The sequence below is a fragment of the Sceloporus occidentalis genome, unplaced genomic scaffold, assembly GCF_023333645.1.
Source record: "Sceloporus occidentalis isolate IW3139 unplaced genomic scaffold, rSceOcc1.0.p SCAF_1, whole genome shotgun sequence".
In the NCBI taxonomy this organism is placed as follows: domain Eukaryota; kingdom Metazoa; phylum Chordata; class Lepidosauria; order Squamata; family Phrynosomatidae; genus Sceloporus; species Sceloporus occidentalis.
Genome location: NW_028316981.1, coordinates 38,504,060 through 38,576,148, shown reverse-complemented (window position 1 = coordinate 38,576,148; position 72,089 = coordinate 38,504,060). Strand labels below are relative to the sequence as shown.

Below are 72,089 nucleotides of genomic sequence, written 5' to 3'. Positions count from 1 at the left end.
TTCCTGTACTATCTCTTTACTTATTCTGTGCTGAAATTCCCCTAATCTGTCCTCTGCTCCATTATCCTCAGGTTGAGTTCCCTTTGCCTTTTCTGAGAAGACTGAGGCAAAGAATGTGTTGAGTAATTCTGCCTTTTCTCTGTCCTCTGTTAGCATTTGCCATCTTCTCCACGCAGTGAACATACCATTTCCTTCTTCTTCCTTTTGCTGCGGACATATCCATAAAAGCCCTTTTTGTTGTTCTTAACCTCTCTAGCAAGCCTGAGTTCATTCTGTGCTTTAGCTTTTCTGACCTTATCTCTGCACTTGCTAGCTATTTGTTTGAATTCCTCTTTGGTGATTTCCCCATTTTTCCATTTCTTATACATGTTCCTTTTAAAATTTAGCTGAGCTGAAAGTTCCTTGGTCATCCATCCTGGGTTCTTGAGACACCTCCCATTTTTCTTTCTCACTGGAACTGTTTTTATTTGTGCCTTCAGTATCTCCCTTTTGAGAAACTCCCATCCATCTTGAACTCCCTTCTCTATGACATGTTTTTTATCATTTCACTTTATGGAGTGTGCAATAGGTTAATGGTGCCAGTGACCACTTGTGCAATCAATTCACCAGTGGACAACAAAAAAAAAAAAGTCAAGGCCAGCAATAGTGACCAGGCCCCTTCCCTGTCTCTATATGCACTCCACACACAGGCACAATAGATTGCTATGGTGTAATGCCCTGGAGCACAGCTTGGGTCCATTTTTCTCCAGTTTCAGCCATGTGCATCATCTAAACAGGTGAATTCTGAAACAGGGTAGAACCATTTCTTTCAACCCATGTGGGACACCCCCCAGTTAAGCCATTTTGGAGAATACGGGCTTAATTTGTTCTTATACCTGTTCATTTTTAGCAGTCCATGGTGTCCTCCAGAACCATGTTTCAAATGAGTTGATTCTCTTCCTGTCAGCTTTCTTCACTATCCAGTTTTTTTCACAATACAGAGAAATTAGAAATACTATGGCATGAAAGATGCTGATTTTACTCTTTAATGATACGTCTTTGCAGTTGAGGACCTCATCTAATTCATTCATATCTGCCTTTCCAAGTGTATTCCTGCTGTACATAATGATAATTGCTGCGTTTCTCTCTTGATAAATGCCTGACTACCTCTAAGCAGTGGTTATTTTATTAGAATTAAATTAGGATTTTGGAGGAGGTAATAACAGCATGTCCTTTTTTTAAAAAGAGAGCAGTCCCCAGTGAAATAAAATACCATAGGGCATATGTCGCCAAAATGCATAGAAAAGCACTCTAAAGAAATGGCTAGCATTTTCAAATTATTGTGTATGCAATGGGCATGATAGCCTTAAATATTCAAATCATGTGTCACTGTTAATTGGTGGAGATGTGTAATATCTGATAGCTTTGGGTAATGAAATAATAATAATCTTGTATATCTGTGATGAAAACAGATTCAAGGCTTTTGAGCTCTTAATTGTGCGCCACACCACATTAGAGCCAGATGCTTTGACTTCCTTCACGTTTCAGAGATATGAAATTCAAAGCAATATGCTAGGTGCTGTAGAAATCAGCTGGTGTAATGAACCAGCAAATTAGACTGTTCTATCTCTTTATTTAACATGTTGTGCAATGACTTTATTAGAGTTCATTGCTAACTGTCTAGGAAGGTTGCAAAACTCATTTATGGTTAGAGCCATTTTGAAAATGGGCTTTTGTATTTTAGTCAAGAAAGCAAAATTTTCATTATTTATTATTAGATTTATGTCTTTTCATTCCTAATGAAATACTGCCTTTCTTCCTTCATTTCTATTATTGGTCCTTTTGCACCAACCAATTCACAAAGCCTAACTGTATAAAATGTTACTTTATTGGCAGCAGGACATCAATTTAAAACTTAAGTCCCACCAGAGAAAGTTGCAAAGCCTGGGAGCAACCACTGAGAAGGCGCTGTCTTTTGTTCTCACCAAACATATCTGTAATGGTAATAGAACCTCAAGGATTTCTATACTCAGCCAGACTCATATAGGGAAAGCTAACCATTATGTTCCTACATGCACTTTAAATTAATTTATTTATGATTTTGGGAATAAAGCTGCAGGGCGTTTTTTTTTTTTTTTAAGAAATTTAATGAATGGACAAGTAAATGGATGGAAAGCTTTGGATGGATGGATGGATGGATGGATGGATGGATGGATGGATGGAGATCCAAGAATGCAGCACTAAACAGCCTTGGATTGGAATATCTTAAAGACTCTCCTTTCATATGCACTAATTGGACATTTTGTTTAAGGCCCTAACATCCTCATTTACACACATCCATCTGTCCTCAGTAATAAGCACAATATCAGGTTACAATGTGTTTCAGGAAGGTTTAGAGTATAAAACAGATTTTGGAACATCATCTTCCCAAATGCCTACAGCACCTCTACCACACTGATTTGTCATGTAGCCCATTTTGTTAAAAATCAAGGAAGTCATTTTTGCCTACTATCATACTTTTTTGTTTAAATATGACTGTGTTTTATGATTGCATTGTTTTAAACTGTTGTGAAGTAAGTCACCCCAAGAGACAGTACATAAATGAATGGTTGCTGGTCTTCTGGCAAGATAAAATGGGTAACATTCAGTTAGACAGGAGCTATGGCACCAGCCAAATAGTTCTGAGATACTGTGATGAAACCAAGTTCAGAGAGCAGCACTGCTATATGACCATTGGTAGGCATGCTATATGACCAACAAGGGATCACATTACATGATCAGGAGAAAATGAAAAGATGATGACAGCAATACACTGGGGAACTATATAAAAGAGATGACGTGATGATAGATTCATTCAGGGAAGAACCTTTGGACAATCAGCTCACAATTTTAGACTGAGGTAAAACTGCTCTCAAAGCACTTAGGATAAATAAATCACCAGAAACAGATGGCATACCAATAAAGCTGTTTCAAGCTATAGAGACAGAAACCATCTAAATTCTGATGAAAATCTACTAACAAATGTGGAAAAGAAAACAATGGCCCACAGACTGGAAACATGCAATATACATGCTTATGCCAAAGAAAGAGGACACCAGGGAATGTAGCAAACATGGGGCAATTAGATAAGTCTTTCATGCAAGGAAGGTGATACTCAAAATTTTACAACAAAGGCATATATAGAGGGAGACATATTTGATGTCCAAGATGGGTTCAGAAAAAGCAGAGGCACTAGAGGTCATGTGAGAAATATATGTTGGCTAATGGCATGCACCAAAGGATTTTAGAAGAAAATGTGCTTAATAGAAAAGCTTTTGATTGCATAGATCATTAAAAACATTGAATCACACAACAAAAAATGACCATGCCACATTTTATTGTCTTGATGCTCTGGAGAAGAGACCACTGTCAGAATAGAGTATGTATGCAAAGGGATCTTGTAGCACCTTTGAGACTAACTGAAAGAGAGAAGCATGAACTTTCATAGACTTGAGTGTACTGCCACAAGGTGGCATCTGGTAAGGTTGCCAGGTTTAATACAGGATAGGGCTCCTGTTATTTTAACTTTTAGCCTATCCTCAATCATGAAAGTTTATTGTAAAGTTCTGGCACCTCTCCTCCAACCACCCTCAGCTTATTTTGAACTCAACATGAGATTACATGGCTCATTGGAAAAGAAATTGGAAGGCAGCAGGAAAAAAGAAGGGCCACATTACAGGTAGATTGACTCAGTAGAAAGGCAGAATGCTAATACTTATACTAATAATAATAACAATGACAACAACAACAATAAATCGACCAATTCAAGGAAGCTATAGTTCTGAGTTTCTAAGGCCTAAGCAGGACTGTTGACCAGGGTTCTTGAAAGTCTCTCATTCAGACAAGTGCCATAAATTGAAGCCAAGTTAACAGCAAATAGCAACAATTGTATTTTCACACAAATGACTTTTATTTAGTAGTAGCTTGCACCAGTCTTGATTCTTGAATAGGGTAGGATAAGCATGAGATAGCACTAGTATGTTGTCCTTCTCTTTCCCTGTTTTGTCACTTATAGTTATCATCACTGAGTAAATACTGGAAAAAAATTCATAGTGCAGAACAATTGGTACCAAATAATAATCTGCAAAATACAATGAATGTGGTATGTGTGTTTTCATGAAGGAGATGCATTCTGAAGTAAAGAGTGCAGCAAATGTATGTTTTGTGCTGATAAATTGAACAGACCTGACAGGGAAGTCAGAATAGAGTACATGTTCTTTACGCACTTCCAGTTTGCCACTCCATTCCCCACTGCCACCCCCTGCAAATGATACATAATCATCTGAATGTGTAAAGCATGAACAGAAATTCCTTTAACTGCCTATAAGGTAATGTTACACATTTCTCACTTCTGAGAGGGGAGCTGTTTCAAAGGTGTCACTACCAGGCTTTCTTTCTTTTGATGAGAGTACTGAAGACTTGTGGTGTTCTTGCAATACATATTTTTAAAAATTTACAATGTACAAACAGAAGCTCTAGTAAGTAAGTAAGTAAGTAAAATTTTATTTGTATACCGCCTTTCTAAGACTCTCTAGACATAGGTAAGTGCCTAAAACAGGCAGTGGATCTCCAGATAACACCTTGGCATTCCATCTCTATAGTTGCATGCACAGCTCCAGATAGAAATTCTCAGCTATCAATCTGTCTGCCTCTTCCACTAAGCCACAGTTGGTAACTATACAGCACTCCAGATATTGTTTTTTGTGGGTTTTTCAGGCTATGTGGCCCAAAAAACCCACAAAAAACTATGGATGCCAGCCAGGAAAGCCTTCAACTTCACACTCCAGATATTGTTGGATGGCAACTCCCAGCATTCCTTACCATTGACTATGACTGCTAAGGCTCCTAGGATTTGCAGCTTTCGTAAGGCTGCCATGATTTCTCCTTCCCTTCTGTAAGTCCTAGGTGCTAAGGAGACAACAGCCCAAACCCCCTGAAAGAATTAATCTGGCAGATTGCAAGCCAAAGTGCCACATAACTATGCCTCCAACATCTATTCCTTGGGCAATATGTGACAAAAGACAACATTCAGTCCTTCTCTGTACTAGAGCTGGATCTGACTGGGCCAGAGTTCCCCCTTACAAGATATCTTCTACGCATGGATATCGGTATGCATGTAGGACCTACAGTACATAGAGATAGTGGAGGATATGGCCATTACGTAAAGCAAGAAATGGGGCTAACCTCTACAATTCCGTGTCCTCATATGTTCATTCTTTCAATGCATGGGAGGGATCGTGCATGAGAGGGATTAAGAAGAAGAGCCCTCCCTCCAGTCCATCTGCCATGGTCCAGGTCTCAGAGGGAGAGAAGAACAGCTGGACCTGATCCCCTTCCCCACCACTCCTTCAGACTGAAATCGACCTATGACAGGACATTTACTGCTGCTGCCCCCAGACTTTGGAACAACCTGCCGGAGGAGATCCATGCCATCAACACCCTAGATGCTTTTAAGAAAGCACTTAAGATGGATCTCTTCCAGCTGGCCTATCCATTTGATCCACCATAATGGAACCTCAGTAATGCCCTATCTTCCACTAATTTTATATAGGTATGGACTGTATTAATTTTATGATTTTTTCTTGTTCATTAATTGATGTAATTTTAGATAACTTGTGCTTGTTGTAATGCTGATTTTATGTATTGTACTCCCGCCTCGATCCCTGGGGCGAGGTGGGAAATATAAATAAAGATTTTATTGTTATTATTATTGTGTTGTGTCTTTTTAGATTGTAAGCCTGAGGGCAGGGAACCGTCTAATTAAAAATAACAATTGTAAGCCACTCTGAGAGCCTTTAGGGCTGAAGGGCGGGGTATAAATACCATAATAAATAAATAAAATAAATCATCTGAACCTCTCCCAGCCATTCAAGTTCTCACAACTCAAAACCTCCAGATTCTTTTTCTAAAGACTTTCTGGTCTCTTTCTCACTGTATAGTTACAATTCTTTTTTACCACTTTAAGTGCCGCATTTCCATCCTATAGAATCTGGATATTTGTAATTTCATGAAGTATTTAGAATTATCTGCCAGAGAACTCTAGTGCCTCACCAAACTACAAATCCCAGAATTCCACAGGATGCATCCATGGCAATTAAAGTGGCATGAAATGCTATAACTGTGTATTGTAAAAGAGACATCTGCCCCTTCCCCTCAGCTGGAGGGTGTCATCTGTTCCAAAGTCCCTTTATCAGTTGTGTCTGATAAAGTGGGATGCAGTCAATCAATGTTTGCAATAAATAAATGTGTTAGTCTTTAAGGTGCCATGAGATTCCACATTGCTTTGCTCTTGGTTTGCTACCCCTGGAAATTGCTATCTCCACAAGCATTTGATAGATGCCTTATTAAAACATTAGAGAAAGATGTCCAGCTGTTAAGATAATAACTTCAAACCGTTAGGTTTCATTAATGAAATATTTGTTAAACGTCCTGGATTATTAACCAGAAGCCTGCTTAATAAAGGAATGATCAGCCTGTAGCCATAAGTGTTATATAAGATCAGAATAGACGAAAAACCTAAGTCATGATTAATGATTTTGTCCTTAATTGTAATGTGTATAATGGCATTCTATGCATTCAGTTATGGAGTTGTCAAAATGCTATGGTCAGGTAAAATGAAATGTTTTGCATAATTTACAAAAGTTTCATTTTGCATGAAAAAAGATCCAATACATATTCTGTATTATATTGGAATTTTTTGTATTAGTCTACAGTAAAGGTAAAAGTTTTCCCTTGACATGTCTAGTTGTGCTCATGTTTGTTACTAAGCCAAAGAGCCAGTGTTGTCCGAAGACTACTCCTGTGGTCATGTGGTCAGCAATGACTGCACCGAACACTGTTACCTTCCCACTGAGCAGTGGTACCTATTTATCCACTTGCATTTGCATGCTTTTCAACTGCTAGGTTGGCAGAAGCTGGGACTATTGACAGGAGCTCACCCCATCATGTGGCATTTGGGCCTTGAACTGCCAACCTTCTTACAATAATTAGAATTAGCATCTTAGCCACTAAGCCACCACATTCCTTGGTTAGTCTATAACTTCATATGAAAGGTTGACCTGTGAGAATGTCCTCAGAGACAATTATAACAATATGGCGGGGTACAGACTGCCAAAAAGAGGTGCCTCCCCAGTGCCTCTGTTTGCTCCGCAGGAGCGCCACAGCAACCAAATTGCGTGGCACTAACAATAAAGGAGCACTTGAAAGCGGCGCGGCAACATCACAGCTGTGCCACCCCGTCTGGAAGCGGCGCAGCTGCGATGTCACCATTACGTGCCTCGTTTGGTGGGCGCGCCACAGCTGCGGCACCCTCTTCACATACGAGGGTTGCCGAGTGTGTGGGCACTCCGCCCACCAGGCAACCCTTGCACATGACGAGGGTGCCACAAAGACCCATTTGTACTGGGCCTATATATGCTGCTATCCAGCACAAAAGTTCACAAAGTTCATTCCCAACTGGGCTTAGTGCACAATTTCATATACAGTGGAAGGTCACGAATTCTGCCTATGTTTGAGCCCCATTATGCTGAATGGGGCTTGTGCACGCGGTGGCCACCCACACCATTCAAACTATTACAGTGCAGCTTCTGCATACACCAGAAGCCACGTATGGCGCACCCACGTAAGGAGCAGGCGCGCTGTATACTCTAGCTTGGATTGGCTAAAATACAGCTGCCTAAATACAAAATACTTCCAGTCTTCGAAGAAAAAGGAGGGGGGAAATAGCCACGGCCATATAAATTAGGGGATTCTGTAAGAGGCAGTCCATAAAAGGAACTTTTCCAAACTCCCAGAATTCCTGACTGTTGGCCAGATTGGCTGGTGCTTCTGGGGACTGAAGTCCAAAACACCTGGAAGAGCAACGTTTGAGAATCACTGCTCTAGAGTATCAAAACAGGGCTGTTGCCCAGCTGGAACTGCAGAAGTACATTTTGTTGTAGATGTATGCCTTCAGATAATTTCTTAATTATAGCAACCCTAAAGTCAACCTTTCATGGGGTTTTCTTCGCAAGATTTGTTCAAAGGGGGGTTGCCATTGCGTTCCCCTGAGGCTGAATTGCCCAAGGTCACCCAGTGGGTTTTAAGGCAGAGCTGGAAATCAAACACTGATCTCCAGAGTCGCTCAAACCACTATGCCATACTGGCTTTTTGTAGAAGCACATTGGCCATTGGCAATAGCAAAATGTTGCTTGTGTGTGTGTGCCTTCAAGGTGGCTTTATGCAGTGGTTTTGCCATTCCATTTACTCTTCTCTAAAGGATCATCCACTTTGAGGCTATATGAGTCTACAAGCAGCTTCATCCAATATATTAAAAACCACTGTATACATTGATACAAGACACATTCTGAGTGCCAGAAATCCCACAATTGTATATGGAAGAATGATATTAAAAGCCATACCATTGGTACAAAATGCCAGCACAGAATGTCACTCTAGAAAAATTAAGGAAAAGACTGACACTATGGAGAATAGGCAATCCAGCCACTGTGTTCTAGCTAGATAATAAGATCCAGAGACCTGAAAGTAGACATGCTTTCAACAAGATGCATTGCTTATTGTAAAAATGCTTTTTGCTAATCTCATACTTATGTTGTTATATTTTTAATTCACCATTTCAGGGCAGTATACAGATAAAACAATAAACAATTTAAAAACAATTCCATATTAGCACAATAAAACAAAATAGGATAAAAAATATATCAAACAAGACAACAATTCAAAACTATCTACACATACACTTAAAGGAAATTAGGCCCCAAGGCTTTAAGAAAATGCATGTCTTGACCTGGAGCTGTAAAGAAACCAACTGTGGCATGAATGGGGTGCAACATTTGAGAAGTCCCTCTCCCATGTCTTCCCACACTGTATTGCTCACAATAGTGGAATGCAGTGTAAGGCCTGTCCTGCAGAGATTTTTATTCCACTCAGCAAAGTCAAACATCAATCACTGAGCTTCAGGGCTGGAAGATTTGAACCTGTGCCTCCCCAGTCCTTGCAGATGCTCGGCTCATCATGCACAGTAGCGCTCCCCTTTTTGTTTTGTTCGTAAGTGCTCATCAATACTTTTAATGCAATCCTGAGTTCAGGGTTTAAGTCATTGTATTTGTATCAATTTTTTTCATGATTCCATTCAAATTACATGTAAATAGATCTACTGTGTTTTTCCTGAAGTGCAATACAAAGAGCATCCAACCTTTTTCCCAAACAATATCACATTATGGGATATTATCTTGGGAGGGGGGTGCATTTCCACTCTCCATTTCACTTTATGTAGATTGGGTGTGAGGGGAGTAGAATGGAGTGAAGAAACGAGAAAAATAAAAATAAAAAGCCAGTTCAAAATAACATTAGTGGGGTTCAAACAACCATTATTTAATCTCACACATTAATGTATGCAGCCTCTAGTTCCAAAAAAGTGTTCAGCTGAACATGACGATTGTGAGACTGACATTTCAGTTTAAACACAACTTAGATCTTAGGATAACTAAATATGAAGCACGATTGTCTTCCAACTGGGGAACATAAGTGAGTCTTTTCACAATTGTATGAGTTTGTAGAATGCATTTACATGATCCACATTATAGGAATGCAACTTAGTAGTGCATGGACACCTGCAAATGTCTATGCTTTTTCTAAAACAAAATTAATACTACAGTAATTTGAATCTGAAATTATGGTTCAGTGGGTTGCATGCCACTGGTAAGTGGGGCTGAAGCTAGTGGCAGAAGGAACAGCTCAAAGCAGGCAAGCTCGTTCTTTTCCTCTCTTTTTCTGCCACCTTCCTCCCTTCCATTCACATTGCAATTTCTCTCTGCCTCTCTTTTTCTCTATCAAGCAAGTTGCTGAGGAAGATTTCACTTTCAAGGGACCTGTACTGATCACTTGCATGGAGCTTTTGAAACTAGGCTGAGAGCTACATGGTATGTGGGAAGTGTAACAGTATTTATATGAAAGAAGTTGCATCTTGTGAACAGACATATGTTTTATTCTGAACTTTAAATGGGGTATTCAATTATCCGAGGTGGTAAACCTAGTTTTGTACACATCGAATAGTTCCCGTGTAGTTTAGACTAAAACCTAACCCAAATTCAAATGGAAACTACCAGCAGTTACTGGTGATGATTAAATCATTTTTATTGTCCTGTGTAAAGCTACCATTTGTCTTGGGCTTACAAAGGCTCTTGTCTAGGACATGCTCTGCCATTTTGTTTCACTCTTTTCCTTAGAAGTCAAACCCCATGACTATTTTTTTAAAAATGGGGCTACTTTTCTTGTAAAAATTTTCATGTTCACTTCAAAAGTTTTTACAGAATGGTAAATCCAAGTAAATATTTTCAATCAGTTGTGTTACCTGCATATTTTGATCCCTTGGCCAGACTTTTGAATACATTTGGCAGCTCACATGTAGAGGAAGCGCTCCTGTTTTAGATATACATAATTCTTTTTATATGCATGCTTTTGTTGTGCATAATCTCTTTTCTTTTAAGTAAAAAGAGAAAGGGAGGAAGAAAAGAGGAGATATTTAATTCAGGTAGTTTCACTACGTAAGGTCCCTGCTGATTGTTAACTAAACTATCAAGAATAATGCTTGAATGAAATATAATTTGAATAAAACCGAGAATGATAGAGGGAGATGTAAACGATGTACTCAAGGCCAGGTCACAGCAAGTCAGCATTCGTACTTGTACTTCCAGCACTTGGACTTGCCTACGCACTCATCTATATCAGAAGAAGCTCACCCAAATGGAACATGTTGTGTTGAACAGAACAAATGCTTTGAAAACAATGGTTTCAGTTGTAATTCACTGAGTTAGATTGAAAATCAACCTTGGGATATTTTGAAGGAAATGATTAAAATTTGTAAAAGACCTTAAATGAAGGTCTTTTTCCATGCACAGCTCTCCTTCTGATGGAAGGAATCTTCCAGCTACTGAAGGAGTCCTTTCTGTGGTTGGAACCCTTCTTTGTTCAGAGAAAGAGCTATTATTGATCAGTAAACTTTAAATGGGGCTAAGATTTTGTCAGTAAATCCATTCTCTATCTAGACTTCCTACCGCCAAAACAGAGATGTGAATTCAAACCCTTCTTCCTTTCCCCTTCCAACCTAGGAGAGGTAGGAAAGTTAGTAGAAAAGGCTTAATCCATTAAAAAGATTTTTAAAATCTAACTGAATTACTTTTATTTTTTGAATGGGAGAATTTAACCATAAATGTTAAATTGCCATATAAATTTAAATAGCTACACTAATGGCTTTACCAGAATGAAGCTGAAAAATCGCATTCTTGCTCCCCTCCCTCATATTGAACTTAGACAGTAGGAAATACTGTAGCTGCAGGCATTTTTCACAACCCCATTTCTCATCCACTCCACCAAATCGCTCCTCTTGTTTTTTCCTTTCCATCTTCCTCATTTCAACTCCTTGCCACCTCCCTTTCTTTCATGTGTTGATTTACACATGGATCAAAAAAAAAAGCCCTAAGTTTAAAATATTAAAATATCAGTTTTCTTGGACAGATTATGAATCTCTATGCTATACAGAACACAGGAAGATCACTTGGATGCCAAGAAAGATCACCTACTCATCCTAGTGGCTTTACTCATCCTAGTTTACTACTCATCCTAGTTTAAAATCTTTTAACCTTGGAAATAACTAAACAGACATATTCTAGTTGAGAACTAAAGTAAACTGAGGGCCCGTACAGACAGGCCAAAATAAAGCTGCTTCAGGTCACTTTGGAGGTATGCATGCATCCTAAGAGACCAGAAGTTGTGCCAAAGCTGTGGTCCAGTCATTAGGATTGCAGCATGGCTTTGGCGTGGCTTCCAGCCTCTTAGGACGCACACATCATTTAAACAGCATACCTCCAAAGTGACCCAAAGCAGCTTTATTTTGGCCTGTCTGTATGGGCCTAAAGATCACTATAACTATTTGCACTGATTAAGCCTTATGATGATAAAATTAATAATTGGGTACATAATTTCTTAACTGATATATAGCATTTTTATTTCACTGAAATGGGGTGGGTTGGTGCTTCCCCTCAAAGAGCACTGAGAGGAATTCGACTTTGGGGGATCTGAATAAGACATTTGTGTGTGCTTGTCAGCTTTTCTGGGTTAAAATCAGGCTAAGTTTTCACATTAAAGTTAAAGGCTATAATCACTGCTAACGTTGCTGCCATTTTTGTTCCTTTGCCTTTGCATCCTTTTTGACTTGTGTATTCTCTTAGCCTCACTTGTGCCTGGTCCCCTCCCCGACACATTGCACAGGCATGATTTACTGTTACTCCCTCTTCAACCATCCAGCTTTTAGGCTGAGCACAAACCGTTATGCCTGCTGGAATTTGTAAGTTGTTATGCATCATTTTCCTTTGCCTCATCCTTTACCTCTTTTGTTACTTGCCACCAAGTTTTATCCTTGACATATCGATAGGTCATATCAAAATCCATAATGGTGACCCAAAAACCTGTCTTTGAGTTATACATGAGTTCAACTTATAACTGAGTATAGATGATTCTTGTATCAAGAGAGATCGGACTAGACCTTTGACCATACTTTTCAACTCTACGATTCTATTATTCAGTTCAAGACATAAATTCCACTGTATGATGATTTGGGCAAGTATTATAACTTGAACTGAAAGTTTTCAAAATACTGATTACTTCAACAACAACAACAACAACAAATTCTCATTCATAAATCAAGTGAGGTTATAGCAAACCCAAAACTTTTTAATCTATATATTTGTAGCAAAAGCAAATTGGGGTCCTAAGCAGATGGGCAGGATAGCACAGGCCATGCCTATGCTACAGTGCGCCAGGTCTTGGTTTAATCTCTTTTTAGTGTTTATTATGTTTTTATGACAGTGGGGAGGGATGGGGATCTTGGAACTTTTAAGGCTTTTTTCTTTTAATTGTATCTTGTTTTACTGCTGTAATCTGCTTGGATTCTTCGAGATTAAGCGGATTATTATTATTATTATTATTATTATTATTATTATTTTACTTCAAGTCAATCCTCGGACCAGCACAATAATAGGCAGGTGTTTACGCACTAATGGACACCATGCCATGGAACTACTACTGCTCCACTCTCTGTACTTGCTTCCACTATTGAGTCTGCTGAGAAGACTACTGTAAGAGCAGAAACAGAGTGCCTGGCTATACCCACATGGACAGGCAGCCCCATCTGAAATCACAGGCCACAATTCTGTGGCACACAGCCAGTCTTTGGGCCAGAACTGCCAGATCCCAGTGTGGGGGTAAAGCCTTCATCAATTGGGCAGGAAAACGTGAGGCTGGGAGGAGCACAGGCTTTTTGGCACATGCTTACAGGTCCTTAGTCTTTTCAACATAGAAAGAACCTATTCTATTGCCCTCACTTCAAAACAATTTGAACCAAGTTGGGCCATGATTTCAAAATCTCCCCATTCAACAGTCCATGAACTGAAGTTGCCTGCTTCATTGTCAATATATGAAGGCCTTGGAATCCATGGAACTTCACAAATTTCCTCTGTGTTTGATTAAGCTGTCATTCAGAGAGAACATGGCACACTGGCTGGATATTCTTTCCTCTGGAGGCACAAACCCCTCTGGCAAGCTGCTGGCAACAAAAAGAGAGGATGATGTAGATCCATTTATTATTAGCAGAAGGTTGCAGACTTCACTGGTTATCTAGGCCAAGCTCATGGCTTAGAAATAGTGAGTGCACTAGACTAAAGCAAAGGATAATAGCTACTCAGACAGTTTTCCTTTTTATGTGCTGCTTAACTATCTCCTTCGAAGTGTTAACCTGACTTCACACTGGTATTGCCACTTTCCTTGTATGTTTTGCCTATATGTTTTCATTTATGAGACAAACAGCACCTGTGGGCTTGGTTTCATTTCAAAAATGGCAAGGAGAAAAGTATTAAAACCCTTTCCTCACAGCCCTGGTCCAGATGGGACGGTAATCCACAGCTGCTATTTTAAAAAAATTAGGAAACAGAGATAAATTCACAAATCTGTCATGAGAATATCACTACAATCCAAATAACTACAGGCAATTCTGTTCTTCATTTGAAAACACATCTAGCTTGTTTCTTGGTCCTGTACAAATTAAAAAGCCAGTGTGATGTAGTGGTTGGAGTGATGAACTAGGACTCTGGGAGACCAGGGTTTGAATCCCCACTCAGCCTTGGAAACTCACTGGATGACTGGATGTCATAATCTCTCAGCATCAGAGGAAGGCATCACCAAACCCCTCTGAATAAATCTTGCCAAGAAAACCCCATTATAACCCTTAGGAACTCCAAGGACTTTATCACACAAGTCACAGTCTCGACACAACTGCATTATCAAGAGAAAAAACATACCAGTTTTGGAGCTTTGATTACTGCACCTCTCTTCAACAGTAAGATGGGCTTTTTGCACCATCAAGGGTCTTCATGTGCTCTCTTCCTCATTCCACCGTGACCCAACCTCCCTGCCCTATGCCCTACCCAGCATGCCTTTTAAAAATAAGATATATTTATATCTTTAACCCAATTCTGGAGTATTTGGGGGGGGGGAGAGACAGCTGCCCCGCCCCGCCCCGCCCCGCCCCGCCCCGTCCCACCCGCCAAAGGAGAAATGACAGTCTCTCCTTGCAGGGAGACTCTTGCATTTCTACTTTGGTGGAAGAGGGGTGAGGAGAAATGAAAAGCCTTCTCTGAATAGGGAGGGAGGGAGGAAGAAGAGAGGGGAGACACTGATACCACAGGTCTGCCCAGTACCAGAACTACCACCTGAGTTATCAGACTTGAGGACATGTGCTACAGGAGATCTGTTTGGGATCTTCTTGACAAGAGTTCCCCATCAATGAAAAAGGATGCTCTAATAGCAAAGCAGCAAGAAAGCGGCCACAGTGTCATTCAGTAAGTATTGCCAAAGGCACTATTCCCTAGCTTTAATAGCAGATTTAAAGCCTTGTATGATAACGTCCCGTACATCAGAAACAACTTGAAGGCACACACATAAATTATTATGTAGAGTATAAGGCATTCCAAAGAGTATATTTCTCTTATTTCCACAGAGGACTGATTCACAAGTCCAGATTTCCACCTGGAGGTTCACTTTGTTTCCCCATGCCTGAATATTCATGACAACATCATGAATTTGTATTATAATCAGTTTGATTCCCTACAAAGTCTGCCCTTATAGGGTAAACAATGACTAGTCCTTGATTGTTATTTTTGTTTCAATTTCTCATTGTCCTGTTTCTTACTCTATATACCTTATTTCTTTATTTCTCTCCTCTGTTAATAAGTTAAGCATGATGAAAACCTGATGATGACACAATGTCATTCTTTATATATTAACTTTAAATAATTAGCCATGCATTGAAATTACAGTTCAGCTTCTTTTGTGCATATTACAGAAGCACTATTTGGCAAACTATTACTACAAAAGTACAAAATCTGAATGCATGCATCTGGCTATCTTTTTACAGATGTATAAAATTATTTGTTGGTCTCATTTATGTCAATCTGAACCTCAATCAGCCAGAAGAGAATATAGGGGCAGTTTCATCTAATCAACATCAATTCATCTCTATGAGGTACTAGAAGAAACACAACCCCAGGCATACAGTTTAGACAGCAAAACTCATCCCCATATCCATGCCTGAGTAATTATCCTAATTATATAGACAAGCTCCTTATCAGAATGCTGATTAGACAGACATGCTAAGCTTCATTAGCTATCAGAGGTAACAGTCACTTGACATTAGGTTAGAAAAACGCTGTTAAACACATTGCTGAAAAATACTGTCACCAGGAACAAGCTGAAATTTTTAAAGCTTGCTAAGTTTCCTGTGACTACACTGGCAGTGGATAAATAATTTATGTACCTAACTGCCAAACTAATTGATACAGTTATCTGAACCAAAGCAGAAAATACCTGATCAACATATAGATAGGAGTTCCACCGCATGACTTCCAAGCTACCAACCAAACTTCCATCATTTCAGAGGAGATTGTTTTTCATAGAGGCTGCACATCAGCAGTATTGGTTAAATTACCCTCAGTGTTTTTAATGCTTTGTTCATATCACTAGAAGTTTGACTTCCCTTTCGCCTGTACTTACAGGGACCACGAAAGAGCACAAAGAGGTTGCTGGACGTCCAGTAATACACAATATCAGAATAATATTTCTGAAATATTGTGATCGAGGAGATATGTTGTGAACATTCTGTCTGTGGTGTTCAACCTGTAGTGGCCCATTTACACATGAACATTACTTGAAGCAGCATTCACCAGCTGATGCCATGCCTTTGAACAGAGATGTGAAAAATTCCATAGTCCTCTACACCACACTGGCTCTTACCTCCAACCAAAAATTTCAGAAACCACACACCCTAATATAGCTGGAAACAAACCAAAAAGGCCGGGCAGGCTTGACTGAAGAAGAGAGAGGGGGACAATCTTCAGGCACTGATACTTCGTCCAATTGTTGCCATCCACTTTCTTTACCACTCACAACCTGGTACCCATCAGAGTGTTCTGAATCCAGAGATGGAAAGTAGCTACCTAAAATCAGTTACATTACCAGTTAAGTTAGATGTTTTTAAAAAAAACAAAACAAAAAGGGGCAACTTAATAAAATTAATTTTTAACTAAAGTACTTGACTTAAATTAGCATTTCTGCATGAACTTAATTCCAGAATTAAATTATTAAGCTATTAATTAACAAAATGAGAGACTATACTAAAGAGCCAACATATTTCACATTTTCCCACTAGTTCTTAACCAAAAGCCTAGTTTTCTCAGATTTTGACAAATCTTATTGTTGTTGTTTTTTGTTAAGCCCTCAGACTTGAGAAATTACTATGTTTAAATTATAAGATTCAAACAACTGCGAATCCAAAAGGCTATGGGAATCTTTGTGTATTTTGATTCAAGATTAGAGCATAATTTTAAACTAGTATAAGGGCAGCTTGGAAGCTGAGGTCTTTTTTTATGCAAGCAGTTGTTCCATGTTCTGTACCTGATACCACATAGATGTTCCTCCTGTTCTCCAGAAATTTTGAAGCCTTTTGACATGAATCACTAATCTAAAGAAAAAAGAGGATAAGGAGATGATATAATGAGAGATGGAAAAGGAGGAAGTGAGAGAAGGGTTTTGGTACAATGGATGAAAAACTGAGTTTTTTTAAAATTCATAGAGCTGCTTCCTTTTTTCTCAAGGTCAAAACAGACACAAAAGTGTGGAGACTAAAATTATGGATGCCATTTTTCACTTTCATTCTAGTAAGGCTTTTAGACTTAATAATGTCATTTTAAAAAATATTCAAGCAGTCTGAGAAGTTTGTAGGGGGTTTCAGAGGCCACATGCAGCTCACAAATATGGCCCACAATTTCCTAACCATGGTCTTCTGGTATGAACCTAAAACCTTATCGCATGAGAAAAGAAAGCTAAAAGTGATCAGGAGAATAGCAGCATTCTTCTTGCCTCTCTGCAAGCTGTCGTACCACTTCCGTTCTCCTTTCTGAGGGAGAAAGTCATAAAAGTGTGCCTTTTGCCAACCTGATTTTTCCTTCACAACAAAAGGCAAATAAGAATGTCACTCTTGCCTAGACAGCAGGTATGAAACCTCTGGAATGTGTACCATCCCAGTCTCCACCTGGTTCCAATCTAATGAACACGACACTACAAGGAAAATATAGTCTCAAAACACACTGCAGAAATAATCTAGTTTGACACCGCCTTAACTGCCTTGGCTCAATGCTAGGAAATTCTGGGAATTGTAATTTTCTATGATATTTAGTCTTCTCTATCAGAGAGCTCTGGTGCCACAACAAACTACAATTCCCAAGATTCCCTAGCACTGAGCCAGGACAGTTAAAGCAGTCTTAAACTGGATTATTTCTGCAGTGTAGATGGCACCATACTTTCAACCATTTCCTTCCTTGTTAATCCCGTTGCGATCAATAGTCTGTCTCTTGTTTGTACCTCCAAAATAGTTTCCTAGTGCTAATTCTCTTCTTTTCTAAGCTCCTGCCACACATGTCTATAACCTCTAGGAAACACTATACTTTGTCTGGCTTCTTTTTTCTCTTTCCAAGAATTCAAGAGCTGAATTCATTTTCACTCCAAACCCTTATTCCTTTAGGCGCTTTCCTTCTTCAAGCTCATTAGCTCCTGGCTGGTAGCCAGCCACATCTTGAGATCATAATCTCTTCTCCTGGGTGAAAGAATTTAAGTCAAAGGATGGGTAGTAATTCCCCTTCTTTCTCTGTGTAACCCTATTTTCTGTCTTTTCACTATTGCACTGCAACTATCCTTATCCTTCATTGTCCAGACTGAAGCTATACTGTGCAGCTATGTCGCCAGCTCACTTCACAAAGCTTCTTCATTCAATTGCTGTATTATATATTACTCCAGTAAAGTCTTTATTTGTATTTTGAGTCATCTAGACTACTCAAAGAGCTGTTCTCTGTAAGACTACTCCTTTCCCCACATCTAACAATCCAAGTTACACATACTTTATTGTTGTGCACTTTCAAGACATTTCCAATTTATGGTGACCCTTTTTGTTTTTATTTTTTGTTTTTGTTTTTTTGGCAACTTTCTTCAGAGCATTGTTGCCATTGCCATCCTCTCAGGCTGACAGAGTGTGACTTGCCCAAGGTCACCCTGTGGGCTTTCATACACATACCTAGCTCCTTTCTATTTTAGTTAGCATGCTTGTAGGTCCATAAATTCATGGACTGAACTTAGCCTGTTCTCCGGTGAAACAGGGCCAGAGTTGTTGGGAGCATTGTTGTTGTTTTTGTTGTTAATTTTATTTATTAAATAAATACAATAACAAATTTATACCACGCCTTTCCCGCAAAACTAGAACTGGTTTTGTTGTTGTTGTTGTTGTTGTTGTTGTGTGCCTTCAAGTCATTTCCGACTTATGGTGACCCTATAGCAAACCTATCACAGGTTTGTTTCTGGGTTTGTGGGTTTTGTTTTTGTTTTTGTTTTTTTTGTTTTTTTGCAAGTTTCTTCAAAGGAGGTTTGCCATTGCCATTCAAGATGTTTACATATTAAAATAAATGTTGTTGTTAACTGCCATTAAGTCGATTTCAACTTATGACAACCCTTTGAATGAGAGACCTCCAAGTCCCCTGTCATCAACAGGATTTACTCAGGTTTTCCAGTTTCAGGGCCATGGCTTCCTTGATTGAGTCTATCCATTTGTAATGCAGTCTTTCTCTTTTCTTACTACCTTCTTCGTTACCAAGCATTATTGTCTTTTCTAGTGAGTCCTGTCTTCTCATGATATGTCCAAAGTACAACAGCCTTAGTTTAGTCATCATGGCTTCTAGGGAGAGTTCAGGCTTGATTTGTTCTATCACCCATTTATTTCTTCTTATTCATCATCATCATCATCATGGTATTAGCAGCATCTTTCTCCAGCACCATAATTCAAAGGAGTTTTTTTTTTCTTATCCACTTTCTTCACTGCCCAGTTTTCACAACCATAAATAGAAATGGAAAGTATGAGGGCATGGACAGGTACTCCCTCTTCCTATCCCCTAGGTGTCATCTGTTGCTGCACTGAGAATCCTGATGGGCAGAGAGATTACATACCAGCCTCATTCAGCCAGTTACTGTATCTTTGATACAAATCAAGTCAGCCTGCTCACTCAGCCTGCTCAAATCCTGGGTATTTTCCCATTTAAACTACCTGGCATTCAACAGCAACATTTTCAACTCAGGAGTTATTGTCTAGCAGAGCTAGGAATTATTGCCTAGACAGAATGGGAAGATTTCAGGAATGTATCTACTAGTTAATGAGACACTACTAGAACCATGGGGTCCACCACCTAGGGCTCAAGTGCAAAATACTGTAATAAGCAGGCAGATATATGGAAAGAATGAAGGAACTGGATGCCACTGAGCACATACTCAAGTCATGAATTTATAATCAGTCAGAAAGATTGCAAATATTTTCTTTTGCGCAAATGTATATCCTTGTTATTCTCCAACCATTCTTTTAAGGCAAGTAAGGCACTTTACAGACCACCCAGAAAGGGTGGTATGCTGGCGCCGTCATGGGCTGCGCAGAGGAGCCCCAGTAGCCAAACCGCGTGACTCTTCTGCACAACAAAAAGAAGCTGAAAAATGCAGCTTCCTCTTGTGATTCCCTTATGATGCCGCAAGGTGTCAATGGCGCACTTGTGGCATCATAATGGTGCCGAGACATGCAGACGCTAAACGTCCGCTATGTCAAAATGGCAGCGCCCATGTAGAACGGGCGCTGCCATTTTGTATGCACTCAGCACATACTACGGTTAGGGGCGTCCGGAAAGGACGCCCCTTTCTAACTCTAGTACGTGCCGCGCACATACTTTCCACCCATGCGGAACAGGCCTCAGTTTGTTTTTTTAAAAACTTAGGCCCCATACAGACAGGCCAAAATAAAGCTGCTTTGGGTCACTTTGGAGGTATGGTGTTTAAATGATGCATGCTTCTAAGAGTCTGGAAGCCACACCAAAGCCGCACTCCAGTCATAAGGACTGAAGTGTGGCTTTGGCGCGGCTTCCAGACTCTTAGAAGCATGCATCATTTAAACAGCAAACCTTCAAAGTGACCCGAAACAGCTTTATTTTGTCCTGTCTGTACGGGCCCTTATTTATGTTGTTCAGCAATTGAGAATAAAATACTTGGCCATAAGACTTCCCATCTAGTGAACTCTGCCCATGATGATTTTAGTTGGATTAGTTGGTTTTTAATATGTAGTTTTTAATCTTGTTTTAAGTGGGGGGGGGCATTATATATATATATATGGATGTATTTTAACTTGTTGTACACCGCTTTGATTGCCTGGCAAAAAGTGGGATAGAAATAAAAATTTTATTATTATTATTATTTATTATAATCAGCAACCTCAGCTGATCCACTGCAAAGCACCGACATATCGCAGTAGATTTAGCACATCATTTAAGTGAAATTTTCCCTAAGGTTTGTGTTCCAAAATGATCTATTTCTTAAACATAAAGATCTAGTGTGTGTGTGTGTGTGTGTGTGTGTGTGTGTGTGTATCTTAGAGAGATGTCTCTGAATCCAAAAGGAATGGAGGGAGGGATTTCTTTAAGGCATGTTGTCGGTGTTTCTCACATCTACATACAAAAGCACGCATAAAGCATACAGAATATTGGTTTCATCCTTCCATGTAAAGAATTTGTACTGTTGTTTCCTACTGTTGTAAAGACAATGAAATCCATTTAATTACACATAAATGTCACTCAGATGGACCCAAGGACACTCTTATACAGACTAAAACTCTGTACGGAATTCTGTGAATTTTCAGAAAATGGAAACCATTCTTTACAATATCATTCTTATACAATGAGTATTGATGTTATAGTTTGAGCATCACATCACGATCTACCAGAATGTTTATTTTCCCTACTCAAACCTTGATCAAGTGGAACATACAAAGAAAAGGTCAGATTACATTCAGGTTGCGTTTCAGATGAAGAGGGGAAAACACATTTTCCTTGATGAACAAATGTTGATGAAGAAAGGTCATGGTCATTGACAAATATAAATGAACACTTCAGTTCTTCTTCCCATTCTTCTCCTATCTAAAAGGGAAATCAACATGCCTAAAAGATCTCTGGATGGAGTCACTCTTATGGAGATGTTGTATTGCATCTGAAGCATTTTCTAAAGGTTTTCTTCCTACACTACGTTTTTACCATTTATTTTGCCTTGAATAATAATACATATTTTTCAGTTCTCATGTTCAGTTCAGTTCAGTTCTTATATAACCAAAATAATATTTTTGTGGCATGTGTGTGTGTGCACGCACGCACGCACGCAGAGAGGTGAGGGGAAACTATAGCCTATGGAGCTCCCAGGTGTGTTTTTGCATTGTAAACTGACATATTTTGTCAGTAGGACCCTTAAAGCCACTGGCCACTTTGCTGCATTGAGGAGTGGGGGGGGGGGGCTTTTTGCACACATGCACCATGAACACTCACACACATGTTTTAGGTCAAGATATAGTTATTTTCCTAACAGGAAAACGATAGCCCGAAAACCACATAGCCTGAAAACCCCACAAAAAACTAGGAAAATGATGGTCACTAGGAATGCCTACAACTAGGAATTATGTTATTACATATATCTGCGATACGTCTATATAACAGAACTGCTGTATATGAGATTATGATGTGTGCACAGGGCATTTTAATGCAAAGACAGATGCATTTTCAAACTGCAGAGATTTGGAGTAATATCCACATGTAGTGATTTTTCCTGTCATTTCATTTGAAGACAAGACCTCTTCAGATATCATAATGTTGGCTTGCTGCTGAGAAGACTAAACAAATGGGAAGTCACCTGTGCATGGAATGGTTCTCCTGTAGTTCAGACTGACCTTCCAATACCAAGAAAAAGCTTTAATGGTGTGATTAAAATCAGCCAAACTGCATGGGAGTCACTTCATACAAAAGGTCTCCTACATTTAAAAAAAAGCATATATGGCGGTAACATAATCAGCATTAACAGTGTGCAGCAGATCTCAGTGAAAGATGAACATGAAGATTATTAATACTGTTTTCAAAAAGATAGCCATGTTAGTCTACTTCAGCATAAAACAGAAGGATGGGGTGAAGTAATTCAGCAATATGTTTGAGATTGATATATTTTGCATGAGCTTTCATGGATATCAATCCAATTCTTCAGATGAACTGAACGACAGGATTCATACTCACAAAGTTCATGCTGCAATAGACCAGTTAGCCTCCACAGTGCTGCTCAATCCCTTCATCCCCCACCACACCCCCACGAAGTGCCTTTTCATTTTAAGGTAAATGCTAGTATCTGACACTGGTACTTTCTGTGATCCACCTGTCAATAAAATCTACATCCACTCATTATAAAGCCCTCCCTCCAGTCCATCTGATGCCATCCGGCCATGGAGGGAGAGATGCAGGCCAGCTCCATCAGGTCTGACCTAGATTAAGAAGCAGAGCCCTCCCTCCTGTCCATCTGCCTTGGTTAGGATTGCCATATCCTGCCTGTGGGCGGGACTTTCCTGGTTTTGGGCAGGTCTGCACGGTCCCACCCCGGGTTGCCCCCACCCCCGGGATTTCCCCCGCCTCAGCAAAGCTCCTTGGCCCTCCCTGGCCCCTTCTGCTGGCGGATAGGCAGGGCCCCTCCCCTCCTGACAGGCCCCCCTCCCCTGGCGGACAGGCAGAGCCAAGGAGCCTTGCTTCAGCAAGGCTCCTTCGCCCTGCCTGTTCCCCTCTGCATTCATATTGACATTTTTTTAAAAACCACCCATTTTTTATGTGTCCTCCATTTTTTAAAAGTGCCCTACATTTTAAAAATTTGTCCTACATTTGTCCCGGTTTGGAGGTCCTGACTTATGGCAACCCTAGCCTAGGTCTAGACCTCAGAGAGCAAGAAGAACTGCTGGACCTGATCCCCTTCCCCACCACCATTCCCTTTTCCTTTTGTGTCATGTCTTTTTAGATTGTAAGCCTGAGGGCAGGGAACCGTCTAATTAAAAATAATAATAATTGTAATCCACTCTGAAAGCCTTTAGGGCTGAAGGGCAGAGTATAAATACCATAAATAAAAAAATAAAAATAAACATTCTTAATGAAAAGAGAAAATATAGCATATGGCAATTTACTGAAAGTTTATCTAACCTTCCAATAACAAAATAAACCAACAAAGAGCATATTGAATAAATAAATTATTCATAAAAAAGTTTCCAGGTCCATCATTAGCATCTTCCCTTAATGCAAAGATGAGGAAAATGTAACCCTCTAAATGTTATTGGACTGCAATATTCATGATTACGCACCACTCACAATGCTGACTCGATATGATGGCATCTGAAATGCAGTAAGTTTTAGAGGATCACATCTTTTGCACCTCTGATATCCTCATTGCATGTCAAAAGCAAGACAAGATGCAGTGAGACAGGTTTCTGCTTACCTTTCTGCATGACATCATATCACTTCACTTTCCTTCCCGAGGAAGATGGTTGTAAAAACATGCCTTCTGCCAAATGGATTCTTCCCATGTGACAAAAGGCACAGTTTTACAACTGTCTCCCTAAGGAAGACAACCAAAATGCTTTGAAGGTCTGTGGCTTGCTTTTGACATGCAATAAGGTTCTGAGTAAAGGAATCTAGGAATACTGATAAAATGTGAAATGGCATTCTCAACTTGCATACAAGATTTCATCACTGTATCTCAATATTTACTGAATGTATCCTTTTATAAACAAAGAAGATGCAAATACTTGTGTATTTTGCACCCTCACTGTGTTTTCTTGTATACATATAACTGTAACAATGCCAATTACGTCCAAGTTATACCATAATAAAATGTGGTAAAATCAAAGATGATACTTCTGCAAGGTACTTTATTTATATGAGGTATGTGCAACTGCAATCTTACCTTGCTCCGGCTCACATATTTGTCAAACTTGTATATAAAGTATTCTTTCTACTCAAAGATTGGAAAAATTATTTTTAGGACTCCAGTTGCCAGAATGTGGCTATGATGGTTGGGAGATTTTGGGAGGTGGCATCTGAAAAAGTAACTTATTTATGTTCTGTTCTTATTGACTGCAATCCATTATAGAGAAACCAGTTTTGAGCAAATTTAAATATTTTCTTTAAAAATCAGATCAGATCATTTGGTTAATAAACAAGAGTTATAAATAAAAAGTTCACAAGTACATTTAGCAAAGGAAAAATACAAATGCATTTAGTCATTTCTTTTATTAGAAAACGATCCTTTTAGAGTGCTGATGTACTCATATAGTTATTCATCAGTGATCAAACAGGCTAATTAATTTTAAGTGCCTACTCACAAACAATTACATTTAATGAAACTGAATGTTAAATAGAAGAGCAATCAACTGTGTTGAAAGAAATACTTAGGGTCCAAACAGACAGGCCAAAATAAAGCTGCTTCGAGTCACTTTGGAGGTATGCTGTTTAAATATGCACTGAGCAGAAATGTGATGAGGTGGGAACCAACTCTACGGAACTTGCTATTACCTGAACTAGAAACGGGGAAAAGGGCTAAGGTCCATATCTGATTCCTTCCAAATATAAGCTGATTTTTGGAAGTGAGGGGTACCACCTCCAAATCCAGGGAAATCACGAAACCCTATAGTGGTTTGTTGCCACTTCTGATGGACAAGCAGCTCTTCTCGTGAGAGCTACCCTGAAGTAAATACAACTAAATAAAGGGATCCTCCTGCTTAGGGTTGATATACATCCCAGAAAATCAGTAATGCCCTGGATTGGAGGATCTAAAAATGTCCCAGCCAGCTGGGCATGTTTGAAGCAGCAGATCCAGGTATTTAATGCTCCCACTTGAAGTACAAAGAGTATGATTGCTTTCTCATGGAACTGACAAAAAGGGTAGTCCCAGCTGATGAATTAACAAAAATAAATTGGAATTAATTTTTGAATTAACAGTGATTGGATTTTAAACAACCCCGAAACAGATGGATAGGGAAGTTGGCTGGAAATGTGTAATGGGGTTGGTAGGAAATGTTGCCTTACTCACCTTTGCCTTTGTCTTCAGTGTGAGAGGATATGCAGAAAGCCTGATGGGAGGATACAGTGATCAGCAAACCCATTTGGCTTTTATCTTGTTATACCTTGGTACCTCACATGTCTTCAGGTCTATGCGTCTTTCCCATGAGAACATTTCTTGGCATTCTAAAGATCATGATGACCTCTTAAGAACATGCTCCAGATATAAAAATAAGGAAGCCTCATGTACAGGGCAGGATGTTGGGTATGCTAACCGCATGCTCTTGTGAAAATCAGGTGGGTTTCCCCCCCCCCCCCAACAAATCATCCCTGTGTCATAGTATCTGACAGAAGCATATAAGTAAAACAATATAAGCAGGTTAAAACAAAGATTTAAAACAACAATAACTTAGACACAGTACAGATGGGCCGTTTGCACCAATATTAGGGCTCGATACAGTGCAGCATTCATATGCGGCAAGCCCTAATATCGGCACCATTACATCACAAGACTGCGGCCCTGTCCACATGGGGTGAAGGCTCGTGATGTAAGCCTGAGCGCCCACACGCCATCTGGGCAGAAGAGGCATCATAGAGCTGCATTGCAGCCCTTATGACCATGCAAAAAAGGAGCCACCTAGAGCAGCTCCTTTTGGACAGTGTGTCTGTGCTGCAGCATGCGGATGCTGCAGCACAGACACGGGGTTTAAAGAGGTGGCATCTAGCCGTCTATACTGCCCCTTAATTAGCCTAAAATGTATTAAGCAAGTTAACAAGTTAAAACAGTTTAAAGATTAAAACAATTTAAATCATGTAAATGTATATTCTGAAAATTAAGATTTTATTTTTTTTTAAAAATGTCCCACTACCATGTCTTCCCACAGTAGATTACTACCACTGATGGCACACAGAGGAGTGCCCATCCAGCAGACCTCAGTCTTTCGGAAGTTGTGTCTAGGGACAGGCACTCTTTCAAGCATCAAAGTCCCAGTCTCCTGAGAGCTTTTAATGTCATCATTAGTGCCTTGAATTCAGGCCCAAAGCAAATTGGCAGCCAGATAAAGATTCCCAGATGAACTTCCTGTGCTGGTTGTACTTAATGTTACAGAAGTGATGAAAAATAAACACTCTTAGCAGCAGCAGCAGTAACAGTGACAACTGAAGCAATGTTAACAACATAACATTTAGCAGATACACTTTTTGGAAGGGGACATCTTTCCTTTTAGTTTATTGTGGCTAAGCCATACTTTGGGCCAATACAACACAAGTGTGGAGGGCATTCTCCCCTCACTGCTGAGTAACTATAGAGAATCAGAGATTAACGGGAAGAGCTTTCCAACCACACACCAGCTGTTTCCATTCTTGATCCCAAGTAGTGCATTTTGTAGAAATTCAGCACTGACTGTGTCATTTGTTCTGACCCTGTAAGTCTCTCAATTTGTTCTCTGATCTCAAGAGGATTTAGTGTAAGCAAAAGTACAACTGCTGTGTGTTTTGTAAGAACAAGATGTGTTGAATCAGTACGTTCAAGTCTGAATAAAAATCCAAAACAATAATGACTTTTAAAAATACAAATATAAGTAAAAAAAAATACAGCCTGATGCGAACAGATCTATCTATATAGGTAGTATGAAACCAGCCCAATCCAGACTTAGACCTCTATGTCTATGCACAATTACCATACCAACAGAAAAGAGATACACTCATAAAAGGCTTAATTCCCACAACATATTGAAGGTAAAAAGCCACTCATAAAGATAAAAGGGCTTGTATCAAAAGGCTGAAATGAAACATGCAGAAAACTCCGGCCATACACAGAACATTGATGTGAGCCCAATTTAAGTTTCTGTAATAAGGCACAAAATACCATGCGTAAACTGTTCCTATATGCCCTCATTCACATTGACATATAATTTCTCTATAAACAGATATAACAAACAGTGCAGATCTTTAACCAGAGTTTTAACCAGAGTACAGTAGATTTATACATTATGTTCTTAATGACATGTGCAATAACTTTCTAAGATGGAGAGTAATGAGCTAAAATGCATTTTTACAGATTTTTCATTCTTGGAAACACATGCACACAAATGTATTACCAAAAAGAAAATATCTTGGTTCTGAATTGTTTGAAAGTGTCCATGCATTATATACATGCATAAAGTGTCCTCCTCCCCACACATATGCAGTGTAGTAAGATGTCTAGGGGTACATAAAACTCCCCACCACCACCATGTATGCATTGTAAACATGGGTTCCTACTTAGCACTTGCAACATCACAGCAGAGCTGCACAGAGTAACCCTGTTCTTATTCTGTTCACTTACCTGTTTAAACAGAAAACCTTCATGTGATTACAAAGAAGGAAACAGACTTTGACTGGTGGTCTGTTCAAGTAGAGGGGAAATTAAAGCAGTTTGTAGAACTGATCCAGAGCTTCTGGAGATGAGAAAGAATAAGAAGAACTGTCATATATATCAACAGCAGAAGTATGAGAGTTTAGTTTAAATGTTATTCAGTTGTACATTTTGTCAAAAACAAATACAGATTTCATATATACTTACTTTAAGAGAAGAAATAAAAGGGGAAAACAAAAAACAAAATACATTGACATTTCCCTTCTCAGGCTAGTTTTGCTACAGGAGATTTGCCATGGGCAACCAAGTCCATGGCACCAGTTTCAAGTTGGCAAACACTGAATACCCAAGACACATAAAGGCCTTTTGGCTCCAGCTTTCCTCAAGCATGTATGACTTTATTCAAAGATGTCAAAAATTCATTCTCAGCTTGAAGGCCAAATTCTTGATTAACATAAACTGCTGTACTACCTCTCAATCACAGTTGAAGACACACTTAAATATTGTATATTCTCATGTATAAGACTAGAAATTTTAATTTAAAAATTGACCCAAAAAACCTGAGTCAATTTATCCATGAGTCAATGTAAGTACTCTACTTTAAGAAAAAGACGAGAAAAAATTGTGGCGAGTAATACTATAGCTTATTACATCAGATAGATTAATAATAGCCAAAAATTGTAAATCAGAGGATGAACTAAATATTGATGAATAGTTAATAAAACTTAATGAAATTAGAGAAATGGATATACTGTCATTCATGATTGAGGCTGGGAGATTAGATAAAGTGGAAGAAGAATGGCTCCCTATTGTAATATATTGGGGGGGAATTCTGAGGTATTGATAGAAGTTTATTGCAATAAAATCCTGGTAAGTGATTTAACATAATTATTAACCAGATAAATTGGTAATAGAAATAACAATAAAGAATAGATAATTGACCAGGATGAAGAAAATATTTGCAGGTAAATCAAAGACATTGGAAGACAAATAAAATAAGGAGAATACACTGTTAACACATTCTATTGCAGATGGAAAAACTGGATAAAACATTTTATTAATTTTGGACAAGATATACTGATGAAGGATATAGGCGATATTGGAAAATACAGGTTTTGGGGTTTTTTTAAATGCTATATTGAGATGTGATTCAAGGATATATATAAGATTAAGGGCCTAAATATTGTAGGTATGGAGATTGGAATAGAAGAAATGATAATGGGAATATAGTAGGACACAGTAGGATGTATATAATGACAGCAGGAATCAAGAAGAAAATGAAATAAATAACATATAAAGGACATTTGACATGGGAAGTATAGAGAAAAGGAAGAAGATGAAGATGAAGAAAGAAACCTTAGTATGGACAATAATAGATAACATGCATGATTTGGTTATTATTATGTATTAATACAATATGTGAAATATAAATGTATGATTGTGGAAATAATTAATAAAGATATTTACAAAAAAACCGGGGGAAAACCCTCTTATTTAAAAAACCAACCATTGCCTGGTGAAAGGAAAGAGTGTAATCTGTCCTGGAAGCACTGATCTCCCTCTACTCTCTCAGCATCCAACCTTTAGGGTGAGTGCAAACAGTTACACCTACTGCAATTTTGTAAGTTCTTTGCCATTGTTTTGCTTTGCTTCATCCTTTAGATCCTTTGTTACATGCCCCTACATTTTAAAGGTAAAGATTTCCCCTTTGACATGATTGTCTAGTCATGTCTGATTGTAGGGGGCAGTGTTCAACTCCATTACTAAGCCGAGGAAGCCAGGGTTGTCAAAGACAACTCCATAGTAATGTAACCAGCATGACTAAACACTGAGGCACACAGAACACTGTCACCTTCCCACCAAAATGGTACCTATTTATCTACTTGCACTTCCACTTACTTTCAAACTGCTAGCTTGACAGAAGTTGGGACTAGTGAGAGAACTCACTCCGTCCCATGGTGCTTGGGTCTCAAAATGCAGATCTGCCAACCTTGCGGTAGTCAGTTGGCATCTTAACGGCTAAGCCATTGTGTCCCTTGTTCTAAGTTTTACCCTTGACTTATCCATGGGTTATATCAAAATCCATAATTTGGGCCCCAAACCTGCCCTTGACTGCCTTGACTTATAGTCGAGTATATAGGTAAGCACAAAAATATTTGGATGACCATCCTATACATGTGTAACTATATAAAATTCTGTCTTTAGATTTGGTAAACCTGAACAGTTTATGTTGAAAAATTTCAAAGCGACTGTAAGAAACTTTTTATACAACCTGCTTGATGTTTTATGAAATTACATCTTTCTTCTTCTTTCAATTTAATTTTCTTTCTTTTATTTTGACAGAGAAACTCACAATACGTTTGGGCTTCAAATATGCTGTTTTGAATCTTGGTGAACAAATACTTATTCCAAGTACTTATTCCAAATATATTAGACACAAACCAGTCAAACATAAGCACTTTTAGGGCCTTTTTTTCCAGCAATAAAGACCTAGATATGCTCTACCCTCTTGACAATTAAAAGTGCTTAACTTTGTATCCAGTCTGTCATTAATATTTTGAAAAAAGTTAAATATTAAGTATGTGAATCAATATTATATTAAACTAATCTATTCATGGAGGGGCAGCTGAAAATATTTGCTGCCCAAGGTAGAATAGGAAATAGTATGCATGCCCACTCCATACTAAAGTTACATAGTATTTAAGACTAGACAGGATTTGGGGTAGACCTAAGGCAGAAACCTTTCAGAAACATGCTCCCTCCCCCTGTACCACTGGGATGGCACAGGGTGGGAGTGTGCACAGAGGAGCATGAGGACAGCGCAGGGGTGGGAACATGTGCGGGGACAGTGCATGGGGGGAGTGTGGGGGGAGTTCTGGGGTGTCACCCAGTGTGGGCTGCAGCACCATAGCCTCCCAAGTGACACCACTGGAAAGGCTGAATCCATGGGTGCAGAAACTGTGGATATGGAGGGCTGACTGTACTGTACTTAAATTCAGACACATGTATGAGAAGAAATGGTTCTACCTTTAAATTCGCAAAGGCAGAATTCAGAACATCTAAAAAACAAATAGTTCTGAATAGATGCATTTTGTTCTGGGGAGCTGACAGGTGTTTACACACAATTGCTGCAGTTATGGCATTTTCCCCTTCAAAAGCCAACTATTTTCCAACTCTGAAACAGTTTTGTTAATATATTTTTTTAATACTGTTTCAAAACTGCCAGAATTTTGTTGGGCAAAAAGTTATCTCTCCCCCTGAGCTTGGTAAGGAAGTCAGTTTGCCATGTCTTTAGGAATCTCTGCATCTCCTTTAAGTGCAGAATGCTTTTAGTGGTGCACAGAATTATTATTTTTTAATCATTTTATGTTGGGATTTCAAAAATACTTCTGAAAATGAGAGAATACAAAAATTTTGGTGGTCTTATGACGCTTTGGATAGAATCAAGCAATTTCTTCTGTTCTCCCAGATGTGATTGACATTTCCTGCAAACTGTTCTCAGCTCCAGAAAGAGTAGCTCAACTCATTTTGAGAAAAATTTGTTTGCTGTTATTGTTTTAGGATTGTGGAATGTACTGTATGAATGAAATGGACTGACCTTTGGGCTGGTTTTATAGTATCCCCCAATGCCTCTTTAGTGTATTTACAGGAAAAACAAAAGAAAAAGAAAAAAAATAGGTGAAACTACAAGGAACCTGTCCACTGTGCATGCTCAACATTGCATGGGTGAGAGCATCTGGGCCATGAGCTGGCAGATGTGGCACAGTGGATGAGCAGAGGTAGAAGAAGAAGGAGCTAACAAATTGCCAAGAAGCTTTAAGTGTGAAAAAATATATACTGGAATACACCCCCAAATGAAGTTGATCCCAGGGGGAAATGCAAAAACTATAGCAAATGGTTGTCATTAGCAATAATACAGAGTAAAAAGTATTTCAACAGTTATTTAACAAACTGTGAAAAAAAATCAAAGAGAGAACTGAATGACAGGGGATGTGAGCAAAGTTCATAACAAAGTTTGTTGTTGTGTGCCTTGAAGTCATTTCCAACTCGTGGCAAACCTAAAATGAACCTATCATGGGGCTTTCTTGGCAAATTTGTTGAGAGGGGGTTTGCATTGATGTTGCCATAGGAATTATTTCCTTCTTCCCCTTTTATTCACATGCGATCTGTGTCAGAAACCTTGGCTGCCTGATACTGTATCACCATCAAAGCATGTCCTATGTGTGCAAGCTATTGAGTACAGTGCGCTTTTGGTATCCATTGGGGTTTGGTTCCAGGACCTCTGTGAATACAAAATCTGTGGATGCTCAACTCCTCTTAAATACAATGACATAATAAAATGGTGTCCTTATATAAAATGGCAAAATGAATTTTTTCTTTTTGGAATTTATATATATTTTTAAATACTTGCAAGCCACGAATGCTTGAATTTGTGGATAAAGAATACAATTTCTAGAGCATGTTTTGTGTACAAAGCACTTACTCTCTTTCATCCCCGCACCCGTGAGACAAGTTACTTTATTCAGAATCACACAGTGGCAAAAGTTGGGCGGGGATAAGGATTTGACTCTGGCTGTCCTGCATTCAAAAACAGTGTTCTCATTGCAGCAAGTTTTTGTTTCAGTGTCTATCTCTCCCATCTGACTCTGTGTGTACCCATGCAAGGAGTTCATTATTTTGCCATTGTTACGTCTCTTGTATTTTTCTTCCAAGCTTGCTGGACTGTTCCTTGTCTTTAGGACTGTGCTCTTTGCAGGATCTTGTTGTTACTCCTCTCTGAAAACCCCAGGTGGGTAAGTATGTGCGCTTGGCTTTCTGTGGTGGAAGCAGGGTAACCAGATGTCCTCCTTTTCCTGGATAATGTCTTATATTTCCGCCTTCGGTCCAGAAGGAATACCAAAATGTCCTCCATTTTCAGCATGCCTTAAGAAGCATGAATTTATATTAGTGTTTTTAGCATTTAGTTTGTAATGCCCTGCATTTTTTCTTAAGTACAGGCTGAGAGCCTTTCAGGATCTGGCTCTGCATTTGTGGAACTGTCTTCTTTGCACCTCTGGCTGGAGGAGGATCTTATCCGCTTTCGTAAAGGGTTGAAGACCTTCCTCTTCAGTTCACCAGACTGCTAAATTGTTGAGTGTCCCTAAGGTTGGTGAAATGAGTAGTGACTGATAAGGATTTTGTTTTAGTAGCATATCATTATTCTAGCATTTTATACTCTCGTGTTTTATCATGCGTTTTTGATTATATGTGTTTGATGTTCTGTCCCTTGGTGGAAAGGGTGTTATAAATACAGTCAGCCCCCTTATCCACAGATTTTTTTTATCCATGGATTCAAGCATCCATGGCTTTGAAATATTAAAAATAAAAGGTATAAATTCCAAATAGTAAAGCTTGATTTTCCATAAGGGACATCATTTTGCTATGCCCTTGTATTTAATGGGACTTGAGCATCCAGGGATTTTGTTATCCATGGGGGTCCTGGAACAGTGGATAGCAAGGGCCTACTGTAAATATTATTCGTAGTAGTATTGTGATGTCCTACATTTTGCGGTGCCTTGTCCTCCTTTGTGATTATGACATCTGGTCACCCTGGATAGAAGATAACTTCACTGGGAGACCCTTTGAAGGGCCACTTGTTGAGGGTTTAGATGCCTTCCCATTGTTTGTTCTGGGTTCTCAGATGGAGGTGAGTTTGTGGCGCTTCCTTTTAAAACAGTGGTTCTCAACTTTCCTAGTGCCGCAAAACTTAAGTACAGTTCCTCATGTTGTGGTGTCCCTCAACCATAAAATTGCGGTGTCTCGGTTCCTAAGACCATGAGAAATATGTGTTTTCCGATGGTCTTAGGCGACCCCTGTGAAAGGGTTGTTCAATTCAACCCCAAAAGGGGTCACAATCCACAGGTTGAGAACCGCAGTTTCAAAAGGAAGTGAATTTGTGCACTTAACCGTCCGTGGTGGAAAATAACTTTACTGAGGCTGCAGAAATAATCCAGTCTGGGATAACCTTAACAGCCACGGCTCAATGCTAGGGAAACCTGGGCCTTGTGGTTTGTTGTGGCACCAGGGCTCCCTGACAGAGAAGGGTCAATGTCTCACAAAGCCACAGTTCCCGGAATTCCCCTAGCATTATTGAGCCAGGGCAGTTAAAGCAGTTTTCACATTTCATACTTGGAGCCAGCATGTTCTTATGAGGTCAAAATGAACTTTTGGAACAGTGGGGGCCAAAACACACTGGAGACATAACCCGGTTTGGCACCGCTCTAACTTGCTGTCTGGCCTTGAGCCAGGAAAAGAGTGAAAGCGGTGCCAAACCGGGTTATGTCTCCAGTGTGGATGCAGCCCCCTCTCTCGCCCTGACAGCAAACAACTGCAGCAGCAGCAGGAGGAGGAGGAAGACCAGGGGGGAAGCTGGGTGGGTGACTCATCTTGCCTCCTGAATGGCAGACCTGGGCTTTATAACAGCGGCGGGAAGGGCTCTAGCTCTGCGCTGCTGCTGGAAGGAAAGAAAGGAGGAAGGCAGGAAGGCAGAGGCAGCCATGAGGAGCCTCCGCTGCGCCCCGGTCCTCCTCTTGCTGCTCTGGGCAGGAGACTCCGCGGTCATCACTGGGGTGAGAAAGAGGGGGAGCCCCAGGGCCAGAGGAGGGCCCTTGCTTCTGGGGGAGATCCATGGAGGGGAGGTCTCTGGGTGCCTGCCTCCCTCTCTCTGCATCCTGGATGCACTATTAAGATGGCTTGACCCCAAACTCTTGATGGCCACAGGTCCCTGCTCTGGAATTCTGGAAACTGTACTTTGTGCAAACTACAATTCCCAGAGTTCCAGAGGACGGCCATCAAAAGTGGTGGGGGGATGTTAGGATAAAAAGACAGCAGTTTTGATTATAGAAACATGGATATTAATTTGATGCTTAGAATATGTAATATATCATAAATGTATTGATGCATCATGCAATGCCTTGTGCAAACTACAATTTCCAGGATTCCAAAACAGGGACCTGTGGTTATCAAAAGTAGGCGGATCAAACCAGATTATTTGTACAGTGAGGACACAGCCTTAGAAATGTGCCAGGACTAGCCAAAAGCAACAGCGACTGGAGGGAAGAGAAACCTTATTTTTTTTAGTTTCGTGGCACGGGACACCTTTACAAACTACACATCCCATGGCTCCTTGTGGGATAGATAAAGAGTCTGCTGTTGTTGTTGTTGTTGTTGTTGTGTGCCTTCAGGTCGTTTCTGACTTGACATGGGGTTTTCTTGGCAAGGTTTGTCCAGAGGGGGGTTTGCCAATGCCTTCCCCTGAGGCTGAGAGAGTGTGACTTGCCCAAGGTTTCTTAATGGGTTTCCATGGTCATGGAAGTTAAAAGGAGTATCAAACTGCTTTAATCCTGCCATGGGGGTGGAAGTAGCAGATTTACACACTACACTTGGTGGTGGTGGTTGCTTTTGCTTGTGGAGGGTGTGGAGAGAGAGAAATAAGAGTTACTACAGGTTTTACTCTCTCAGCCTCAGGGGAAGGCAATGGCAGACCCCCTCTCTGAAGAAACCTTGCCAAGAAAAACCCATGATAGGGGTCACCACAAGTATGAAATGGCTTGAAGGCACACAATAACAACAACAACAACAACAACACAGCTTTTGGAAGGAGGGGTAAAAACCCAGAAGGTTGAAATGTAGGACATGTCCTGGAAAAGGAGGAGTCCTGGTCAAAAAAAAAAAAAAAAGAGGGTGACATGTCCTCCATTTCAGTCATCTGTCCAAGAGTACACAACAAAAAGGAGGGATCCAAGGCTGGGATCTGTGTCTGTACCCACTTGGTCCCAAACTGTTGTGGGAGACATTTGAAAAATGGCCTCTGATGAGATGCCACTGGTAGAAGCAAGAGGGTGGGAGGAGTGCTGATGATGTCTCCTTAGTTACTGAGGTAAATTCAGTTTTTCTCTTCCCAGCTGGCTGTTAATGACACTCTCAGGCAGAAAAGAAGAAGGCTGCTCTTCATGCCCCATCAGGATCAATGGTAGTATTTGGTTTGAACTGCTCTTTTTTTCTAGGAGACCCGTCACACTGGAGAAATAAAGCAGTTTCACACCAGTGTGAAGTCGAAGGCATTCATGGCTGGCATCCATAGTTTTTTGTGGGTTTTTCAGGCTATAAGAGCTTATCACACTAGCGAAATCCCGCTGAGAAATGGGGTTTAAAGTAGATTTAAATTAGGGGAAAAAACTTGCAAATGCGGGCAGTTTATCACACGACATTTCGCCAGACCAGAAATAATGTGAAAATAAAGCGAACGTAAAGGGGACAAAGCCGGCAGCTTTTTATTTTCAGGAAGTTCCGAAAGTAAAAAGCTGCCATTTCTGTCCCCTTTACATTACCTTTATTTTCACGTTTTTTTAAGTCTGGTGAAACGTCGTGTGATAAACTTCCCGCATTTGCTGTTTTTTTTTCTAATTTCAATCTACTTTAAATCCCATTTCTCGCTAGCATGAAAAGGTCTTAAGTGGCCATGTTCTAGAAGTGTTTGTTCCTGACATTGTGCCAGTTGCTGGTGAAACGTCAGGAACAAACTCTTCTAGAACATGGCCACACAGCCTGAAAAACCCACAAAAACCTATAGTTTCACACCACTTTAATCTGTCATGCCTCCATCTTGTGGAATCCCGAGATATGTAGTTTTGTGAGGTATGCAGCATGGTCTGTCAGATAGTTCTGGGGCTTGTTTCAAGTTATTTCCAGCTTATGGCAACCCTAAGGTAAACCTACCACAGGGTTTTCTTGGAAGGTTTCTTCAGAGAGGGGTTATCATTGCCATCCTTTGTGCTTACTTAAATAACAGTAACTCACAATAGGGTTTGCCTTGTGTGTGCTGTGTGCCTTCGCATCATTTCAGACCTATGGCAACCTTAGGTGAATCTATCACAGGGTTTTCTTGGCAGGTTTCTTCAGAGGGGGCTTGCCATTGCCATCCTCTGAGGCTGAGAGGGTGTGACTTGTGCAAGGTCACTCAGTGGAATTCGAACCCTGCTCTCCAGAATCATATTCCAACACTCAAACCACTACACCACACTGGCTCTCACTCCAAACTAAAAATCTCTGGATTCTGTAGGATGGAGTCATGACAGTTAAAGTGGTGTCAAACTGCTTAATTTCTACAGTGTGGATGCACCCTTCAGCTCAAATGGGTCATTTGGAGGAAATATGAAGCTACCTTCCCTTAAGAGATGTGCTAACCTGTAACTGAAAGTCTTCCAGGTTGCCTAAAACTAAACCTGGTTGGAATGTCTGTGTCTCGTGTGCCTTCAAGTCGTTGTTGACCTTTTTTGACCTAAGGCTGGGGTTGTTCCCACTTAAGATTTGAAACGATTTAAAATACAACGTTTTTAATAAAATCGATTCAAAATAACACTGTTCTTATCCCGCTATCCGAATCGCTTTGTTCATCGTTCCCATCTGGTTGTTTAAATCGAAGTTTTTACCTGCAAGCGTTCCTACTTGGCATGAAATCGGTGTTTAAATAAAGCGATTCTTCTCCTCCATACCTTATTTGGAGCTGTCAATCAATAGTACGTCAGAATGACGTAACGTTAATCCGGAATATTTGGAAGCGATTTATCTTTTGGCATCGTTTCCATTTCATTGACAGCCAGGGAGAATCCCTTCAGAGAGCACAGAGATCAATGGGAGAGGCTTCTGGCAAAAAGCGAAGCTCTTTCCAGAGGAACTATGGGATAGGTTTTGGAGGGCAGCATCCTGTCTCCCAAGACAGCCAGGGAGAATCCCTTCAGAGAGCACAGAGATCAATGGGAGAGGCTTCTGGCAAAAAGCGAAGCTCTTTCCAGAGGAACTATGGGATAGGTTTTGGAGGGCAGCATCCTGTCTCCCAAGACAGCCAGGGAGAATCCCTTCAGAGAGCACAGAGATCAATGAAGGAGGCTGCTGGAAAAGCAGGGAGGGAGCACTCTTCCCAAAGATTCTCTTTCCAGGGTTGGAGGAGAAGGCAGATTCCGTTTGAGAAAGAGAGGAAGAAAGGCTCTATTCCCCCCCCCCCCATTGATCAGAGCCCTTCCTTGCCTGGGCGAGATCAGATGCCTCCTCGCGAGGAGCCTTCCCTTCCCTGCCTGGGCGAGATCAGTGCCCAAGCGGGCAGGGAATGCCTCTTTGAGAGGAGCCTTCCCTTCCTGCCTCTCCTCCGTTAGAAATGGGCTCTCCCCACACAGAGGGGAGGTTGCAATCCACCAGGGGAAGCCTTGTACTCCTTTGGCAGATGCAGGCGCTTGAGCAGCCGGGACTTCAGGTGTTTAAAGCGCTGAAGAGATTAAGCGCCTGTAAACCATTAAAATAAAAAATAAAAATAATCCTTATCTCTTATTGAAAGACCACAGCGGACAAAGGGGTGAGGGAAGCAAAAATGGCGACAGCCAGATGGATGGGGACAGAAAGGGCAACTCCCCCAAGGACAGCCCCATCGCACTCCGCTCCTCCCATTCATCTAACGCAATTTCAAAGGCTGTCGTTCCTATTTAAATGCTCCGGTTCCTAAATCGAATCAATGGAAAAACGTAGGTCAGACCCTAGTGTTTTTTTAACACGCGTTAAATGAGGAAAACTCGAATCAAAATTTTATTCCGCTCTACAATTCGATTTGTAGTGGAGACGATTGCGGGTTGCTCTAGAACCGTTCTAGGTTTAAATCGGATCCTAATAGGAACGCCACTCCTTGGATTCGATTCAGAACGCGGGGTTTCACCTAGTGAGAACAACCCCGCTGTGAATCTATCACAGGATTTTCTTGGCAAGACTTGTGAAGAGGAAGTTTGCCATTGCCATTGGGAGGTTTAGGGCAGTGCTCCTCAAGCTATCTGATATGGTCCAGGAATTATCAGTACTTATTTTTTGCATTGTGTTGATGGGCTTCAACTATTTCTTTAAACTTTCCTGTAAACTTGCCAGGGACCAGCAACCAGTAGCTCCAGGACTACCAGTTTGAATAGCACTTGGTTTAGAGGATCAAAGAGCTTTTGACTACAGTTCGAAAGGAAGGAGGGAACAAATCCCACTGAGCACAGTAGGACTCACTTCTGACTAAACATGTATGAGTTTGTGCTGTTAGGTTTCTGGACTGACTCCCAATGTGAGGAAATTCCTTTCTGGAATGAAATCTTGACACACATACAACACACCTAGAAGTGTCCACTGAGCTTTGCCACTGATTGTGACCCTAAACCAAAATCATTTCTCCTCTGTCAAAGGTTAATCTATTCACAATTCTGTCGCTTTGCCAATAAACTTTGATTGTAATTGATTCTGTTGGAAACGTGAATGAAACAAGAGCTTGATCTTCACACTAGTCTAATTTCAAATTTTAAAATTTTAAAGCTACCATTACCGTCATATCAGTGTGCATAAAGATTCTTTGTATTTGGGAAAAAAGGACCTATGAAACTTTAGCCTTTCATATATACATTGATTCTTCCTCTGCAAAATATTTTGCTATCCCTAAAGGTGAACAATAAGGGAAACTACTGAATTTTCTCAACCTACATTGAAAGACAGCTTTACAATGTTTTGGCTATATTAGGAATATTTTCCCAACGTTTTTTATCCATTTTATATTGGATCCATTGTGCCTTTGATCTTGAATCTACAGCCTTTTACCATTTCACTGTAAACACCCTTCCTCCCAGCAATTTGCTTCTATTGTTTAGTTAGGTGCTTGTTTTTAAGGTCACACTGGCGGAAGGAAAGAGAGAGCAAAATCAGGATGGAGGCTAACAATTTGGAGGATTTGTACTGTATTCAATGCCTCTAACATACACTGCTAACGTTACAGACAGAAAAATGAAGGGAATTGTGTAGTACAACCATATATGGTGAAAGGTCTGGAAACTTTGCCCTATGAGGAACAACTCAGGGAGCTGGGGATGTTTAGCCTGGAGAAGGTTAAGAGGTGATATGATAGCCCTGTATAAATATTTGAAAGGATGTCATATTGAGGAGGGAGCAAGCTTGTTTTCTGCTGCTCCAGAGAACATAACCCAGAACAATGGATGCAAGCTACAGGAAAAGAGATTCCACCTCAACATTAGGAAGAACTTCCTGACAGTAAGGGCTGTTCGACAGTGGAACACACTCCCTCGGAGTGTAGTGGAGTCTCCTTCTTTGGAGGTCTTTAAGCAGAAGCTAGATGACCATCTGCTGAGGATGCTTTGATTTGGATTTCCTGCATGGCAGGGGGTTGGACTGGATGGCCCTTGCGGTCTCTTCCAACTCTGATTCTATGATTCTATGATTCTTTGATATCAGCCTCAGCATCTTAACATGTTGCATCAGTCTTGTGTGTCTTCAAAAGTACTAAATGTGACATTATCCTTTCCATTTTCTCTTGGCTGGTCTGGGTCAGTATAAGCAAAGGATTTCTGTGACAATCTCATTCTCAGTTCTTCCAACCAATATTACTTCTTGTATCATTGTGAAACCCTTTCTGTTAAGTCAACACCTCTATATTTATTGAAGAAGCACATGATGCAATCTACGCTCTCTGACACAGGAAGAAGTCCGATAGAGGAGTGTTTGCAGGAGTAAATTGTATACATAGGATCATCAGGTTCAGAAAGGAAGAATTTGTCAGGAGAATGGTTTTTATTGTAGAATGCCTAACAACTCCCAGCATTAAATTAAAATATTAAAATAACTGTAATTTCACAGCAGCATTTATGTTTAGGGCAAGTGTACTTCTGTTTTCTAAGCTTATTTGTTATTTTTCATAATGTAATACTGTATATACCCATGTATAAGTCTAGAAATTTTTGTCAAAAGACTGACCCAAAAATCTGACTTGACTTATACACAGGTCAATGTAAATACTGTACTTTAACTCTTATTTAAAAAGGACCCATCCTCTGGTGAAAGAGAAGAGTGTAATCTGTACTAGAAGCACTGACCTCTCTCTACTCTCATCCATTCAGTATTTAAGTGTGATCACATACAGTTATGCCTGTGCCTGCTGGAATTTTATAAGTTCTTTGACATTGCTTTCCTTTGTTTTAGATCCTTTGTTACATGCCCCGAAGTCTTACCCTCCACTTATCTATAAGTCATATCACAATTCATAATTTTGGCCCTAAAAACCTGCCCTCGACTTATTCATGAGGTCAACTTACAGTCAAGTATATACGGTAGTTTTGGAAACTCCTTCCCCATGTCTCATGGTGTGAGAATAGCAGCAATAAGCCTGACATCATGCCATTAAATTAAATTAAATTGTTCCCTCTACCTGATTTTGACAAACTGCATCCCTGCACTATACTAAGGGGAGATTTTTCCTGATGCTAACTGTACTTAAGAAGATTTTTGTCATGATCTCAGCTGGAGAGACAAAGGATTAAACACCACATCTTCAGCAGTATGATTCCAATGAAAAAAATCAACCCTATCCCATTAAATGATGTTGCAGGTAGTGGATCTAAAATCATGTGTAGTTAGTTGATCTCCATGTGAGTCCTGACCTTGGGAGTAAGGCAGGATATAAATAAATATTATAATAATAGTTATAGAAGATCCCTAGCTAATTGCAATTGTACTAAAGGGAGCAGTAAAGAGACAAGGGGCTATCTGCACTATACAGCTATATATCAGTTTCATTCCGCTTTAACTATGGTTTGATCCTATAGAAATCTGGGATTTGTTGTTTAGTAAGCTGGTGAGGTAACTCCAAAGATGAGCACTAGAGCTCTGCCTCCAACCAAATTTCAACTCCCCAAGATTTCATCTGATGAAGCCAGATGATGTGTATGGTAGATTTTTTGTTTATTTCAACACAATTTGTCCATGGAAAATTTTCGACACACAAACATAAACGTCCATAATTATCTGGGCTGTTGCACTGCAATGGACTAAATATAGGATATACATTTCGAGCTATTATTCTGATAAGACAAACACTGACAAACCATAGTGTTCAGAGTAACAGCCTAGCAGATGAATACACTGCTATGTTGGTTTCTATTTCACAAAAATCTCTTACATCTCAATCAGTCACAAATATAAGTAAGCAAAAGACAAAATGTGATACAGTTGCCTATGTTGAGACGCGCTTCAACTTTTTATTGAAGCAGAATATTCACTTAGTGGTACCAGATCAATTTTTTTCTGAGCTTGAATGGGGACTAATGAATAGTACCAAGACTGAGTGAGGCACTGAACACACAGGCAGTATACAGTGGGACAACTCTGTCAAATCCTGCCTCCAGATCCAGCCCATTCTCACCCCCAGCACTTACCTAGTCTGGCACGGCAATGGGCAAGTGTTCAGATGTCTGCCTGCCACCGCACCATGGAGCTGACGACAACTCACCAGCACCACCAGTGCCACTATTTGAGGGTGCCCTGGTGGTGCAATGGTTAAATGCTGGTACTGGTGCCACAACGTTGTAAGTTTGATCCTAGAGGAGGGCTTCAAGGTCCACTCAGCCTTCCATGCTTTTGTAGCTTGGTAAAATGAATACCCAGCTTGTTGAGGGCAATTGGCTTACACATTGTAAACTGCTTAGGGAGTGCTATTTCACTGATAAACAGAGATGTACTTGCTATTGCTGTTGCTATATTCTCTGTGATGCCCCCTGCTATATCCCATAAGGAATACACAATTGAATGCACAACTGAAATGTGCTTTCCAACAAAAAAGCATGTGCAGTGCAGCACTTATTCTACTCAACTGTATACAGTGTACTCACAGGGCATCATAAAGGGCCTTTAACTGTGTTGCAACTTAAGGCAATAAATAGAATGGAAGCTTCCACAAAGTTATGAAGTTATCTGAAACATATCTGTGAAGAAAGAAAGGTTATCAAAATTGCAATCTAATTATTATATTAATATATTAATTCAGCAGTGGGACATTATAGAAACTGAATTGATAACATTTTCTTAAGCCACAGCAATTTAGTAAATCTGTATTATGATACATCTTTGTTACTCAAATTGCATACTGTTTAAGCAGTAGTATTCAGTATAGTATAATTATATTCATAATGAAATCTTCCAGAGTGTACATTTGTTTCAGAGGACAGTTATGTTCCCCTCAGAGCCATTATCTGCTCATAAACTCATACTTATGAGTCTGCTTATTTATGATGCCTTCTTCAGCGAACTCTTAGAGTGTTTAGCAGTTTTAGTACTTAAAATAAAATGGCACCAAAAATAAAGTTGTTAATCTGACAGCAGAGTGTATTTAGAAGTAATTCTCTTGGTGTTCAGTGGAGTTTACTCCCAGGTAAGTAGATATAGGAATCTAACAAGTAGTTCCTTGACTTCATTAAGAGCATTTGTTTAAAAAAATTGTTATTCACATTTTTATATCACAATTACTCAGCCAATTCTTATTATTGTTGCCTTAAACAAATCTCTACAAATGAATTTTCTGATGTTTTTCCCACTGTAACATGTGCATTAAGATGTATTTTCGTATACATGGCAACAATTAGTATACAATTCATATACATGGCAACAAAATCCAGCAACTTCATCCACTTATTCTCTAGAAAATCAAGATTGCTGTAAAATATCAAAAAGTTAAAAGAGCTTTGCAACTAATAGAAATCTATTGGCAGGCCAAATTGGGAGATGATTTTTCCAGAGTAATTCCTGTAACTGACTGGAGACATTCTGGTTATCTTAATATCTAACACACAGATATTTGTGCCTAATAATCACAAAACAACTGGCTATTTGTTAACAGCATAACAGCCACTGCAGAATACACACCCAGCCTCCAAACAGTGGCTCCTACTTAATGTTGGATTCTTCTTACGAAAATGCTATCCTGATGATGATTATATATTACAAGCCTGCAAAAGGAAAGCAGGAAAGGGGCCAGCCTAGTCTCCTGTGAAAGAGATTTCCAGAAAATGGGAGCAGCCACTGAGAAGGCTCTCTCTCATGTCCTCACCAAGTGAATGGTGGCGGCACCAAGATAAAGCCTTCCCCAGAAGATCTTAGGGCTCTAGCAGGTTCGTACGGGGAGATCCATCTCTCAAATAGACTGGACCTAAGCTGTACAAGGCTTTATAGGTCATGACCAGCACTTTCAATTGTGCCTGGAATTGAACCAGTAGCCAGTGGAACTGTTTCAATAACAGAGTCATATGTAAACAGTTGGATTTGGGCCTAAAAGATTACCCAACAAGTCTAAATCACTACATATTTTTTAAAATCTAAGTTGATTTTTTAATTATTTTTTTAAAAAAGATACAGTCATCTCTCTCTGTCTCTACAGATTATATTTGGAAAATATTCAAAAATAATATAAATTTCAAAAGCAAACCTTGTTTTTGCCATTTGATATAAGGGACACCATTTCACTATGCCATTGTATTTAATGGGATTTGAGCAGCCATCAATTTTGGTATCCATGGGGGTCCTGGAACCAAAGCCCAGTGGATACCAAGGGTCCACTGTACTGAGAGCTGGTCAGATTTTTAACTGCAGTCTTGCAGTCTCTGGTGCAAACTCTTAAAATATAGTCTTTTATATACATGTGAAAATGATGGAACAGTCTTGGATATTTTGGGTAATTTTGCTTATCTAATCCGTGTGTTTATTTGTTTTATTTAAGGCTTGTGACAGAGATCTGCAATGTGGTGGAGGCATGTGCTGTGCTGTTAGTCTCTGGATTCGAAGTCTTCGAATGTGTACACCAATGGGTGACTTGGGAGAGGACTGTCATCCTTTGAGTCACAAAGTTAGTGTATTATTCTAGTACTTTGTGTGATACTGTAACTGACAGGGTAGAAGAAAATGTGAATAAATTTTGTTGTAAGTCAGACTGCATAAAATAGTGCCCATTGCAAAAATGCAAGAAGGTATATATTATCCAGGAAGTTGTCTTTTTATGGAAATAACGTCATCGGAACATACGCAAATAAACATATTACTGTCAGTTTTATTCTGTAAAAGATCTAAGGTAAAAAAAGTTCAGCATTTTCCTTCTTTATCATAGAGTATGAGTAATATTTTGCATGCCATTCGTACTCTTATGTCCTTAAGTAATCTGGTAATTCAAGTCATGCTGTTGATTTTTAAATCTTTTACTTTTTTAAGTGGGCAAATTGTTCAGATTGTCACAATTCCTCATTTTTGAAAAGACACACTTCTTTTTAAAGCTATTAAATACATACAATAAAATATAAAACACCACACTGGTTAGATATTGGAGCTTTTCTTCGGAGCTTGATGGCTTGCTTTTTCTTCCAGCTTCTAATTGCCAGTTTCCGAACCATGTTTTCACAGCCATGTGTATGGCACTGGTGGTATGTTTCTAGAATATAAATAAACACAGCATTGGTCAATGGGATTTTACAGAGGACTGACACTACTATAGGCCACTAAACAAGTCCACTTACATAAATAAATTCTTTAAACCCCTGGGGTGGATCTAGACTATGTCAGTAGAAGTTAATCCCAATTCAGATCAGTGGTACTGAAGTTATGACTAACTTGTGCCAATGTTTAACTTACGTTTAACCAGCTCAGTCTGAAATGTAGATCCAGCATATTAATTTAAGAATTTCAAACACTTTTTTTGATTAAGCATTCTCTTATGGGAATACTTATTATCTATAATGGAATCTAAATCTCCACTAATATAACCACTGTCAGTGAAGCAGGTAGAAAGAATCTTTAGAAATTATGTATAAATTTCTTTTGATCGTGCTTATGTAGTGCCAACAGCTTTTAGCTGTGTCCGTGATTTTTCTTTAAAGAAACTAGTATGGAATTACATATAATTTAAAAAGAATAATGGAGCTTAGACAGATATCCTTCTCTTACCACTAAGCAACTATTGCTTGTTTACATACATGCTTTCAATGATAAAACAAGACTCCCTTCTCTAGCAGATGGCAGAATTCCCACCTGGAACTTTGATCTGGAATCTTTATTTTCATACATTATAGTTCCAAGTATTTAGGCTATCCCTGGTGGGACTAATTTTATTCTTTTCCGTGAGATTATACCACTGCAGAAGGCCTCCAGAACCTTCTTTGTCTACACTTCTAGATGTGGAAAGGGTACTTCTGTGGCCCTCCAAATTTTGTTTGACTGCAGCTACCATGACCTATCAATGTACAATGTGTATGATAGTTAGGACTGCATTATCTGGAGAACTACAGTTGTCTGTCCTCTGCATGCAAGAAGATAAGAACTGTAGTCACTATCTTCATGCTTAGTTCCTTCTGGGTGTACTGTGGAAGCAGCAGGAGGAGGGAGAAATGTCACTGGTGATATTCTGGAAACTAATGGCATTCCTTTGTGCCTTCTATGGCTTCACTTGTGAAAACATTTATTGTGTTTTAATATTAAGCAATTCTGCAAGCTTTGAAACTAAAAGTGGCCAATGGCTTGTATATTCAGGATTTCATTTTCCTTCAAGTGTTATCCTTAGAGGTTATCAACTCTTCAAAACACCAAAAGCTGACATTCACCATTTGATTGCAGATCATGTACAAAGTAGATGTCTTCTGTTTTCCCATTCTGTCACACCACTGTATTTAAACTCAGTTTGCAAAGACAAGCCTAAATTGAAAGGCTTTACCTCCCTTCATACTAGATTAGCCATAGGCATTCTTTGTTAAATCACACATAGAGAACTTGTAAAGTGGACCACCAACTGATAAAGGCTGATTAGAGATCATTAAAGGCATATAGCTTAATATGGATGGTTTAAATTTTTGTCCTTTTGATAAGACTGAGTCCTTCATTTAACCCATGCTGTTGTAACCTCTATGAATGCCTAGTTTGGCCCAGTGGGTGGGAAAACTTTAAAGAAGTGGCTGTTCTTACTAGCTGAGCTCAGACAGAGAGGGAGAAACTGGAAAGGAGAGAAGCTGCAGTTTGCTGGGATAAGGATTAGGCCCTTAAATAAAGCAGTAGATTTTTCAATTGTGTATTTAGGAGGGGACAAAATGATTACATCAGTGTGGGCAGCCAATTTTGTATCTCTTTCTGTTGGGGCAACTATAAATGCATATTACAAAAAGAATATAAATTTAAGTCCAATTTTGTTCAACAACAATAGAACAAATTATAAACTAATTTGAACACGTATACACTATTCCAAATCTTCCTTGCATCCAGACAGGTGCAAGCCAAGTTTTGCTTTGAGGACTCATCTACATATGGTACTCAGCCATATTACAAATGTCAGTACAAAATTTAAAGCTGTAAATAAAAGGTACATAGTAGGTGGGAATGAATAATAGAAATTATTCTATAAGGACTTCATTTTTTTCCTCTGCTAAATACACAATTGAAAGTTGAGCTACCTTACTCAAGGTGAAAGGGACCTAATCTTTATCCCTGCCTCCTGCAGCCCCTCCCTTCTCCAGCCCTTCTTCTCTTTCTAAATTTGACAAGTAAATTACAGGGTTAAACTGTCACTTCTAGAGATATTTTCCAATAAAACAAGCAATGTATTGTGCATGTCACAGAAATACATATTGCTTGTTGATATGCCTAAAACTACCACAAGAGACCAGTCTGTCCCAAATATAGAATATGGATTTCTGCATGGAGCAGGGAATATGGCAGTAGAGGTCTATATAGTACACCAGAACAGGAACAAAAAGCTGATTAAACATAGCTTCAGCTTGGGACATAGTTGCATTATATAAATATTCTTAAGTAAAATGCATCCTCCCTGTGCATCAGTTAGAATAATTGTTATGCAACCATAAGACTCTGATGAAGCAGAGTGTCCAGTTCCAAGCTGATCATGCTCAGTCTGTTTTCTTTTTTACAGCTGAACCTGAGTGTTGCATCTAGGAAAAAAATAGAAATATTTTTACCAAATGAATGACAAAAGTGTATGGATGACCCTATTGGCCCAATCTGAAGCAAGGTGGCTTAGCATCTACCAACGTCATTGTACTTTTAGCTAGTCCTTTAGCAAAAGGACAGTCTATACAAGAGTTACTGTTCAGTGATTATTATGTTTTTGTGATAATTATCACATTGTCACATTTGTGATAATTATCACATTTTATAAACAATAAAATATGCACAGGAAATGGGGCAGTATAGCCTTAAAGAAGATAAGAGTATGTTGTTGGGAGTCCCATGAACCACTTTGATATCACTGTAGAAGCTTTATTGTTTACAGAGCGCACTGGAGCTAAGTATCACTGTGTGTTCTTGTCTTTAATTTTACGTATTTGTTTCCAGATTCCCTTTCGTGGAAGGAGAATGCATCACAGCTGTCCATGTTTACCTAACTTGGCTTGTGTCCGGATTTCGTCTAGCAAATACAAATGTTTACCAGACTTCAAAAACGAAGATCTCTTTTTTTAGCAAAAAATATTGTGAGGGATTTCGTGGCATTGCTTATTTTCATGTACTGAGACCCTTGTGATAGTGACAAAGTTGTTTGCCAGAGGAAATTTTCTAACATACTTTCTCTCCTTGTAAACATGTTATTAAGATATCATACTTGATAACAGCCATGATGATTTTTGCTAGATATTTATGTGGCATTATTTGTATGAGCTTGTGACCTGCCAGTCTGAATGCATCAAGCATGTCTGGGAGACTGCTAGACACTAAATAAACTTCCTGGCTTTCTGGCCTGCAGGAAGGAAGCAGTATCAAGTAACTAACTGGCAGTCCCCAGTGCATGGCATATGGACTGAATTTAGCTTGATGGGTCACAAACCGCAGGCATGTACTAAAGGAATATTATGCTCTTTTCTCCTAAAAGCTATATTTCTTTAAAGTGTTCAGGTCACTCATCTAGAACACTGGACACCCAGAATTGCTGTGACAGTTTGCATCAATTGAACCATTATTTTTCTGAAAGTACTAAGCTTGACAGAAAGTATTGTGTCCAACAATATAATACATAGGGAAGGAGGAATGATGCACATCCAGCTGTGGCTCAGCCACTCTCCTGTCCCCTCTCAAGTAAGAGAGAATGGAGCATCAGAAGGACACCAAAGCCCAGGTAGAGCAAATTTGGCTCAAGGGCCAAATTTGGCTCAAGGGCTAGAGATACTACCCCTGATTTAAAGAATCTTAACAATTACACAATAAGTATAAGGGAAAGAATTGTTTTGAAATTTATCTAGCATAAATTAGGAACTTGTCTAAAACTGTATGTATGCAGGGTACTTTCTATTTTTAAACAAATCTGATAGTCTTTTGAATTGAAGTACCTGACTTCTTGTTATGTAAATATATTGATATTGCTATGCAAAAATTCTGTATCAGAATAATAACAGTATGGCATTGTATTTATTTAAGATTATATTATTATTTTGCACTGTGGTTTTTGCTTTTTATTCTTTAAAAGTTACTGTTACCTACCAACATTAAATTAAAAAATTATACTTGTGTACAAGATTTCTAAGAATATGCACTACCAAATTTTTCACAGGCACCACAACTTTAAAAGACAGATTAAAGATGATGTGAAGGACTTTCCTAGGTTTAAGATTTTAGAATTCAAGAGTCATTACAAATTATTAAATCTTATGATGTTCTACCTGTTTTCTTTGCTTCTCATTTTTGTTGCCGAAAACCCAAACAGGATAATCCTATGTGTTCTTTTCTTAGAACTAAATCTCCATGAGTGCAATAAGGCTTAACCTAAAATAGGTGGGTATAGAATTGCAGCTTTAGGAGCTTTGTTCTTTGCAGCTTTTATCATCTTTTTTTTTTTCTTGGAATACCAACTGATGATTAGCAAATGTGCACTATTTGAGTAAACATATAGTTTCCTTTAATTCATGAATGATTGGTGTAGATGGTTTTACCTTCTGAATACATCTGAAGCCTGACCAGAAGATTGCTAAAATTCCTTGACTAATCAAATGTGATAAAGTTCCATTGTCAATAACAATCCTACCTATGGAACTAAGGCCAATGACATGAAGGGGTTCTAACATGTTCTTTGTAGAAGAATCAGCATAATCAAATAGGTTTTTTTTCTGAGCTATATAATTTTAGTTTCCCAGTAGAACGTGACATGTTTGAAAGTTTACCATTAAAAAAATAATATATTCTGCATATAGAAAAGCAAAGCTGGGCTAAACACAAGCTAGCTTTTTTTGTGCAGAATTATTTTTGTTGTCATGAAGAATCCCAGAAATGGTTGAATGCTAATAATTCTGACTGCATAAACCAGGGGTAGGCAACCTGTGGCCTGCGGGCCGGATGCGGCCTGGCAAGGCCTTGGGACCGGCCCCAGCCCGGTCCTGCCACCAATTGCCACTGGGGCCTTTGGCCTCTCGTGCGCAGGGGCAAGGGGTGCAATTGTCTATAGACGCCTCAGAAACATGCATTTATATTAACATTTTTTTAAAAAAATCAGCAAATTTTTTTGCGTGTCCTCCACTTTTTTAAAAAGTGTCCACCATTTGAAAATGTTGTCCTACATTTGTCCCAGTTTATTTATTTATTTAAATTTTTTAAAAATTATTTAATTATTTATTTTTTGGCTTCGGCCCCCCAGTTGTCTGAGGGACAGCAACCCGGCCCCCGGCTCAAAAAGGTTGCCTACCCCTGGCATAAACTAACAGAGATGAATGACCAATCATAACATCACTGTGATTTCTCATTCCAATATATTTGAGGACAAACAAAAGATATTATGTTAAGTTCATTTTTTATAAGAAAAAGTTCAGTTAACGTCTTTTGAAAATTACTGCATATTAGAAGCCAGACCAAGGTTTGTAGGAAAGTTGGAGACTCCAGACCCTCTGCTGGACAACTATGATATCATTGGATAGTGATTTATTAACAGACACATCCAATCAATTCTAAAACAGAATTAGCCCCAAGGTAATTTTGTTTCAGCACATCAGGCATAATTGGGAGTTTTCCCCTTTGTCTATAGTCATCCTGGTACTTGGAGAAATGTTTCCCCCAAATAAAACCATTTTTAAAATCCTTTTCTGGTAGTCCTTTGATTAATTACTTCTTTGGAGGTTATGAAATCATGTAGTGCATGCTGATGTGATCTTTCTTCAGCTTTTGAGATGTATGTTGTTTTCAATATTATGTGAAAAGACCCAAAAGCACCAACTTAAAATAAACTTTCTAAAGCAGAACAGCAATAAACTTGTTTTTTATTCTTACAGCCACGGGAAAGTTTGTTTAATCATGTGTGTCATTTCAATTAGGTCATGTTTTGTTACAACTAGAACTATCTTGCCTTCTATTTTTCACACTGCCATTGGTTGTTGACTACCAAGTCTCCAGTGAGTCAAATCACTCATCAGTTGAAAGTACAAGAACAAAGTACTCTCCTTGCTACAAGGACTCCATGCCAGTTTATTAAAAAATGTAAAAACATTATATCACAAAATATAGGCATTTCATGTTTGTTTCATACATATCTATACATTAATCAGATGCAAATTTGTTTTCCAGTTTTGATAAGCCCCACCAATCATGGGTTTCAAGTGTGCATAATTCCACAATGCAGTAACACACACATACATATGTAATTTTGTAGTTGTAGGGTTTTAAAAAAAACGTTTTTTAAAAAATACACAACAAGTCTTAGAGCAGCATATATCTAACATGTGCCATCAAATTCACCATCCAGAAGAAAGTATTTCTGGCCAGCCAAATGTCAGAACTGTAGACTTCTTCCCAACCTTCACTGTCCTAAATTATAACTAAGAAAACTGAAAACTAATATAGAGTTCATCTAGAAATATACCTATAGATATTAACTGTTTTATCCACCTTCTTGATAAGCAGTGCAATTTCTACAACCATTTAAGATTATTGATAATAAATTAGTTGGTCGTTGTACTAACCATCAACTTTAAATGGTTAAAATGGAGATGTGTCAGATTAGCAATGAATTTGCAAGCAGGTTTAAACGAGAGGCCCCTTAAAACTGGGGTCCCTCAAGGAGCCATTCTGTCTCCCATGCTATTTAATATTTACATGAAACCGCTGGGAGAGATCATCCGGAGACATGGGGTGCGGGGTTATCATTACGCTGATGACACCCAAATCATTTTCTCTATGTCTCCGACTGATGCAGTGACTGGGGATGGCGTCTCTCCTCTCGTGGCCTGTCTAGAGTCAGTAATGGGCTGGCTGAGGGAAAAACGACTCAAGCTGAATCCAGAGAAAACGGAGGTACTAGTGATAGGTTCTCCTGGTCCAGGAATGGCGGTGGTTCCACCTGTCCTGAACGGGGTCACGCTCCCTGTGAAGGACTCCGTGCGCAGTCTGGGGGTGCTTCTTGACTCGTCGCTTCACCTGACAGCTCAGGTGAATGCGACGGTCAAGAACACCTGTCATCAGCTTCGGCTGATTCGCCAGCTGCGCCCATACCTGGCCCAGAGGGACCTTGAAACTGTCGTACATGCTCTGGTAACCTCGAGATTGGACTTCTGTAACGTACTCTACATGGGGCAACCCTTATACCAAACTCGGAAACTGCAAATGGTACAGAACATGGCAGCCCGGCTGGTCACTGGTGCTCCCAGGACCAGCCATATAACACCGATTTTGAAAGATCTCCATTGGCTGCCCATTCGTTTCCGAGCTCAATATAAGGTGTTGGTAATTACCTATAAAGCCCTAAATGGCTTGGGCCCAGGATACCTAAAGGACCGCCTCTCCCCATACATTCCGCCTCGCACCCTCAGAACGTCTGGGCAGCAGCTACTGAAGGTGCCTGGGGCTAGGTTAGCCTCCACTTCTCGGAGGACGTATTCCATAGCTGCCCCAGCCCTTTGGAATGCGCTGCCCACAGAGCTCCGCTCGTCTACTACCCTGGCCCAATTCAGGAAGGACCTTAAAACCTTCCTATTCCAACAGGCATTCCCCGAATAGATATCCTGTGGGCCTCCCTCCTCTTTCGTGGCCAAGAGGTTGGGCTATGGGGCTTTTTACTGTTGGTTTTGTTTTGCTGTTTGTTGTACTGTATGTATTTTAATCTGTTTATATTTTATCTGTTGTAAGCCGCCCTGATCGAAGGAAGGGCGGCATATAAATAAAAATTTTATTTATTATTTATTAAATTAAAATTAGGACTTGAGACCTCAGAATGAGAGAAAGGTATTAATGTAGAGGCCTACATGGATACCACTTCCATATAATCTTAGCTAAGAACAACAACGATTACATTTTGAGTAAATGTAGGCCTGTGACTCTAGCTGTCATTTTTCATATTTCTCCTGTATAATTTTTAACCCCTTTGCCTGATGAAGCAAGTGGTGCTTTGAAAGTTTGCATCATGTAATTTGTGCTTTTTGCTTGGCCCAATAAAGATATCACTGTTTTGTGGATTTTGGATGTTATTGTACTTTGCTGTGTGGGTGTAAAGGATAACTTTGATGGCCTGCAATGACAGCAGTTTAACATCTGCTATCTGCCATTTGTAGGATGAAAATTCTAGAAGACTGGAATCCTGTAGCGCCAGATATATTCTGGAAACAACAGACAGCAGTAAAATTTGCTAATACACAGGCCAACCATAATGCATAATGTGGGCACATATCACTTTTATAGCAAGTCTGGAAAGAAATTAAAATACAGCCATTTTCCTGCTTTCAAACCATGTTTCAGTTCATATTACAATTCTGTTTGGAAAAGTTTTTCTTTTGTCCTCCCTTCTGCATAGTTCTCCAATATGCAGTGGTTGGGAACTCTCCGTTTTAAAATTACACCTTACAGATTTGGGAAACAGTGACTATATTTGCCGCCCCAACATTCTTGCTTTCTTTACTATCTTCAGAAGCTGGAAAACTGCCAAGTCCTAAAATTCTGGGAGTTCTAGTCCAAAACAGTATCTTTCATAGTCCCTGGCTATCGCATGCTTTATCCTGAAAGTAGGACTTCAGCAGTTATACTCAGGAAGCTTCCTCATTAATTCCTTTAAATCTCGTGCCAAGCAGTGACAAATACCCACCTGACACATCTTTCTAGCCCAGCAATGCTTTTTTCTTTGAGAATGTCCTTACTGAAACAGCAGGTATGTAATCATCAGGCTTAGCTCTTCGATCATCCTCTCAGCTTGGCCTGAAATACAAAAATCTTCATTATCGGCTGTGTCCCCTGTGTGGTTTGTAAAGCGACATTTGACTAATTAACCTCATCAACATAATAAGACAAATTGTTCCAAGGATGACCACATTCTAAAGCCTCTTGCTTGCAGGAGCGACATACTTTCAAAATGTGTGCACAGATGGGTGCGTCAAAGAAGCAGAAGGTGCTAAAAATCTTTTGATTTAAAGATGTCTCACGGATATGATTTTGACAATATTGAGCAAGTTTCCAACAGTTTTTAGTATTGTGAGAACTGGCAAGAGATGGAAAAGGACAGAGTGTGTTGTGAATTATAGAAGCACTAGCAGAGGAGTAACGGGTAGTGTCTGGTTTTGGGTAGCTGACATAAATAGACAAGAAACATAGGCTCTACATCACCCTATTCAAGGGCATGTAGAAGGTTGGAACCAACTTTTGTGCTTGTGTACATGAAGCAGTTTGAGAACTGAGAAGAAATCTACTTGAGAAACAGTCTACATTTCATAGATGTCTTTCCAGAAAGTTTTATCTCAGGGACTGTGCAGACAGCCCCTAAGGGGTGGCGGGACACCACCCCTTTCCTAGCCGGATTGGGGTCATGGCAACCTCACACCACAGCCCCAATCCGGCCTTTCGAAGGTGCAAAAAAGAGCCAGAAAAAGCAACTATATGGTGCTATTTCAGGGCTGCATCATATGGATGCAGCGCCACAAGCACACCATGACGCCGCACACCATGTGGAGCAGCGCACAGCATCAGGGCACCCTGGGTGGTGGAGTTGGGCATGCATTGTGAGGACGCTATGCCCCAACTCTGCCCCCATGCTGGCATCAATCGCCGGTGTGTACAGGGCCTCAGTGAGACTACCTACTACTGAGATTATTCTGTTCTCCTTTATGCGTTTTAACGCCATCCCCTGCACACAGTTTCAAAGGAAAGAAGAATATGCAAAGTACAGAAGGGTTACATAGGGATCGGGAACTAGAAGCTACTTGGCCAAGATCGCTTCTGAAGACAGGGATGGGCAACTCCAGTGTGCCCAAGATCTGATTCCCACCAGCTCACCAATTATCAGCAAACAGCAATACTCCCTTGATTTAAAGGGTTTTCTGTTGAAGAATCTTCACTCCAAAGATTCATCAGAAAACCCTTTAAATCAAGGGAACATTGTAGTATGCTAATAATGGAAACCCCTTCAAAACAAACATTTATTGCTTTTTTTCTCAGTTTGCCATTAATATTTTACAATGTGGTTTGCAGGGGTTGGGGCATATTATCACACATATATCCATAGTTCTTCCCTTTGCAACCTAAAGCTGAGATAGGTGTAGATCAGTAGTAACCGAGGAAGGACATAATGTTTCAAGGGCCCAACTTTTATGAAGAAAAGTTACTGGCCCATCATCCCTCCCTCCTTCTTTAAAGCAATCCTTCTGGGAAAGTAATTGGTAGTGAATGGATTACATTATCAACACTAAGAACCAACTGCTGCAACCACATGACTGAGATTGAAAGACCACTGCAATAAATGGCAAATCGTAATAGAAATAACCTCCACACACACGCACACAACTGCCCCTTTGATTTACTTGTGTCATTGGAACCGCTCAACTGCTTCCTTTTCCCCTCATCTTTCTTCTAAAGCTTGGGTGACAGAGAAGAACAGACCAAGCACTTTGATGGAGTGAAGTAATACTCCACTAAATCACTTTTTCTGGCTGTCACAAATCACTATGACTTCAAGCCTTGAAATCTTTTTTTCATGTTCTCCTAAGAAGGCACAGTGATTCTTCTTTCTACAAATGACAATCTATGAAGTGCCAATTTTTGTTGAAGTGACAGACAGGAGTAAGGAGTAACATTTATCCTGTATGAATGGTAAATATTTTTAAAACACTTAGGTGTGTGTGCATTTAACAAAAAAGAATAAATGATTTACTAGCAATGATGATTCTGTAAAGGGAGTGCAATGCTACGTGATCCCAATTCTTAATACATTACCTTGGCTGCATCCACACTACAGAAACAATCCAGTTTGACACCACTTGCCATGGCTCAGTGCTATGGAATTCTGGGATTTGTAGTTTGTAGTGACAAGGCTAAATGTCTCACAGAACTACAATTCCCATAGTATTGAGCCATAATAAATTGATGGTTATTTCTACAGTGCAGACACAGCCCTAGTAGCGAACTAGCGCATTTGCATTCAATGCAAACAGTGTGAGTCTATTAAAAAAAGCAACATTTTATGACCAAACTGAGTGACCAACTAATGCAGGTCAGTTGTACAGTACAGGATGCAAAACAGAATAAACTAGTCCCCACTGCTATTTCATGAGTTATTATGAAAAAATAAAATCTTAACAGCTAAGTGGACTGTTATCTGTCATCACAGAAATATTCTACTAGTAGTCTACGTAGTTATAAAGAAATCTGAATACTAGAAAAGAAATCTAACAATAATGTAAAATTACTGTGTGCAAGCCATTGCTGGTAAAGAAGTGCCACATTAAATAATTTGGCTCTATGATCTTGATCAGGGTTGGGCAACTTCCTGGTGTTGGGGAGATGTACTGCCCTACCCCACAAGCCTTGTTGTGTCTGGGGGGCAGGCTGAATTGAATTGTGCTTTGCAGGCACAAAAATTCCAATTCTTTTCATGCATTTACTCTGAACTAGTGGTTGCAGATCTGTATTATGTTGACAAACTATTAATTTTGTCCCCTTCTTAAATACAGCAATAGACTCTACATTGATGTGTAGTGGTTTGAATATTGGACTACAGATTCTAGAAAACCAGGGTTTGAATCCATGCTCCGTAACAGAAACCAACTTGGTAACCTTGGGCAAATGACACCCTCTCCAAAGAAATGTTGCAAGAAAATTTCATGAGAGCATAGCCATATGTCTGAGTGGACTTGAAGGCATATTAAAAACAACTCTTTACTGGCAGATTAAGTATGTCAAAGCAAAGACTTTTCGGTTGCAATCCACTTCCTGAAAACCAGTATAATGTAGTGATCTGAGTGTTGGACTACAACTCTAGAGTCATGGGTTCGAATCCCTTATTGGCCCAGAAACCCACTGGGTAACTTTGGGCAAAACACATCCTCTCACCCTCAGAGGAAGGCCAAGGCAAACTCCATGTGAACAAATTTTGTCAAGAAAACAAGAGGATTGCCTTAGGATCACCATAAGTCAGAAACAACTTGAAGGTACAGAACAACATCCACTTCTTGCATTGTAGTTATATCGAATAAACAGTTTTATAATATTTGTTCAAAGCAATTTAGGACTGCACTCAGAATGGCCATAGAGTCAATAATTAGTCCTAGATACCGGATAGCAAGATCTGGGGGAGAAGGAAGAGGAATGTCTGTTTTTACATATTGTTGTTGTGTGCCTTCAAGAAGTTTCTGATGTATGGTGACCCTAAGCCAAACCTATCACAGGTTTTCTTGGCAAGATTTGTTAGAAGGGTTTTGCCTTTGCCTTCTTGTAAGGCTGAGTGAGTGTGACTCGCACAAGGTCACCCAAGGTTTCCATGGCTGAACAGGGATTTGAACCTAGGGTTACAGAGTCGTAATCCAGTGCTCAAATCACTGCACCACACTGACTCTCACTTTTCCATATGAACTCCCCCAAAGTATGAAATAGGTGGGGGGAAACATCCATATAATTCAGCAGCCTCCCTTTTATAACTGTATGCTGTGAAGAACCCACTATCACCAGTAGGTTTGCTTCATTGGTTATTTGAGGTGAAGAATGAGATTTGCTCCCACAGCGATATCAGACTAAAGTCTGGAACAAGTACAATTGTTAATTATTTGAGGGATTCTTAGACTTGTAATCCAAAAAATAACATTTCCAAACTCTGCATCAGATGTCTATACAGTTTAAAAACAATCACAGGACTTGAGCAAGTTACAGAAGCAACGTATAAAAGTAAAAAGCCAGAATGATGTTGCCCATATTTCCGTTTGCAAGGCCCTTGAACCTTTAATAACTGCATTTTACCCATCATAGGGGTGTACTGAGAGGGAATGATTGCAACAGTTATATCCTTGCCAATCATACAGGAGTCCCAGGGGGAAAACAAAACAGCTTCCTACTCATCAGTGCTTCTGACAGCCTGAGGGATAATGTGCATCTTATGTCTGATGATGTGGACTGTGATGAAGTGGATTCCACAACACGTTAAGTGCATTATGCCGACTCCACAAGGTCCCAACAAGATGTTGTCTGCTATTTACATAGGGAGAGTCATGTTAGTTCCAATAAAAGAATAAAAGGGTTTTCCTGGCTGGCACCTTTATTGCTAAACATGTTATTCTAGCACAAGCTTTCTGGATTTATGTCTAAGGAATCTACAAAGACACTTTGTTGTTTAGTCTTGCCTCTGTGCATGCTACAGGGATACCTGTAGAGAAGTAAGAGCGATATGGTGAACTTGGTAAGTGGCTCAGAAACTGGCATGGGTGTCATCAATTAGTTGCTATTCCACCTTAAGTGCCTCAGCCCACAACCTTCATCTAGGATTCAAGAAGTCTATGCTGGGGAAATCATGAAATAGAGAAAGTGGTGTGATCATTAGGACATTATTTGTATATCCATCTTTCTCTTTCTCCCTACTCCACATGTTCAGATGTCTGTACTGAGTTTGGAGATATTCAGAAAACAGTGAGACTAAAATATATTAGCACTGCATATTATGACAGTTGATATTGCTTTGAATGTCATGGCTCCTATGGAATCCTGGGATTTACAGTTTGGTGAGGCCCATTCTCTATTTGGAGAGCTTTCAAAACTACTACACTACAGTTCATTGTAGCAAATAAGTGTCTCACCCAATTACAACTGTCAGGACTCCCTAGGATGGAGCTATGACATTAAAAAAGATATAAAAGTAAAGCCAGAACAGAAATTTGAGCATTATGACTCTGGAGAACAGGTTCAAATCCTCACTTAGCCATGAAACCCACACTCTCAGCCTCAGAGGATGGTAATGAAAAACCCCCTCTGAAGAAACTTGCCAAGAAAACTCTGTGATAGGGTTGCCATTAAGTCGGAAATGACTTGAAGGCACACAACAACAACAACTACTACAACAAAAATGCTAGACTTGAGTACTAGGATATATTCTAGCTACTTATATTGAAAAATCTTGCTCCTTTCTGGATAAGGCCTTCCCCTTCTCTTCAGATGAGGCCTCAACGTCCATAGTTGCTTAGGTTGTGAAACAAAATCTGACATCCAAAACTCCCCCCTCCTCTCTCTAGAGAAAAACCTACACTGTAATTAAGAAATAGCAAGGCTATATTTTCTCTAACTACACTTGTCCCCCACATATGCGTCTTTGACTGTTGCAGATTTGATTATTTACAGATTTTATTAATATGTTCTTTCTAGGAAAATCTAGGACCTCCAGCACAAGTCTATGGTCAATTTCAAAAGTCGCACTGAAGGGCGGATGCTGACCACAGAGTTGCACTGGAGGACCTAGAGATTCCTAGAGAGGTGTTCTCTCAGGTAAAAACATAGTGTTTTTGTTATTTGTGGTTTTTCCACATTCACAGGGGTCCTGTGCCCGTAACCCCAGCAAATGTGGAGGGACGAGTGTACAAAAGTTTAAAAAAACAAATTATAAAGTTTGATAGATTCCACTTAAATATATAATTATTGTTATAATTGGCTGGCATTCTGTTGATGAGATATAAATGCATAAGATAGACGTATGTATCCATACCTATTCAGTATTCATGTTTATGACTGTGGCACTATTGCCATCATTGCAAATGCCCCCCACACCTACCCTAATAGCCAGCACCCAAACAGAGCAATGGAGGTCTCTTCTGCTGGTGATCTCTACAGGATGATGTTTCCAGCTCCCTCCTGCCAGTGAGGTGTGAAATGATAAGGAATCGTGATGGATCCTGCTTCAGATTGTCACAAATCAGTCTGATGGCAGGAAGGAGCTGGAAGTGCCATCCTGCAGCACCTCAATCATCAGAAAAACAGACAGGCATTGCTTGGTTAAGGACGAATTGAGGAGTCAGGTCAGAAGACAATAGTTACTATTCATAACTATCTGTGATGCAGTATCTTGGCCATAAACTTTATTTATATTTTGCTTTCCCCCCAGATTGGGATTCAATGCTGCTTGTGTTATGCTGTTTTTTCCCCCAAGGCTACATTACTTACTCAGACAGAGTGCAATGTAAATTGCGAATTAATTATATACTGTATCTAATAAATATGGATCACTGATTTTGTCTACTTACAGTTACTACATCTGCTGTGCATTTGAAATAACATTGGCTTTAATCTATTTGGTAATCTCAATTTGGGTAGAACAATTAAATCAGTCCATAATCCAACACTTGTATCAATCCCATTGATTCAATGGGTGTACTCTAGTTGAATTTAGGCCATTGGATTTTTCTACACTATAGCATCTATATTATTATTATAACATATAAATAAATATCCAAATTTATTGCTACTTTTTAATTATAACAGTTTTCCGAGCTTGCTGCCCCAAAGAATATAGATATTCCTCACAGTACTACTAAAGTTTGCATACTGTTTCTAAGTCCATATAATAATACCTTATTTTGGTTGAGGGCTTCTATTTTCAAGTTTTATGAGTTTACCAGCTGGAAAAAACAGTAATATCCACAGGCTGCCATCTTATGCATACTTACCTGGTGGGCAGGTCCTATGGAATACATAGGGCTACATTCCAGCAACCATATATAGGCCCAGTTTGCACAGGAGTGCCTGAGGCACTTTGCAGTAATATCACTATCACTGGGCCAGTTTAAAACTGTTATACTAAAATGAATGAATTTTGGGTTTCACACAGTACTATCTAATACTTACTAAACATTAGAATTGCCCATGCTGACTGAGGGTGCATCCACACAGTGGAAATAATGCAGTTTGACACCACTTTAACTGCCATGTCTACATCCTACAGAATCCTGGGATTTGTAGTTCTGAGAGATTTGTAGCCTTGTCTGCACACTTTGGAAAGCAAGACTAAAGACTTTGTAAAACTACAAATACCAGGATTCCATAGAATGAAGCTATAGCACTTAAAGTGGTATCAAACTGCATTATTTCTGGTCTGGGTACTATTGGTTAGTTTTAAATAGAGTTTATCCACTGAATAATTTGCTATATATTAAGTCAACAAATAGATAAATCACAGTGCTACATTGGGTCTAGTCTAACTGGAACTAAAAACAAGATTCAAGGCAATGACTAGGAACCATGTTTCCCATAAGTGGCCTTGGTTCACTTGGTTCACCATAAGTAGCCTTGGTTCAATGGCATAGAGTGGGAATAATGAAAATGCTGTAGTTTCTTCTGGAGATAGGGAAGAAACTGGAGATTGAGAAGAAACTACAGTATTTTCATTATTCCCACTCTATGCCATTGGCTAATCTGTGCTAGAGGGTTGGGGTACAATCCAGAGTAGAATGAGATAGCTCTGGGGCTGCAGTCAAAAACTGTTGAAAGTCACATACAATTCACATTATAAATAGAGGATCAGAAGGATCACACAGAAATCAAACCAATGTATTGATGTTAAAGCAGTAATGTTTGTTTAACTTGATAAGAAGGCAAATACTACATATATTTTAACACACATCACCACCGCCGCAAATATATCTCTTACCACAACTTCAACCATCCTGGAAACTTTTACATTTCTGTTCTTAGAAGATTTAGAATTTTTTAAACCTTACATTATAATTTATTTTATACTGTTTGTTTTTATGATTGGGAAGGGGGGATGGGAAGGGGATTATTTTTAAATTGGGACTGGACCTTGATGTACTGTTTTTACTATTTTTTCCGATGCTGTAACCTGCCTTGATTCCTCATGAAAAGGTGGGCTATAAATAAATCATATTATTATTATTATTATTATTATTATTATTATCATCATCATTATCTGGAAGACAGGGGTACTCTTTCTGATCACTTAGTTGTGAAGTACCATGAAAACATCAACATGTACTGCAACAATAACATCCTAATTGTATTTTTTTAAAACAAATCAATGAAATGTGCACTTATGTATTTCCATAAGTGTGCTCAGCACTAGTTGAAGTAACAACTGTCAGCTCAATTATATTTTTAGAAACTTTTCACTGCATAATCTGCTCTTTTATAAATCCCAGGACATTAATAATTTAAAAATAATCTCTGGTATAACAGTGTAGGACGGATAAGCAGCCAAGCAATTATGAGCAGGAACTGCTTTGTCTACTAAAATTAGCGATTCACAATTATCTAGAGACTCTTCTGACGTTAAAAGATGAAGACCCATCTTAAAACTGAAATTAATTTTAGAGGATGTGAGGGAGAGGGGTTCCTGACCCCTCTCTCCAAAAATGCCATGAGCAACTAGAAAAGATGTAGTTCTCTTTTGTAATACATAGCTATCCAATCTAGTGTCCTTAATTGGAAGTGAATCTTACTGTGTTTAATGGGGCCTGTTCCTAAGAAAATGCATATCCTCTGGACTGGGTACACAAATCTATTAAGTGAGAATTCTATTGTTCTGCCCAGACCGATAGCGTTCTAATGATTTTGGACTATAATTTCCAAAAATCTGAGCCAGCATGGCCCACACCCCACAATCAGGGAAGTTGTAGTCCAAAGTATCTGGAAGACACTAAATTGCCCACCCTTCTTATAGGCTGCAGGCAAGTTGCCCTTAGGCAGAGACAACAGCTGATACAAAAGCATAACCCAGTCATTCCAACGCTATTCCATGTACAAAAACTGGACAATGATTTTATTAAAACAGTCAAAATGTACACACATTATCTGGTTTGTAGATAACATTTTAAAAAGACATTAAAGTATGAAAGTCAGTATAATTTAAAAACCTGGCATTGACCATTCTTAAAGTTGATATGTGATCCTCTTGCTTTTAAAAATCGTCATTTTTCAAAGGATTCTGAAAAGTATATCAAAGAAAAAGTGCAACACAAAAAAAATCACTCAGTTCAACATTGGAGCAAGTGAATCTAGTTCTTTTTAGGTCAATAGAAAATGACCTGATAATTTGAGAAGACAATTAGGATGTAGGTTAGGACTGCATCCTGTGTTTCTAGTTTAGGCAAAGTTAACAAAGTTGCTGCTTACAAAATAATAATAATAATAATAATAATAATTCCAAAGGTCCTCACCGAGAACCGACATCTAAACCAGTTTCTCCTTCTTCATTACCCTTTAAAAACAAACACTGTAATACAACAGACTGAGGCCATCAAAAATAACTTTAGTATAAAATTTTGTCTTGGCTATTTATCAAATTGCACATCATGAATAAAACTGATTAGCCTTTATCAAAACTGGCAAGTTTTTTTTAAAAAAAAACCAAAAAACAAATCTGAACACAAAATTATGGCCTTTTTATCCATATCAGAATCAGATGTAGAAATGTTAAAAGCATCCAAGCAATCTGGAGCCCTCTGTTATTCCATATTTCTGCAGCCTGCCCTCCCCCACCCCCTGCTGCACAAAAATCCCATAACACATAAATGAATAAATACCCTCTTAAAACTGAAGGGTGGTAGGAGGCCGAGGTATCTCCTTAAGATAACCATCTGGCAAGTGCATATTTACGTAAAAGAAAAGCACAGCGATTAGTAGATTGTTCTTGTACATAAGAAGAAAAGCTACATCCCAAAATTCTTCAGATCACAGAGAATGGTGCCTTGGGTGTTCTGCATGCTTTGGCAGCAGAGAAAGTGAGCTCTGAAACAGACTCTGAGCTCCCTGTTGAAAATGAAGCACAGGATGGGGTTGACCCCTGCCTGGGCAAAGGTCATCCAGACTGAGGTGGTCAAGTAGACTTGGGGGATAGCGCTGGCCTTGATGAAGACACGCAAGTAACAGGCCACAATGTAAGGAGACCAGAGGAGCAGGAACAGCAGGGTGATCATGTAGAACATCTTGCAGATCCTCTTCTCCATTTTGAACTCCTCCAGGACCAGCAGCCTCTTGATCTGACTATGGGTGGCGTTCTGTCGGATGCCCACCAAAGTTGGAGGGGTGGGACCACGGCCAAAGCCAGCTGTCCAGTTAGCAGCCGCCTGCCCAGTAGCCCCTGGTCCATGGAAAGTCCAATTCTGGCTAATGGCCGGTACCAACTGAGCAGGCTTCATTTTACGGTGGCTGTGGATAAAGAAGAGGAGTTTGATGTAGACCAAATGAGTGGCGGCGATGATGGCAGCGAGCATGAGCATGAAGCCCAGAGTATCGTTGGCCTTGACGTAGCGGTGCTCAAAGATGCACTGCTCCTCCTCCTGGATGAACTTGTAGGTGCCCACGTCAAAGACCGGCGGGAAGGCCATGGCCATGGAGAGGGTCCAGACCATGCAGACCACTGCCAGGCAGGTCCAGCCCGTCATGCGCTTGGCGTAGAAGCGGTGGTGGGCGATGGCCATGTACCGGGTGACCCCCACACAGAAGAGGAGGAAGGCAGCGTGGAAGCAAAAGAGGACGGCTAGGAAGGCCAGGACCTTGCAGCCCAGGGGGCCGTGGGGCCAGGAGCGCCCCCCACTGTGCACTGAGAGCATGACGAAAGGGAAGCAGGCCAGGGAGCGGAGCCCGTCAGCCAGGCAGAGGTCCAGGAGGAGGTAGTAGGGGGCCCGGCGCAGGTGCCGCTCCTTCAGGATCAGCCAGGCAAAGAGGAGGTTGCCCGCCAGGCTCAGGATCAGGATCAGGCCCAGTGTGGTCAGCTTCAGGCCTGAGGCACTGAGGAGGAGGCCCCCTGGGCTGGGCAGCGGGGGGACACGGCTGGCGTTGGCCATGGGGCCCCAAGGAGGCAGGACTGCAGGTGCTAGGGAGACTAGGGACCCCCTCCCTCAGCACCGCCTGCTCCCTTGGAGCTATGGCATCTCCTCCTCCTCCTCCTGGATGACCTGATGGAGAAGCGGGTAGACTGGGACCTCTTTCCTTCAGCAACTCCTGACAGTCCTCCTCAGCCTGGTCCCCTCAAGCTGGAGCTTCTCCATCTGCATCTCCTCCTGGCTCTCCTCCGCCTCTTCCTCGGTCTCGCTTCCTCCTCCTTGCCTTCCAGACACCAGGCAAGGGATGCGGGAAGAGCGCTCCACCGCCCCCTGGTCCTTTCAAGCTGGAGCATCCATGTCCCTCCTCCTTCCTCCTCCTCCTCTTCCAGGAGCAGACAAGGGAAGCCGGTAGACCGGGACCCTTCCCTTTCAGCAGCGCCTGTTCCTTTCAAGCTGGAGCATCCCCATCTCCTCCTCCTTGGCCTTCCTCTGGGCCTCCTCCTCCTCCTCCTCCTCCTCTTGGTTGACCCACCTCCAGGCACCAGGGAGGCCGGGACCCTCCTCCTTCAGCAGCCCCTGGCTGGCCCCTTCCCTTGGGTCCCCTCCATGCCTCCTCCTCCTCCTCCTCCTCTTCGGAGGGCCTTCTTCAGTCTTTCCCTGGGCTCTTTTCTCCCCCTCCTCCTCCTCCTCCTGCAGCCACAAGGCAGCAGAGAAGGCAGGCAGAGAGGAAACAGGGAAAGCTCCCCTTCAGCAGCGCCTGCCCAGGCTCCCCCGCTGGCTCCTCTCACGCTGAGCATCCCTGCTGCCTCTCCATCGCCTCTTCTTCTTCCCCATCCTCCTCCTCCTCCTCTTCCTCCAGACAAGGGAAGCAGGGGAACTGGGGACCCTCCTCCTCCTCCAGCTTCAGCAGCCCCCGGCCCAGGCTCCCCCCACTTGGGCCTCTCGAGGTGGAGCATCCCTGGCGCCACTCCCGCTCCTCCTCCTCCTCCTCCTCCTGGGCGAGGCAGCAGCAGAGGGAGGAGGAGGACGGGGGACAGCCTCCTCCTCCTCAGCCCAGCCCCCTGGCCCTCCTCCTGGTCAAACTTTCAAGGTCCTCCTCGCTGCCAAAGAGGAGCTGGGAATAGGGGGAAAGATGGAGGGCGTAAGGAAAGCTAAACAACAACAGCAACACACACACACATCCCACTCAGGTAAAAAGGCACGCTCCTCAGTAGTGATGCTCAAAATGGAGGGCCTTTTGGAACCCCTCCTGGAGAGAGAGAGAGAGAGAGAGAGAGAAGGTGGGAATGGAGGAGGCGTCCTGGGAAAGGAGGACGACAGAGAGGAGGAGGAGGAGGAGGTGGCAAAGGAGCTCCTGCCCAGCCAGGCTCCTCTTCCTCAGCTCCCCCATGGCGCCTCCTCCTCCTCTTCCAGCATCCCACCGCAGGCACTTCGCAGGGGATGCTGGGCTTTCCAACTCTTCCTCCTCCTCTCTTCCATTGCCTGAGTCCCTCCCCATTAGGTGCAAAATAACCAACAACAGTAACAACAACAACACACAATAAGAACAATTTTAGTATTATTGTTTTGTTGTGTTGTTATTATTGTTGTTGTGATTGGCTTCCTCTAGTGATTTATTTCAACAATAACAGTGTTGTTGTTGTTGTTGTTGGCTTCCAGGGGGGTCTCTCCTTCCAGAAGGGAGAGTATAAAATGGAGGGAGATGAGAAGAGGGACTGTCTGAGGCTGCGCAAAAGGACTAGGGGCAACTGGGGGGCTGCTGTTGTGCCTTCTGCTGCTTTTAGTATCTCTGAATTTCCAAATAAAAGCCCTTGTCTGGGCTTTGGAGCCCAAGGTTGGCTGGCCCTTGACAGAGATAGCAAAAGACAATGGCTTTTCCTCTCAGTCTTGCCCACCACCGGACACTCCATCTTCCCTCATCCTTTCCCTCACAGGTTAGGTCCAAAACACAGCCTGCAGAAATAACCCAGCTTGAGACCGCTATAACTGCCCTGTCAGAGAGCTCTGGTGCCACAATAAATTCCCAGGATTCCCTAGCACTGAGCCAGGGCAGTTGAAGCGGTCTCAAAACTGGATTCTTTCTGCAGTGTGTGTTTTTGACCCTAGTCACACACGCCACACAAAAGCCAGACACACCGCTGTGGCCAAAGGTCCTCCAACCGCAAAGGAGGGCAAGGCGCTGCAAAATGGAGGATGCTGAAGGAAAAAATGGGAGGCATGACCAAAACAAAACAAAAAAAGCTCAAAAACACCCCTGGAAAATATAAATATTCATTTCCTATGGTTTAGTTACAGCAATATTACATGTACTGTTTTTATTATCCTTTTATCCTTTTCTATTTTATTATATTATCCTGTCCTCGCTGCAAATAGGGGGATAGGATGGCAAACCCCCTCTGAATAAATCATGCCAAGAAAAACCCATAATAGGTTCCCCTTAATAATAAGTCGGAAATTACTTGAAGGCACACAACAGACAACAACAAATGGATCCCTCTAAAGTTCATGTTTTATTTTTCCCCTAGGAACAGTAGCAAACTACTGTGGCATAGTGATCTGGTTGTTGGACTACGACTCCAGAGACCAGGGTTCGATTCCCACTCTGCCATGGAACCCACTGGGTGACCTTGGGCAAGTGACATGCTCTCAGCCTAAGGGGAAGGCAGTGGCAAACCTCTTCTAAGCAAATCTTGCCAAGGAAACCGCATGATGTGGCCTTAGAGTCACCATTAGTCAGAAATTATTTGTAAGCACACAACAATGACAACAGCTGAGCCCAGCTGTGCCCAGAAATGGACACAGTATTGCAGGTGGAGCCTGACCAAAGCAGAATAGAGTGGCACTATTCCCTTGATCTACTAGACACTATGAATCAATAGAAGTACAGTGTCTAGATCAAGGGAAGTAATAGTGCCACTCTATTCTGCTTTGGTCAGGCCCCACCTGGAATACTGTGTCCAGTTCTGGGCACCACAATTAAAAAAGGACATTGAGAAACTGGGGCGTGTCCAAAGGAGGGCGACTAAAATGGTGAAAGGTCTGGAAACCATGACCTATGAGGAACGACTTAGGGAGTTGGGGATGTTTAGCCTGGAGAAGAGAAGGTTAAGAGGTGATATGATAGCCCTATTTAAATATTTGAAGGGATGTCATGTTGAGGAGGGAGCAAGCTTGTTTTCTGCTGCTCCAGAGACTAGGACCCGGAGCAATAATAATAATAATAATAATAATAATAATACGTTTTATTTATAGACCGCTATTCCGCAATGATCATAGCGGTGTACAGTGAAAATTGAATTCAATACAAATACAATGTGACAATTAAAGCAGGGAGAAGTCTCATCCTTCAGACAGTCCCTGATGTTGCTGGGTCTGCCTGATGGCTCCCTCTGAGGCCGAGATGACAGTTGAGGAGGGAGGGGCCTCTTCCTTCAGGCAGTCCCTGATGTTGCTGGTCTGCCTGCTGGCTCCCTCTGAGGCCGAGATGACAGTTGAGGAGGGAGGGGCCTCTTCCTTCAGGCAGTCCAAGATGTTGTTGGTCTGCCTGATGGCTCCCTCTGAGGCCGAGATGACAGTTGAGGAGGGAGGGGCCTCTTCCTTCAGGCAGTCCAAGATGTTGTTGGTCTGCCTGATGGCTCCCTCTGAGGCCGAGATGACAGTTGAGGAGGGAGGGGCCTCTTCCTTCAGGCAGTCCAAGATGTTGCTGGTCTGCCTGATGGCTCCCTCTGAGGCCGAGATGACAGTTGAGGAGGGAGGGGCCTCTTCCTTCAGGCAGTCCAAGATGTTGCTGGGTCTGCCTGATGGCTCCCTCTGAGGCCAAGATGACAGTTGAGGAGGGAGGGGCCTCTTCCTTCAGGCAGTCCAAGATGTTGCTGGTCTGCCCGATGGCTCCCTCTGAGGCCGAGATGACAGTTGAGGAGGGAGGGGCCTCTTCCTTCAGGCAGTCCCTGATGTTGCTGGGTCTGCCTGATGGCTCCCTCTGAGGCCGAGATGACAGTTGAGGAGGGAGGGGCCTCTTCCTTCAGGCAGTCCAAGATGTTGCTGGGTCTGCCTGATGGCTCCCTCTGAGGCCGAGATGACAGTTGAGGAGGGAGGGGCCTCTTCCTTCAGGCAGTCCAAGATGTTGCTGGGTCTGCCTGATGGCTCCCTCTGAGGCCGAGATGACAGTTGAGGAGGGAGGGGCCTCTTCCTTCAGGCAGTCCAAGATGTTGCTGGGTCTGCCTGATGGCTCCCTCTGAGGCCGAGATGACAGTTGAGGAGGGAGGGGCCTCTTCCTTCAGGCAGTCCAAGATGTTGCTGGTCTGCCTGATGGCTCCCTCTGAGGCCGAGATGACAGTTGAGGAGGGAGGGGCCTCTTCCTTCAGGCAGTCCAAGATGTTGCTGGGTCTGCCTGATGGCTCCCTCTGAGGCCGAGATGACAGTTGAGGAGGGAGGGGCCTCTTCCTTCAGGCAGTCCAAGATGTTGCTGGGTCTGCCTGATGGCTCCCTCTGAGGCCGAGATGACAGTTGAGGAGGGAGGGGCCTCTTCCTTCAGGCAGTCCAAGATGTTGCTGGTCTGCCTGATGGCTCCCTCTGCAATGGATGCAAGCTCCAGGAAAAGAGATTCCACCTCAACATTAGGAAGAACTTCCTGACAGTAAGGGCTGTTCGACAGTGGAACAAACTCCCTCAGAGTGTAGTGGAGTCTCCTTCCTTAGAGGTCTTCAAACAGAGGCTGGATGGCCATCTCTCAGGGATGCTTTGATTGTGATTTCCTGCATGGCAGAGGGTTGGACTGGATGGCCCTTGTGGTCTCTTCCAACTCTACAATTCTATGATTCTAAGATTCAACAGCAGGAAAGACATGCCTCCAGAACTTAGGGCATGTTTGTTTCTCAGAGGAAGAAAGGACAGCAGACATGGTGTTACTCAATGGGCTTCTTAGTCATGCTCAAAATGGACATTTTTACAATTCATCCTGGACAGCAGGTTGAAATGTAGGATATGGAAGAGGAGGACCTCTGGTCACCCTGACTGTGGCAGGAGTATTGCAGCCCAGGGCTCTGATGGAGAGAGGGCTAGGGAGCAAAATGGCTCCCAAGGTTGTGAAGCCCAACCAGGCAATGTTTCTATGGCTGTTGTTGTTGTTGTTGTTGTTGTGTGTGTGCCTTCAAGTTGCCTGTCGACTCACGAGCAACCCCATGAATTTCATAGAGGTTTCTTAGGCAAGGAATACTCAGGAGTGGTTTTGACAGTTCCTTCCTCTGAAGTATAGCCTACAGCACCAGGTATCCATTGGTGGTCTCCCACCCAAATACTAACCAAAGTTGATTCTGCTTAGCTTTCCAAGATCAGGATATGGTGCGTTTAATCTATTTAGGCCTATGTGGCTGTATAGAATGTGAAATTTGAGTTCAAATGGTGCATATGTATGTGTACATGCCTTCACACTTCACCTGTCGACTTATGAATTTCGTAGGGTTTGCTTAGGCAAGGAGTACTCAGAGGTGGTTTTGGCATGTCCTTCCTGAAACGGAAAGCCTACAGCACCTGGTGTTTGTTGGTAGTCTTCCATCCAAGTGCTAACCAGAGCTGACTGCACTTAGCTTCCAAGATCAGATGGGATGTCCAGATGGAAATAAAATTCCATCTCTTCTATAGCCAGTAAACATCAGCCAGGGTAATCTATACATGAGAGCCAGCATGCTATAGTGGTTTGAGTGTTGGACTAGAAGTCTAGGGATCTGTTGTTGTTGTTGTTGTTGTTGTTGTTGTTGTTGTGTGTCTTCAAGTCACTTCTGTCTTATGGTGACCCTAGAATGCACCTATCATGGGGATTTTGTGGCAAGATTTGTTCAAAGGAGGTTTGCCATTACCTTACCCTGAAGCTGAGAGAGTGCGACTTGCCCAAAGGCACCCAGTGGATTTCGTGGTCAAGCTGAGAATCAAACCGTGGTCTCCACAGTCTTAGTCCAACACTCAAACCACTACGTCATGCTGGCTTTCTCAGTCTACACATAGTGTATTGTTCAAATTGTTGCACTTTGACATTGGCACTAAATTGTTTTCATTTTCCTGCAGAAATTTGCATCTATTCACTCTCCCTTTGATGAAAATGGACAGCCATGCGAATCCATGCAAAGTGAGCAGATGGTCACACATTCAATAATGTACATACTTACAGATACTCCAGTAAAGACCATGAGTCCTTTTCCTGAGATGTTTGAGGAGTTTTTAGAGGGTTCTGCAAAAAGCCTGAATTCCTCCAAATGGCATGTATAGGGACTGCATTCTGTTCAAATAGAATGTAGAGTATTTTATTCATGCAAACAAGCCCCAAGAGACCAGGGTTTAGTTAGACTCTCTCATACTTAAAAGAAGTCAGTGGCAAATCTCTGAATACAATATGGCAGCAGTTCTCAAATTGTGGAGTGGGACCCTGGGGCAAGTCACACACTCTCAGCCTCAGAGGATGGCAATGGCAAACCCCTTCTGAAGAAACTTCTCAAGAAAACCCCATGATATCTTATGGCCATGGGGTCGCCATAAGCCCGAAATGATTTGAAGGCACACAACAAACAAACAAATTTGAATGATGCTATTTCTTTATGTCATGTTAAAGTGTGAGTATACATGAATGTGTGAGTGAAAATAAACACACTAAATAAAAACAATATTTTTATTCATATACTATGTTGAGTGGGGAGGGGCGATGTTTGCATGTAGATGTAAAGGGGAGGGGTGTCCCAATGGTAAAAAGTCTGAGTACCACTGTAATAGGATTTCCATAAGTTGGAGTCAACTTGAAAGCATACAGCAACGATACAGTACATACATGTGTGTAACCTTGTTACCACTGCATTGTACTGCTTTCTTCGGTATCTTCTGAGGTATTGTAGATCAAGTCACTCCCACAGGGGAGGCCAACCCTCACTGCCAGATTGTCACACCCATGCTCTGACCTTGTTCTGGTGGGATTATCTCTTCAATGGTTTGCAGATGTTTTTTACTTGCTTCACTTCCCTGCTTTTGTCTGCTGAAAGAAAGGACATACAATCACTACATTTCCTTCAAACACCTCTGTCTTACAGAACTCCACTGTTCCAAAGGAGATGCTTGATGGGGTCCCAGGGTCTTGTTGATATTTGCATTTTGAACAAAAGCAAGTAATGGACCATCCCAAATTAAGTCTCAAAGGCCCAGTGCCTCAGATTGCTTGGATATGTTATACCATGCAAGGGGATGCAGCTTAGAGGCAAGATCACAAGCTTAATATGTCAAGTGTCCCGTGTTCAATCCCTGAGATCTCCAGGTAGGGCTAGAAAAAAAGAGAGCTTCATATAGGTCAGGGGTGGG

At 40.8% G+C, this 72,089-nt stretch overlaps 2 protein-coding genes across 2 annotated transcripts; one reads left to right on the top strand and one right to left on the bottom strand.

Annotated features, from left to right (window-relative positions):
* Nucleotides 1-34,347: 34,347 nt before the first annotated feature.
* On the top strand, nt 34,348-49,041 carry PROK2 (prokineticin 2). The gene is made up of 3 exons (XM_089495637.1): nt 34,348-34,508; nt 44,507-44,632; nt 48,112-49,041. Exons 1-3 carry the CDS (start codon nt 34,437-34,439, stop codon nt 48,235-48,237), a joined length of 324 nt encoding a protein of 107 aa, XP_089351763.1. The 5' UTR covers nt 34,348-34,436; the 3' UTR covers nt 48,238-49,041.
* A 13,673-nt stretch (nt 49,042-62,714) lies between these two features.
* LOC149321320 (putative G protein-coupled receptor 173) lies at nt 62,715-65,627 on the bottom strand. The gene has a single exon (XM_089495535.1). The coding sequence runs from the start codon at nt 64,773-64,775 to the stop codon at nt 63,639-63,641; it is 1,137 nt and encodes a 378-aa protein (XP_089351661.1). The 5' UTR covers nt 64,776-65,627; the 3' UTR covers nt 62,715-63,638.
* Nucleotides 65,628-72,089: the final 6,462 nt, after the last annotated feature.

Coding starts and splice junctions, on each gene's coding strand:
- PROK2 (XM_089495637.1), top strand. CDS start 34,437: ATGAGGAGCCTCCGCTGCGCCCCGGTCCTCCTCTTGCTGCTCTGGGCA. Junction 34,509..44,506: donor ACTCCGCGGTCATCACTGGG/GTGAGAAAGAGG, acceptor GTTTTATTTAAG/GCTTGTGACAGAGATCTGCA. Junction 44,633..48,111: donor GTCATCCTTTGAGTCACAAA/GTTAGTGTATTA, acceptor ATTTGTTTCCAG/ATTCCCTTTCGTGGAAGGAG.
- LOC149321320 (XM_089495535.1), bottom strand. CDS start 64,775: ATGGCCAACGCCAGCCGTGTCCCCCCGCTGCCCAGCCCAGGGGGCCTC.